Below are 52069 nucleotides of genomic sequence, written 5' to 3'. Positions count from 1 at the left end.
GCAGGATAATATCTTTTGTATGAGATAAACATAATTTTGTTACTAGCGGTATCACCCATAAACACTTCGCATAATTAGGGTTCCCGCTCCGGCACCATGACAATCAAAATAAAGTATCTGTAATAGTAACGTTTGGTACACTAGGCAGTTAGGCACCAATTCCGAGAAAACTTCGAACTCTATCTTTCGCTTTCACTCATTCTAGATTGCGAGCTTGAATGAGAGGGACGGATGGGGAATATTAAATATCTTTGCCGTTGTTGCTATATCATTGAAAGTGGGAGTGATTGCCCTAGTTATGAACAATCGGTGGTAATGCGGGCCTATGCGCCTGGTCAAGTGCCACCCACCGCCGCCGCACTGCGCCGGACGACAGTTTCCTGCGCCCGCGCCGTTACCACAACCTGATCATTTAATCCCGTAGTTCCTTTGGACTTTTTGCTCCAATGCATACTACGAAACGCCTCTAGCTGTAGGCGCTAAGTTGTTAGTGAATATGAAGTTGTTGTTAGATTAACGATTTTTTTATACCTATCATATAATGATTTCCTTATTGTCTGTTTATTTAGACCCTTATTTCCATAAGGGGAAATCTTTTTCTTTGCCCTAGCTATTTCCCATTATTTTGGGTCGGGTCTCCTCGTTCTAGGTCACCAGATGGGAAATATCAGGTATAAATGTTTATCAAATACGATATTTACGATCCACCCTCTATCTATTGTGAATGCTTTTCTTGATTAAAAAGAAACAATTTATCCAAGCCTCCCTCCACTATAGTGGAGGAGGCTCATAGTCCAGCAGTGGACTGTAAAGGGCTGTTGATGATGATGATCCAAGCCAAAAATAAATATGTCTTCTCTGAGGAATTCGGTTTCAAATCGTCTTTTCACTTTCGGCTACTCTGGGTCAAATACGTCCGTAGCGTGTCCCGTTATGTACTTACGTACGTGACGTTATTTTTATTGGTGTTGTAAAGTAATAAAATTTTAATTCTTTACTTTATGTTGTATGCAAGTTAGCGAATTAACAAAGAAAAATAAAATTGGGTTAGAGAAAAGTGCGTTACCCGACTCTTGTCTATGTAGTGATTCTCTACATTCTTTGTTATCTGAGAGACCGCTTCTCCGCTGTGTTCGTGTAGGTAACTCATTGTTCCTCTAAATACCATTTTCAGAACCGAGTATCATCTTAAGTTGCTGACCTATTGACGTAATTTTAGTCATCTATATTTTCAAAGATACGCTTTTTCCTATCCATACTCTATGTGTTTATTACAGAAAGTTTTTCAAACAGTTATGTTTAAGATATCCAGGACGTATTCGTCTCTTCGGGTGCGTCTCATCCTAGATATATTAAGCGGCGCCCATTAGGTAATTAAGTACAGCTAGAGCTAGTAATTGTGGCTAATGACAAATCGCGGCGCGCGCGCAGCCTCCGAGCAAACGACGCACTTTGGAATTAAGCGCTTCGACTGACTCATCTCCGCTTCCGAGTAACGTAAGATAAACATAGGCACTACTTATTACTATATCTGATAATAACCTAAGGTGGTACAACTATGTTGATTGATATAAATGTTAAATACATAGTTTATTTAGCTCCTGTTAATATTGTTCCCTATTTATGTATTATTTTGTACGTCTATCGACAGGCAAGAATAGATCTAGGTTTGGATGGGAGTCCATTTTATTTTATATTCCCAGAGAATCACCATATAAAAGGTTAAGGTGAGATAGAGTCGAGCTGCTGAAACTTGTCAAAGACAGTTTTGTTGCAGTTATATTGATTAAACATTTTTGAAAGAATGTGACCTTATTCTGAACAGCCAATTTTATTGATTTTCTGTTAAAATTATTGATTTTAGCTCGCCTTAACATTTCTAACAGTAAAAAGTTCTCAAGAACGCAGATGCCGTATTCCGAGAATCGATTCGGGCGCATGTCCAATGCGATTTGAATCGATTTCGATACTTTGCTCGGCAAACAATGATATTAAATTATGTCTAGTCGGAAATTCGGAATATGATGAGGGACTGACAAAAAATATTCAAGAAATGTTTCAATAGTTTCATAACTAATTAACTTCTCTTGAGCAATGACTCTACCATCGGTGTCGGGGTTGCTAAAAATCAAGCATGGTAAGTGTCTGGGGTGTGCTTCAAATCGTAAATGTATTTATTTTATTTTATTTTATTTTATTTTATTTTTCTTTATTCAGAAAACCACAGCTCTTTATAATAATAATACAAACAGGTATTTTTGTTCTTACAGCCAATAATGGATTCTATATATTATTACAATCTCGTAAAAAACAGTCAAAGGGGCAAAGTATATTATTACTTTTCTTTATCTCAAGGGTTTTAGGAGAGTCGTTTATCTTAGGAGAGTCGTCGTGATCACGCTGCACGAAGATCCAATTAAATTGAAGCATTTAAACGACGACGTAACAAACCACGAATGTAAGCATTTTTGTCGTATGGTAAAATAAACTTGCAAAGGCCTGCTGTATAATTAGCGTGGATTATTGAAGTATTCCAAGGTGTTGAGGTAGGCGCGACGTCGCGGCGACAAAATCTCCTTTATTATGCCGCCGGCATAATTGGATCGGCGCGTCCACGTGTTGATGTACTATACAATATTGGTTTGTTAATTCCACGGAATGAACAGTAAATACAAACATAGTCAACTGTTGTTTCGATTGATTTTTTTTTAGTTTTCTAAAAGACGTCTAAAGTTTCAATCGAAGTAATTTACAGGCTTCATTCGTGATTTGTGTAGACGGCTGTTTGAAGTACAGTTGCATGAAAAAAAAAGAAGATCTCTTGTCTATCAATATCGATTTCAAGCCATAACAAGTACCTTCTAACAGCTACTGGCATGAAATAGTATGGGTTTAAAAATAAAAGTAGATTAGATATATATTTAATTGCTAGTAAAGTAGAGACGTTAGTCTCTACACGTCAATTAACGTCAGAAACTGTAATTCTCTTATTAGCGGTCCGCGTTCACGTGCCAATTAAGGTTACTTTGCCAAATTCAATTTGTGTAAGTAGACACACGTACTCAATGGAGCCCCACATAATCTACTTAGTGAAACGTGCTCGATTTGGATCTAGAAACACATCGATACCTTTTTATTCCATCTGGGAAAGTTATAATATGAACTTGTATTTATTTCCAACTGAAAATTATGTACATAAATATTGGAAGCCAAGAGTTTTTCACCAGATGACATAGCCATTGTTTGATTTCTTTATTGTAAAAGTTATTAAGCACAATCTCACTAATTAAGGTCGAGTAATTAAACTTTAATGGAAAGACCTTGCCTTGAAGACTCATTATAATGGGTTGCATAAAAATAGGAAAATTTGCTTGCTGCCCTAATCGTTGAAGAGTTCTAAAAATATCTTAACCGGATGTAAAATATCCTAACTGTTTTTGGAATAGCGTGCAGATGTAGTTATCAATTGGATGCAATTTGGGATAACTGTCGCAACCGTCGTCGCACGCGCTACGGTACGTCGCGTGCGCAGCGCACGTGCAAGTCTCGTTACAAATAACAGCTACTTCAAAATTGGAGAATATGTATAAAAAATTGTAAATATATTATAATTATATTTGTTTTAATCAAGTGATTACTTCATTAAAGACACAGCTTTACAGTCGGATTAAGATCACTTAAATAATAAAGTATAAGTAATAATAACGAAACGGGAATATACCTTAAGTTATATAATCACATTAATTATATTATAGTTATCCAATCACAGCAAAGCCTGTGTAGTCAGGATCTAGAGCGCGATAGTGTCCGACCGAAACTAGTTTTACGACCGAAACCGAAACCGAAAACGAATTTCGGCAACGGTGTCTGTTTCGGCCGAAACCGAAACCGAAACCGAAACTTCCTTACAAGGCTCATATTTTGAGGGAAAAATAAAGAAAACGTAATTGAACTTATAAAGCGCCTTTTCGAATCGCTAAAATAAAGTGACAGTGGGCGGGGCACATAGCTCGTAGAGCTGATGGCCGCTGGGGCAGGAAAGTTCTTCCACTAGGTGGACCGACGATCTGGTGAAGGTCACGGGAGGTGCCTGGATGCGAGCGGCGCAGGATCGGTCTTCGTGGAAATCCTTGGGAGAGGTCTTTGTCCAGCAGTGGACGTCTTTCGGCTGAAACGAACGAAAGCGCCTTTTTACTCTAAAAGGTATCAAGTTATGTACCTATTAAAAAAGAAAAGTCTAGATTTTTTTTAATTACTCGCAACATTCAGGACATCTACATAACCCGTCCCATGGTCGGGTCTTTTACTTTAATAATTTCTCAATACAAAATTGGTAGTACGTAATTTAGTATCTACTGTACNTTTTTTTTTTATGTTTACTACCCGCTCTTGTTGTAACGACATAAAACGAGATAAAACTTACCAAATTCAAAATAAATCACTCGAAAATTCGCCACCACAACAAAACAAAACTAACAGCAAACAAACAAGCGAGCGAATCACGACATTGGCTCTGATCGGGATCGGATTCATTCCTCATTCAACGCGCCGAACATGACCGATAACAGCGCGGAAACTCCCGAATGCACATTCGGTTTCGGTCGTAGTTTCGGCAAGTTTGCCACCGAAAACGAAACTAAACCGAAACTCGTGTTTTTACCGAAACTCAACCGAAAACGAAACCGAAACCGAACATTCGGTCGGACACTAGAGCGCGACCCACAATAAAATCCGACTAACAAGGGCTAAGTATGAGAAAGGGACGACATCTATTCAGTGAAGAGCGAACAGTATCTGTCTAATTTAAAACAAATTAAAAAGCCACAAAATTACAAATCTAAATCAATGCTAGTCAACTGTAGACACAATTTTATTGACTGATGCTACTAGGTTAATATTTATCACAAACGTAATTAAACGAGATAATAAGTAGTAACAAAGTGATAGATGATTTTGAGAAGAAATAATAAATTGATCCAAATATGACATCAATTACTTAGCGCCAAACTAAAAAACAGCTTCACGACAAACTAAGTACTTAAGCTAATAAAGAAAAAGTCACATTAGTGGTAATTGGCAGATAGAAATCCAATTACTCAATTAAGTTCCTTACGACCAGCAAATAACGTGGCAAAACTAGCAAACTGTAAATTCTCCTTTTTCGTTCTGAAAGAGCACCGATTTGTCACTTACTTAAATCACGAAAAACTATTTCACACGTGTGCTGGATTTAAAAATCCAAGGAAACTTGGTGTACCCGACTGAATAATATTTGGTTGGATGATAGAGTACTTATTTTATTAACACACGTTTACAGAAACTACGATTACTAATGTCACAGTGGGTAGATTAAAAAGATCATGAACTTTATTTAAAATAAAAAAATAAATGCGAAAGTAATTCTATACTCCATATTTGAAAACAGACATCTAACATTTATTTTTGCATATGAGTTAAACTCAAGGACAGAGAGCTAAGAATTATATGATAATAATTATATACTCGTATAATAATTATATATGAAACTTTTTTATCTCCATTTTGACTTGGCGCTCAGTTTTGGATGCGCCCTTTTAACTATCGAGAGTAGAATTTTTAACACAACGTTCGTAGGACATGCAGATAATACGTAGGGACTAGTATTATATTATCTGTGGTAGGGATATCACAACTTATTTCACAGAAACACGTGTTTATTCGAGCCAGCGATAAAGATCATCTGTTTTTGTGAAAGTGCGTGCAGAACACTACAATAGTGATTGAGACATACGATCCTAAAAACACTGATGTGATGACATACGAGTTTTTATAACAACGTACAAGTACCTAGGAACATTTCGCGAATTTTATGTTCTGTACTTATGGCAGGTAGGACTGATAAACGCGTCTCTTTAAATTTCAACTTATTGTAATACGAATATTTAGCAGAAAGAAGTAAAGATAATATAAGTTACTAGAGATTAAGCAGTCAAGTATTCACTTTGCTTGCGAATTTCTAAAACATTTCAATAGAATCTGAAACAAGAGAATGTTTTGCAATACCTTAAGCATTTACACAAGTAAACGGCTGTCGTAAAATGGTCCATAAATGATTAATGAAAGATTGTTCCCGACGAAAGTCGACGTGAATGTTCAGATTGATTTCACGACGCGGGCGCAACTGTCGCACAGCCCAGAGAGAAGTGGAAGTGTGGCAGTTATAAAACTTGTTGCACAGAACAATATTTATCTTGCTTCATTTTATTTTTGATATCTACTCGTAGGAATTGCATATCTTTCCTTGATTTACTTACTTATCAAGTCATGTAACAATGAATCTCAGTGATTTATAATTTTTAGCTTATAAATCGAACGATTCAAATGCAAGTTACTATAGCTCGTCCACTAAAAGTGTCTTCAGTTACTGAGTGAGGTCTATATTCGGCAGCAGATGAAGACAAAACATGCAAAAAGGTCAAGAAATTCTTACGTTCGGAGATGAGCTGGCTGTTGTGGCCGAGCTGTAACCGTGGGTGGTGGACTTGTTTGTTCGATAACGAGAATTTACACGTCCACCAACAATAATAATACAAAACGGCATATCAATCGGTTGGTCGCGGGCCGCGGCCGCCGTCAGAGAAAGTAAGACTTTATAGCATTACAAAAAGGTATATTTGTCATTTCATAAACTTTTATTTACTCTTCTTCATTTCACTTAAATGCGTAACGCCGTTTCTGTATTCCAGAAGTAAGAGAGTTTTCATCTTGTTTAGGTAAAGAAAACGTACCTATTTCGGTAAATCCCAGTTTACTAATTTGGCGTACGAATTACTGATTATTGTACCTAGCTATCATGTAGTCATTATGTTACAGGCGTATATCCATGCCATGTAATTCATCATCATCGTTATTTCAGCCACATTTCAGTCATTTCGTCTTCTGCTGAACATAGGCCTCCCCCAATGATTTCCATATCGCTCAGTTGGTAGCGGCCTGCATCCAGCGCCTTCCTGCTACCTTTATGAGGTCGTCGGTCCACCTTGTGGGTGGCCATGTAATTACACACAGGATATTCACAACTCAGAATTAGACCGCTACAGTGCCACCGGGGGCAGACGGAAACTATGCAAACTACGTATGCGTGGTGTGAGAAACTTCCGATGATGGCTCTCCTACTACGAAGTACAAAGGAAGAAAACTACAAATGCAGTTAGAGTTCCACAATTTGATCGGGGTCAATGTACCTAATGCCAATGACACGAAATAAGAAGACCGTATAGTTGAATTGATAATATACAAGAAAAAAAAAAACACCGGATGATAGTCAGCGTCAATTGCTTCTGCACCTCGACAGGTGATTTGACCATGTTTTGTGGACTTGATGAGAACGGCCATGATGCTTTTTCCGACTCATTGTGTTGCAAGAAAGGCGTTCAGTGTCATTATTGAAAGTGTAACGTATCGTGTGAAATTATAAACTACGTGCGTAAGAAAGGTGATCTTCTTGTTTCTTTGAAATGATCATTTGTTGTACGAGTCATTTCCTACTTAGCTCCTGACGGTAGTTGGTAGGCTTGTCAGCGATTAGCATTTGCTAAAGGTTTAGTTTAGGAGTTCTTGATGGGCAAGAAGAAGCCTTGCATTGCATCGCTTATCTTACTAGCACATCCTTATTAACATTATGTTAGAGCTTGATGTTGGCAAACCGCTAACAAATTATGACATTCATCAATTTTGTATGATTTATCCATCTATAATAATTGTGAATAGGACTGTATAGAAATTAACTTATTTGTTTTTCTTGTTGCTTACTTCAATGCTATTTTTAAAAGCGATGATACCAAAATAATGAGTTTCACCCAAACCGGTACTTTCAAGCGTTTACTTTAAGTGTGTTCTAAATTTATCGTTATCATTTTTGATATCCAATTAATGATCATCCGCTAGTTTTTAATTACAAAAATAATTTATAAGTATTTGTGCAACATGCTGTGAGGAATCCGATAAACATCTCACGCCTAACATACAGGCGTAAAGATTTAATTGTTATTAAATAAAATACTTAACCTAATAGGCATAATACAATCTATAAATTATAAGAATTCAGTTAATTGTAGATTAATTTTATAAATAATTTATATCATAAATTTTGACTAGCTGACCTGGAAATCAATTAGAAACATTTCAATTACATTGGTTTCCAGCTTGTTTTCAAAATGCATTAAAACAGTTACGTGGATGATTTATTGATGTCCATCAGTTAAAATTTCACAATCGTACTAATAGTTCCAGATATTACCAATTATTACAAACATTTCTACCTTAATTAAATGTAGTATAGATTGAGGTTTAGTTACTTTATTTTTCGATTCGATACCTCTTTAACTTTATAACAAAACGGTTAAAATCTTGATCTAATTAATACTAATAAATAAAAACGTGTAGATCGTTATGTTGTTTGTATTGATTTTCTAATATCCTTTATAAATAAATGAAATAAAAGCTTGTAAAAAATAGACGTAAATTACATGTCTTCACAATTTTCTTTTCTCATCAATTATTTTATCTATTGTGTCTACTTTGTAGGTTAGTCAAGTTATTAATGAAATAAATGAAGTGTCGAGTAAGTGTACAGCGATGCATATCTTAGGCTGCTGTCAATGAAACCAAATACTTGTACAGCGACGGCATTCAAGGTATTACCTAGATATTCAGAGAAAGCGAGCGCAGGTTATGTGATTCATAAACAGTTAAATTCGTAACTACACGCGCGAAAAGTAAAAGGTTCGCGACCGAGAAAGCGCTGAGATCAAAAACGGTGTAAGACCATGACCCGTATTAATACACCGGGCTTTAATTATAATAATCATTAAAAATGCAAATCAGATAATAAGTTTAAGTCAACAAATATGAATGCTAAGCAAGCCAAGTTGTAATGATTAGTAGTGGAAACTTACCACTAATGTTACATTTATCTTATTAATATTATAACCGCGAAAGTTTGTATGGATGTCCTGGATGTCAACATGTTTGTTACTCTTTCACGCAAAAACTACTGAACGGATTTGATGAAACTTTACAGTATTATTGTTTATAACCCAGAATAACATATAGGCTATAATTTATGACGATCTGTGACAAAATAAATTTCAATTGGGTGAAGCCGCGGGCAAAAGCTACTTTAAAATAAGGCAGCAGTCACAAAATCACAAAATGTAATACTTGTATGTAGGTATGCTGTTCCCAGATAAAAATAATGAGTAATTAGTGTAGAACACAAACAAGTATTGCACAGAAGACCTTGGGTCCAAACTGATGTGGGCTGACAATGGGAAAACGCGTGCTTAAACTACATAAATACGACTGGGCAACGTTTAGCCATGCGGGCCATGTCTACGGCTCGTTTGTACGTGTGATGCATTAATGGATATAAATAGCATGGCTGTGAATTGAATTGGAGAAAGAAATAAGCTGACTATTGTGGACTAAACACTGTTGAATGGAACGAGGTGGTAAGAAGCGAAGATTAATATGTGACACTACTTGCTTAACTTTATTGACTCTACTTTCGGCTTTCTTAAACAAACGGACGAATTGATTAAACATTTCATAAGCAATACATAACTACTTAAAAATAGTGTGTCCTAATTTATCATACACGTTTTAATATGTATTAGATTGGGAAAGGTCGAGGGAAATCCCGTGTTACTTGCCTTAGTAGCTCTTAGAGTTTTCCTTTACATTAAAAGAAAACGTATATTTTACTGCAACGTCTATTCCATTAATACAAACATCACATCAGTGGATTATGCCTGAAAACTTAACAGATTAGAAAGAAAGAAAGAAAAATGGTTTATTTGGTTCAAACAGACGATTAGGCAAGTTCGCTTCCACCTTCGGCACTTACCATCAGGTGAGATACAGGCCAAGAGCTTCCTCGTTGAGGATAAAAAAATAGTTACTATTACATCTACGAGTATAATGTGAGTAGGTATGTTTTGATTTGCAAGGTAAGCGTAATTCATATTGACCGTCATTTGAAATTTTTACGATTTGTTTTTTGAGGGTCCATATTGGCTCACCTAAAGTTATTTACCCGAAATTGTTCTTCCTAACGATTTTAAATCCGAATGATCACTCTTCCTAAAATTTTTCACCCTAAAGTTTTCATTCATACTATTTGTAGTGCTACCGGCGATGTTCATAGCACTCATGTTTCCGAAAATTTTAATTAATAATATCATTTATGTAAATATATTTAAACTCCTACTGTTTTTTATCATAACACTTTTATCCCTAAACATTACCATAATATTTTCACTCATACCATAGAATAATAATAAATACTACGTACAGAAGTACGTTCTTCGCGAATAAAACGTAAGGCCACAGTTCTAACCTAACCTAAACCAATAATAATGAATAGACCGATTCGTTTCTGGAACTTGACTGAATGACTGGAGAGGGACTCGAGTACCTATACTTGCTAATGCCAACAAACTTGAACTTTAATATATCGTTAAAGAAAGAAATCTAAATCTAAACAAAAAAGATATGACTTTGAATATGGTTATGTTTAGAAAATCTAGGAGAACAAATAAAAGTGTAATAGATGTTTATTGCTAATGACATTATGAAGTTGAATGATTCGGAATTATGAACATTAGAGACAGAGTAGTTAGGAATTGTGATTGTTAGGTTGAAAAATTTTAGGAAGAACATTTTCGGACTTCCAATTTTCGGAGTTGAAAATTTAGGTGAACTTTGGCGCACCCGTTTTTTGATGCATAGTAGAGTTCTTTAAACAACGTTTATTAATTTAATTAAGTGATTGCCAAATTAAGAGTGATCTGCATTTGGATTTAGATTTTAGAATATAAATAATCATAACGTATTTTATGTTTTTATGCAGCAATTATTGCAACATTTAGCTATCAATGTTTCGGCTAATGGACACCTAATTACAGTATTCGATGACATTCAGATTTAAATTCAATATTAAATAGGTAGATGGTTTTGATTGAGAAAGATAAGGAATAACAAATAGTACCCTTTGACAGAACTTACTGAAATTAAATTTTTTGACGATCTTTGAGCTTTGAGCGATCCTATGAAAAAGGATTTTCTTTACTGACAGACAGAATATTATGTTAATAGTTTTAAATGCCATGTAATACCTACACAGTAATTTTGTTTACGATGTTTGGTTAAGATTGGTTTGTTTTAATTTAAAATGATAAAATTTGCGGCACTTTCTCGTGAAATTCGACACGAAATAATTTCACGAGCCGGATCCACGATCTCGTAATCAGATCAATATAATCAGTATCGGTTTCCGCGTATGTAACTGTAACCTCAATAAATATTTTGTCACTCAATGATTCGTGACGACAAAAAATAACAATTTAAGTCATCTATAGAAGCAACAAGCAGTATCTTAGTTAGAACTTACTAACTAGCGCTATGCGAGTAGTTTTAACTGTCAGACAAACGATAATGACATAGTACGTATGTACCTGTTTGTAGACAGTTTAATAGATTATACTTGAATTCAATATGTTTTGGATTAATTTATTATTACATATTTATTTACAATAAAAGTAATAAGTATATCATTATGTTTGGTTTAATTTTCAGCACAAATAAATTCAGAATAAGACGATTTATGTGACAAAAATGTCCCTCTGTTAGTCAAACAATAGCGTGACTGAAAGTGAAGAAAGTGTGAAGTCTAGAAATTAAGCTAAGTTTGCCCGAGGTCAAAAGGTAACGATGACAACGCTGCCGAGATAGAAACGACAAAAACCGGCGATCAGCGGCATGATACGAGAAACACGTCTCGTATTTTGAGAGTCACGCACGACGCGCAGACCACTAATAGTAAATTCATTTTTAGTCACGAATTTTGCTCTGATTGTTTGTGGTGACGACGATGAGGTAGTATTTTAGTTACTCGAGATTGTTAGCTGGTCTACATCTCTAATATGATCAGGGTTTGTGAAAAAGTCGGATTTTGACCGTGTCATCATATTTACATGCGTGTTATGATAGCATACTAAACTTGAATTATCAAACAAATAGGTAACCTAAAAATTTGTTTTGAGGCGTTCGCGTTCCTTGACGAAATTGATTTAAAAAATAAAAAAAACCTAACTTGCAATACAATAAACAAATTGTTTGTATCAAATAATTGACAGTGAAGAGCATGTCAAAAATCTCTGCGAATATAACACGTCTTTCAAATGCATTCGCTACGGATTGAAGATGATGATGATGATTCAATTTAACTTCACTTAACTATCAACACCGGTGTTGAGCAGCGGATCATGTTTTTTCATAATTGTGACTAGCTGCACATAAAAAGAATTCAAAACTGGATTTTATAACAAGCTGACACGTTTTTTATTTTATTTGACCATATTTGTAGAACAGAAGTGAAGTTGTAAATAAGGTTGCTTATTAGTGCAATATACCTTTCTAAGAGTAAATAGTTTGTAGAGTTAAACATTTTATAAATCAATAATCGATTTTCAACGTTATTTACATATTTAGTTGCAATGCATAATTATTGCTAGTTTATTATACATATTATCCCATATAATTTGGATTAGTAATAAAGTAAACAAACTGCTAAGATAGTGTTTTCTCAGCTGGAACATAGTAAGTAAGAGCCATATGAGTCAGTCCGTTCGCAGACACCTTCGTCATACACTCGCATTATTTATTAATAATAATGTACTTATTCTTACAATATCCTTGGCTTTTGGTGCTCAATGACTTGTGCTGTGTATTCATTGTATGTTAATGGAGTCCCACAAAGTCACATTAGTTAAGTTTATTTACGAAACCGTAAATAGCTAAATGCCTAAAGAAATCATAAAAACTGCAGTTAAACAATGTGCCAGTTAGAAACACGAAATGATAATAAAATTTTAATGCGACTTCGTTTTTACTACGTCTGATCTTTTTGTTGCACACGTTAAACGTTAAAAACGTTCTGAGATTAATTTTATTTCAAGATTAATGTTCTGAAGCATAGTACTTGTAATTGATTTTACTGTAGGTATATAATTTGTAATGTATGGTTTATTTAGTATGGACCAGAGCTGAAAAAAATAAAATAAGCTATATTCTGAAGTTTTCATAGGTCCTAATAATTTATTCAAACCCATTCGCGTGCACCTGAGCACACCACGAGGACTCTACCATGATGAAGTTTCGTCTATGTTTTTCTTTTCTATGGTGCATTTTGAGCGACGAATGCAAATAAGATCGGCGTATCTGTGAACCTGGTAGTAAACTACTACTGCTACAGGGCTCATTGGTTTTCGAACAGCACAGAGACCAGCCGCCTGCGCCGGCGGCGGTTCATTAAGCCGACGCGACGCGGCGACGCGAGGTTGTAGGGCGTAGGCCTTACACGGTGCCCAGATCACGCCGGAGGCTATTTTCGCTAGGATGTCATATTATGCAAAACATTTTTTCTTTATTTTCACATTGTTACGAGTACATTTTCTGCTCCGCAAAATAATTACTTGCCTCCATAAGTAGGTGATATTTTAATCACGCCGTCCTGCCGCACTATCTCACGCTAGGTTCGCACAGCACAGCTACACACAATCGGTTATATTTACGTAAAACATGCCCGCTCAAATTACGTGGGAATATCTTACAAATTGTCCATACAGTCTCGTTTTCATTAACGATATAAACACTATTTAACTTAAGGCGCTACATCGTAAAATTTGTTTTCAACAAGCTCCGCCCATTCCCCCCGCAGGCTCCGCACCCGCGAAAGCGTCACTCGTCGCGACGAGTCGCTCGCTTCGTAAAATCAGAGAAAAATTTGAAATTGAATGAAAACGAACATGGAAACAATGGAGTCGCGTCACACATTTCTTTTTTATTTATTTAATTAGTTGATGTACATTGTTATTGGTCCATATTATTTTGCGTATTGGTTTGCGTTAAATATTATGATGCAGTCAAAACTCATAATCGGTCAAATCAACTTTTGACTGCAAAAATCTGTAAAAATTGCTTTCACTTGATTTCAAATTTTACCATTTATTAAACATTCATACAAATTATTAATGGAAAATCATCATAAAAGTATTATAATTAATTTTATTTATTCATTTTCCAGATACCATTTATGTTAGTAACAATGTTATAAAACATTTTTTAAAGCGTAAAGTTTATGTGATTTGCAGTATAGGTACAAAATGATGACACCTGATGTACGAGTATGTAAATGTATGTTAGTTTAGAAGTTATCGTTAATTTGTGATTACAGAAAAAAACAGGGAATATGAAAATGAAAGAGCTTCCGCGTTGTGAATAAAAAAAATGTTCTTTTCAGTTATTGTCTCTAAATGTGTTCTACATAACGTAAACTTACGGGATTGCAAACATTAGTTAGTTCTAAAAAAGTCAAAAACATGTATCCGAATCTCCGACTTACCACTTTAGTGGAGCGATTACAGAAAATAGTGGCCTATTAAGTACATGTTTTTGTGTTATTATGAAAGCTCAGAAAACTGCGCAGTTTTTAAAATTATTTTGGACCTATGGAAGTTATTTTCTTTCTCAAACTTTTAAGTTGAAGATTTTAGAATGTTCTGCTAAAAGCATATTTTTTATGTTTCTAGCAAAAATTTTGTATATTGCATCAAAGATGATTATTTTTTTCAAACATCTGCAATTAATCAATCAAGTCGACCCAAAAGATATGTTTCTTAAAGCCTACTAGGTCATAAAATTTGAAAAAACCAGCCAAGTGCGTGTCGGACTCACGCACAAAGGGTGCCGTACCATTAATTTATGAAATTAAAATTATTATTATTATGTTTGTACGCTTTGGAGCTCACGGGGCAAAAGTGGCCCGGTCCTTTATAAGGCTTGCGTGGGGATACAGATCCAACACGTAGAGGCCGTTTTAAGCGTAAAATAATCGACAAAGGTGAAAGTGGTGCACATGCTGGATCTAGTCTCTGACTATATCATGGGATGTAGCCAGAGACCATCCCCAGCCTGTGCACAGGAGCTATTGCAGTTATTGGAGAATGGACTAGGGTTATGGATGAAGCATGGAGGGACTGGTTACTGGGCTATGGATGGAGACTACGGGACACCTGCCTGGTTCATAGTCTCCGACTGAAAAAATGGCAGGCGGTGACTAGCCTTATTATTATTATTATTATTTAATTTAAGTTATTTGTATGAAAGATTACGCGGTACCTAATAAGCGGTTTACGATTTACGAGGTATTAAAAAAAACTCCTACTCACTAGATCTCGTTCAAAACAATTTTCGTTAGTGGTTGTTATAGTAATGTATTTATTTATTTAAACTTTAATGCCAATATAAATTTGTACATAAGGCGAACTTATTGCACTAAAGCATTCTCGACCAGTTTACCCTTCAGTTTAATGTACTTCATATAATATTATGTTTTTTTTAGATTTTTCATTTTCTTATTTCAGAAGTTAGAGGGGGGGACCAACTTTTTTCCACTTTAGAAGCGTCTGTCACGCAAACTATTCGGTTTAGAAAAAAAATATTTTAGAAACCTCGATATCATTTTTGAAGACCTATCCATAGAACCCCACACGTATGTTTTCTAAAAAAAAATTTTTTGAGTGTCAGTTCTAAGTATGGGGAGCCCCCAATATTTTTTATTATTTTTTTATTATTGCATCTTAATCATCTCGTAAGTCCCCGCGTACTTGTACAAGTACTCACTAAGCATAGTAGTTCAGACCTGACATTTAAACTACATAGCAAGAGTAACTGCCTAATGTACTTACCCAAGTACAAAATTTTTGTTTCCCCATTTACCGGGTAGTTTTTTTAAATTGGCAAAAATGATACGACCATACTCATTCAATACTCTTTGTTAGACAGGTAACGTCAACTGTCAGTGTCAGTGTCATTTTTTCGCAAAATGGTCACGAAGTCGGATTGCCGGCCGGCACGACGATAGTTTATCTGTTTATATTAAAGTAATTGTACGGTGTAGGTACATATTGTATTACACTCAAATCATTCCGTCAGCAATTCCGCCGTTTGTACGTTCTAATTCCGTTCAATAAATCAGTGCTTTCATCGCATTCATAGCAATCACACGTCATTCTTAGCATTAGCATAACATTGTAATTTACGACATATAGCAATAAACTCTTAACTAGCTCAATCTCCAGTACCTATTTCATTTAGCATTCTTTAGATGTACTTCTCTCACGGTACAGTAATCTTTTGTTTTTTGTCTTATTTTTTAAATGTATCAGTAAATATAAGTTTTAGTTTTTGTAAATTAAACAAAATATAAAAAATAAACTTAATATTTTAGGAGGTTCATGATCGGTCAAAATAATTTGTACTTGATAACTTAATACGTTAGGCGTTTGTAACAAAAATAATTGTATGAAAGTTGTATAAGGTATGAAATTAGCGTTTGTTTTTTCTTCAATGTTCATTACTATGTAATTTCTTTCATAGTATAGCTCTGTCCATCATTCTTTTTTTATTTGAAATTTGACTTCAAGGGCTTACTTTTACGTCTAAAATGTTAAACTTAATTTTATTCTTTAAATTAGAATTTAATCTTCAAAGGCAGCTCGTCCTAATTGTCGTCCGTTTCCATTAAACAAAAATAAATATATTTATACTGATACCAATTTTCAAAAAAATGTCTTAATTTTTTTATAGCTTAATGTTGTTTCAATCTACCTACAAAACATGCTAACAAATGTAATGCTTAACTAAAGCTTACATAGGCAAATATTTACTGTTATAAATAAATTTTTAATACAGTTTAAGATTCGTAAATATAGATAAAATGTATATTTTATAAGTTTTTAACAAGAGAATTAGCTTAAAAACAGTTAAATGTTAATTTTTATAACAGCCTAGGATTAAAATGTACACTAGAACTGTTTTGATGTAACACTATTTTACGAAATAAATATATATTGAAATTGAAAATTGAATCTACCTAGCTACAAAATTATATAAAATTTGAATTTATGGTTTTTTAAAAAATCCCAAATAAAATAGTATGGAAAAATTTATTTTGGTGAAATTCTCCATATAAACGCTAATGCCAAATAATTTGGTCTCAAAGACTGAATTTTATAATTATTGCTTACTTAAGTGACGTTCAAAAGAAAAATATGACTTATTTTTAATACTTACCTAAATAAAACCTTTGACTTAGTGATATTATTTTTTACACTGTATAAAAAGCCTAACGTACTTACAGGAGTTCAAACTATATTCAATATTTTTCTTTTACAATAAAAAATACAAAACATAAGGTCTAAAAAACTATGTGAAACCGTCAATATTTTATCTCGGTCTGAAGCACATTTCTTAGTTTGTACTTGGTATAGTACAACCGGCAGATATGAATACTGCTGTTGAAAAAATACAGGACTTACGAGGTTAATGCGGTTCACAGAATACATCTACCTACCAAGTTTCAACAGTGTAGCTCTTATAGTTTCGGAAAAAAATGGCTGTGACATACGGAGTATACGGACAGACAGATAGACATGACGAATTTATAAGGGTTCCGTTTTTTGCCATTTGGCTACGGAACCCTAAAAATCACAAAATTAACGATAACTTCTAAACTACGAAAAAACCCTATGTATGTTCTACGGTGAAATCGATAGGTCTAGTCCTCACCTATCACCTGCCTTCGGCTTGACACCTTACAAGAAACAACCTATAGGTACTTAAAATACTCAACAATTTCATTTCGCAACGCAAGTAAGCTATAATATAGGTAGGCCTACAAAATTTATGTCAACATTTTATATAAAATTTTATGCTCTAAAAATAATAAAATAAAAAATATTAAATAATGACTCTTTTTAAATGATCAAAAGCTTGTCGCGATATTTAGGTAGGTAGGTACTTACGTGTATTACCAATTTGGTTTATTTACTTTTTTTTTCTATTAAATTACGTAATTAATGTATCTTGGTTTACACAAGTAAATCTCGCAATAAAGTCATAATATAAATTGGGTAATGACTAATAATTAATAATAATAATTATTATTATTATTAATATAGAATACCAAAAGGTACTTAATTGTTACGGTTTTTACTCAACATTTTTAAAAAACGATTTGGTACGAGTAAGTATCGATACTTGCCGACCGATACTGCAATTCATTGAATAAAATGTTAAAAAATAAAGACACTCGATTTCAAAAAATATATATTTTTTGTTGGCTTTAAATAAAAACAAAATTGTTATACTGTGCAACTCCACTCTTTTTTGTTCTTTTTTTGTGCTGTCATTCTAGTTTTATTCCACTTTGTTCACCTGATTTCAGTCTACATTAGCAGTCGCCTAGAAAACACAGGTGAACAGATGGGACATTTTTCATTGATCAAGTGGACTTAATTATTTCACCGACATAAATAATGCTAATAGATTATTATTGCCTAAAAATGCTCTGAATTATTATTTGTATGCAATTTATGATGTAAGTATGTCAATTAAACATAATAATGCTAATAAATATGTTTCAATTTGTCACCAGTTAGCTCACTACGAGGTATGTATTGTTTTACAGTCTTATATTCCCTGTGACATAATGTAGGTATACAAATTTTATTACTTGTGATTACCATTAAACTTAATTAAAATTAAGCTGCCTCTTAATTTGACAGTTTCTGATATAAATTATCACTCCACGGGATTTTACAACAAAAACTATAACGGTAAATAAGATATTTACCCTCCCGATTTCTGTTGTTCCTAGTTTCTGATATCACCCAGAACAAAGTGGAATGAACCTAACGTTCGACGATATTAACTGTCATTGTCAGTGCCACCGAGCGCACGTCCGTCCTCATCAATGTTTTCGGCCGACTGAATGCCTCGCACACAGAGGGATAGAAATATGATATCTCAGTGCGAGGAAAGGGACAGCAATAGCGCGCGCGGCGCGGAATAAAATAACGTAAGCGACAAATCGGAAATCATTTATTTATTGAAAAACCAAACTGTATTTAAAAAAAAAAACTTGCCACTTATTAGAATCGGTTATTACCTTACCAATATAAAAATTTGGGTTTTATACATTCGCCTATCTGCTTGTATAACTAAAAATAGAGTAATAGAAGGGTCATCTTTGGAATTTTTTTCTATCGAGAAAATTGTTTCCATTCATGTTTCGGCTCTAGCCACATACTAGATATATTTGTCAACTATAACATATTTCAAAATGAGAACATAAAATAAAGGAAAAGTACGATTAAAACTAATTCTGCGCTTCTTTAAAACGCCCAATATTCGCAAGGCATCACCTTAATTTTATGGTTTAGATTGTGTTTCGAGGAAACGTCTCATTAGCTGTTTTGAATGTGACGTTATACGATTATGTTACTATTGAGAGAGCTTCATCTGGAAATAAGGTCTTATGTAAAATAGATATTGGACCTTAATGTTTATGGGAGAAAATGCAAACCAGTTGGTAAGTTTACTGGTTTACAGTCATGAAAATCAGTTCAGTAGTTTTTGAGTTTGAACAGACAGATGCAGCTGGAGAACTTTGTTTTTTAACTATTTTTTTTCTTAAAAACCTTTACAAACAATATAAGTAAAGATTTCTCTAAATAATATAAACACAGGTTTGTAAAGTTTACAACATGTTTGTAACATAAGCTCTTGATAGCTCTTCTCAATCGAGAGTTGGGAATTAAAGGAAAATATCTCCGAGCATTATAAAACTACAAGTCAGAAAAGTTTTTTTTTATGCATAACAAGGCAAGTATTTGACCACAATCGCACCTGATGTTAAGTGGGATGCAGTCTAGGTTGGTACATATCTGCCCTGTAAGTGCCTATTCACTCACGCCTCGAAAAGGCCCGGATTATAGTTTTCGGGAAAGACAGCAGCAGGCAAGTACTTGTTTACATTGTTGCTAAATAAGTATTATTTATTGAGCACATGTCCACAATCGAAACAAACAAGTGGGTAACGTCATAAGAGTGACAGTGAACAAGTGGAAAGCGACAGTGCGCACGAGTGCAGGAACCGCGTGTGGTGTAATTGGTATGCAAAACGCGCGCAAGGAAGCGCTGCTCATCCAACGGGCTAATTGCTCTCGGCGCTGCTTGTGTGGCTCGCAATGGGGATTGTAGACCAGGAAGTCTGTATATAAGTCACGTAGATGATTATTGCCCTTTGTACTTTGTTCTTCTTCTTATCGTGTCGACAACAAATCTACACAGTGTCAGCCCAAAATTCCGCTATAAGAGTAGTGTTGTCAGCAGCATTCATTAAATCCTCCTAAGTGCAGTTGGTCGGGCACTCAGGGCACGACATCATGTGCTTCATCGACTGGGGAACAAAACCGCACCTGCACTCCATGTTTGAGCCATCCAAGAATCCCCACCTGACCAGATTGCCCTTACTACGGCCAACCTGCGTTTATATAATTTAATTTATCTATGGTACTTTGTTGTTTTACTAGGACCCAGAGTGAAGCAGTAGACTAGGAATCATGGATAGGAAAATATAGAGAACTAAACACCAAAGTTCGAGAATCCTTGAAAAGGTTGGGATTTCCTCTGAAAATCACTCAACCATTAATTATGTTGGATAAGTAGTGAGAAGTCCTAAATGGAAAAGCTCTTGAAAATAATAACGACTATGCGATATATAAGATTTTCATTCAAAGAAATAAATAATTTGTAAATCTCAACTTACATGTTTAATAGCCGAAGAAAATTTACACAAGTAATTTGGTGGTGTTATTATTTGAAGCAAAAATCCAAGATTCGATTAGTAAATTCGATTCGGGATCGATCACTGCGTTTCTCTAAAGCTTGGGATTTAGTGGGCTTTTATCGATTTCGTATGGTGCCTTCAGATTCGAGTGGGCAATAACTTTGATCTGTAAACTCGCTGAGCGGACCAAATTAATATGAGGGTTATCTAAAAAAAAATGGGATTTGGATATCTAACAAGGATTTGTGATGATTTAAATTAACTTAAAACTTTTAGAAAACTTTGCAAAACCGTCCTGTAAATATCAAGCTGCTAAGTATTGTCTATAGGTAGGTACGCCTATATAAAATTTTAAAGGAAACGATTAATTAACGAAAAACGGTCGAAAATAGGATTGTACTCTCATGGGCCCCTATTTTTTTGCTAATGGTGTAATTCTTTGCAAGACGCAAGTCAGTAATAAAAACATGTTTCGCTACGAAGATTTAAGGACTGGTAGCGCCATCTGTTGGTAGCACTAAGCTAACTTAACTTTAATGCTGGTGTTTATTTTATTTAGTATGATAATTCGGTTTCAGATTGATTCGGCGATGACGAACTCCATAAATAAACATTCTTGATGAATTTACTCTAGAAGTGTAGAGGCAGCACCTAAAAAATTGTTCTACCTATAAGCTATAAAGGTATTCATTCAGTTCAGATATTTGATGAATAATATCTTAATACATTGGAGGACTTTAACTGCTTTAATTCGCAGAGAGGTAGTGAGTAACTATCACTTCAGTAGGGAAAAGGGGGTTCAAGCCAATCCAAACTACATAGACTAATTGGTTAATCTAATAAGATAGGTAGGTACTCTAGAAAGAAGTAGATCTTCTTTATAAACTTAAAGTAAAAACAGAATAATATAACGCGCATATTGTCAGCTGCACAGCGCCTATAAGAATATTAGCTATACTGTGCGCAAGTGAGTCGTATCGCGCCTGCAGTCACGCATCGCAGCGGGCGGCGCGCGCGCATAGCGCAGCTATTACACTGTCTAATGCACAGCGGAGATTCACTTTTGCGATAATCTGTTTAGTCTAGTACACCGATGAAACGGATTGCCGGGTTCGTTCATAACATGCATTAAGTAAGCGAACTACCGATGATCTAGCATCAAACTAAGCAGAGCTTGAAATGAGTACCTAGTCAGGTTAAATGTGGTGTATGGAACCCGAAATTACTGAGCTTTGGTCAGTACCTACTGGACCGAAAAATTTAATGCTTAGGGTTATCAAAGTAATAAGTTACGTGAATAGCTAAATAAATAAATAGCTCTGAAAACATACTATTTGTAAGTGATCATTTCAAAGTCGATCGCATGGTAATGGCATTCATTCATATCCTACTGATTCCTCTGTTCGATATCTTGAGAGGAGTGTAAAATAAGTCTCACTGTAAAAGCATCTATTGGTATGAAAAAATTAAGAACTCTTCACCTGAAAGAATACCGTAGCAACAACGCACTTGCGAGGAAAATTGCCGACTAAATGATGGCGCGTAGCCTGAACTGCTAAGGCAAGTAGCGGGTTCGAATCTTATGGTAGACAAATATTAACTTATGGAAATCGACCCTGGGATCGAAAGTTTTTAGCAGTTTGTGAGTCAAGTCTTAAATGTATTTATTTGTTTAGACAATTAAAGTAGCTACTAACAAATCGTTAACTTTTCAAGAAATAACAAGGGTCTCTACTGTAGACTCTACAGCATTATTGTTTTACAGATTCACATAGAAATACGAATAGGTAGATAGGTAAGTACTAAGTAATGTCTACTAACACTGACCTGACGTATAAAATCAATCTAATCGATTTAATTATTAATCAACAGTCTACATTTTACGAATAGCTAACATTACCTTGGCCCACTTTAAAAATCTATAACAGTACTACCTACTTAATTTGTCATTGAAGTAAAACAATCCAATAAGTTATCGCTTTACATAATGCGGGCAAAAACTGACCCTAGGTTTTTGCGGTTTTGCTTCGAAAGTCGCATAAACTGGCACTATCTAGGACAGGTCAGTATATCTCCAAAACATAAATTTAAGGTACTTAATGCCTAAACTATGTTTTACCTATTTTCTTAGTATCTGCCACAATAGCATAAGTTAGTGGTCTTTCGTTTTCCGATCAAAGTAATTAGTAAATCAAAGATATCTCATTAACGGTGCTATTCACGTTCATTTATGTTTACCGTTTTGTATTTGGCAAGCAGATCGAATAATGTAATTTCTTATTAGAAGTTATCACAAGTAACAATGCTTATCATTATCGCGACATGTCGAAATTAACATAAATTGAACCGTGATTTGAAAGTAATTTATTGAGGCCTACTTGCAAAATTTGTATTATTTGTTTGTTTGTACCTTACCAGCAGATACTTTCGAAACGAGTTAGTATATCAATTCCGTAGTCAAGTTTACGGTTTTAGAATTTTTCTGACATTGATCGGGAGTGTGATCTTAGCATAGCTATGTAATATAAAAGAATAGGTCTCAGATGTGTCGGTGTTCATGTTTCTTTGGTCGTCTACTGATAAGGAGTGCTTGCACCGATTGGGAGGATTAATCCGCGTCGTCCCAACAGTCTGCTTATATCGCGGACCGTGTCCAGTGGACCGTGCCGGGGCTTGAGCAACGTCGGCGTCTCCGCACAAAACCGCGCGCGCCGACCTCCCGCGCGACACTCGCGCCATGCGCCCGCGCCGCCTGCCGCCGCTGCTGACGCTGCTGGCGCTCGCAGCCGTCGCCGCGCAGCCGCTTGACGAGCCCGCACTCGACGCCAACGCCACAGAGCTCCACGCGACCAGCGTCCGCGATGACGCCACCAACGACACCCTCAGCGAGACGGACGACCACGAGCCGGTCGTCCGCAAGAAGAGAACCTTCGGAGACATAGTGTTCAGGGGACTCGCAGACGTTTTAGGCTACAATGTAGCCCGAAAACCCGCGCAATCGGCTTTTCCGCCACCGCTGGCACCGGTCCCAGGAATCGATATACCGTTGCAGGCCGGACCCGGACCTGCACCTGCGCCTGCGCCTGCCGTCCCCGCTCCTCCCCCGTGCGGAGCTCCCCGGGCGGCCGGCCCGCCTCCCTGCAGGGCTGTAGCGCCGCCCCCGCCGCCGCCTCCGCCGCCGCCGCCGCCGCCGCCACCACCGTGTCCAAGACCGAGAGCGGCGCCACGACCTAAACCGAAGCCAGCGCCCCCACCGCCCCCGCCGCCGCCACCGCCACCGCCGCCGTGCGCGCAACCGCGGGCCAATCCTGCCACTCCTGCTCCCTGTGCGCCTCCTCCACCACCACCGCCGAAAGATAATCTTGAAACTATACAATCCAACTTTAGGCTGTCCTTCAACTTTTTAAGAAGCACTCCCGCACCCGCCGCACAGGCCGCGGCCCCTCAAGTGTTGCCTCCGGTTCAACCGATAGCACCCGTCGCGATTGCGCCTCGCGCTGCCAAACTGCCACAGGACCCGCCGAGAAATCCTCGCGTTTATGTCGATGCTTTCGTAGTCAGGAACGGAGTCGCGCAAAAAGTTAATACGATAGACGCTAAACATCTTAATAATCCCCAACAGGCGGGTCTCGAGGACGATTATCTAGCTTACGACGAAGAGGTCGAGCCTCAGAGACTCGACTACGACGACGAGGACGACTACGAGGACGCGCAGGAGTCCAGAGATCGTGCGAAGGCCGTAAAAGAATTCAGTACCGCATTAGATAACTTCTGGGATCATAAAAGACAAGCCAAAAAGAAACTACCGCCAGCAGATTATCGAAACGTTCATTTTGGAGACCGTAATCTAGCCAACCAAGTGCGCAGGGTCGGAAGTTCGGAGTCGCATCAAAGTCTGCAACGGGAGCGCGCTCGCCCCAACCGTATCCCGGTTCCCGAAGGTGACGAAGGTGTCGAGGATGATGCAGAGCTAACTACGACGACCGAGGATCCTCGACGAAAACTAAAACCGCGAGTGCTACCTCCCACGGAGAAAAACCCAGGGCATATTGACACGGTGACAGTGCGCGTACCTCCAATCTACAAAGAAAAACGACCGAGAAAACTTCACCGTGAGCGACCCGAAAGACCCGACCGACCCGAAAGACCGGACCGACCCGATAGGGATGAAGAACAGAGCGCGGAAGCCGGTGACTCGCGAGAGCGGGAATATTACCACGAACAAGACACAGACGGAGAGGATAGTGCTTTGTCTCCCCAAACTGAAAAACCAAGACGCAAACGTCGTCGTAAGCAGAGCCGAAAGGCGCGATCAGCTGAGGAAAGCGATGAGTATTCCGCAGGTGACTACGACTACTTCGGTAACAAAAGGGCAATATCAAAGGAGGAGGAATATTTCATGGGCTTGACGATACCGCCACCGACAAAGGACGCAGATTTAGCACGCTTGGAACAGGGGGAGCAGCAGAAGGACGGACATTTCCTAGACGATCACGAGCGTCTTAAAGAGGATCCGGAGAGGATCAGAGAGGACGAGAGGACGGACGACGAAGGGCGGGCGGATGACAGTGGTCGCAGTGATGAAAAGGAGCGTTTAACAGATCAGAGAGAAGATAATAAATATCGGGCGGACGAGAGCGAGCGTTCTGGTGAGAATGAGCGAGCCGACGAAGGCGAGAGGACCGACAAGCTGAGCCCCAACGCCAAGGTGCACGAGACCGGCTATCGGAACAATTACGTCCACGCCACCAACATACAAGTTGACGACCCGCGTCCTTCCGTCGCTTCAGTCAAGAAAAAGAATGTAACAATCGGCAAATGAGCCACGCTACCGCGCTAGCACCCGCCATACCCATAGTTATTTATTTATCGACAGAAAATTAATAAAATTAATGCGTAATATAATAATTGCTCCGAGATTTATAGTAGTCCATTTCATTTGTTAGCGAAGGCTTCTATAAACGTAGAGCTTAATGACAGCGGTCTGTGATCTAGTTGTAGTACGCATGTTGCATCGTTTTTGTAATTTTATTATTTTTGTATTAGTTTAAGTTAATTGTACTATATTTCTTAATAAACAGTTTCGTAAATGATTGATTTCGTTCTGATTGTCTGCGTGAAATTTGATTTGGCCGAGGCACGTCGAATCTCGACAGCGTCTGTCGGGTTTATGGGTGAAGGTCCTTCTGAGATTAATAGAAAACTCTAGCAACGGTCACTGCGTTTCATGACAGTGCATTGACCCAAATGCTGCAAGACTGCAAGCGCAAGGTGCTTTTTGTCACGTTGCGAACTGCGAGTGCAACTAGACCGAAGTTTCATCCTTAATTGTACAGACAGATATACTTGGCCTAGACTTTCCGGGTATTATCTACTTTTCAGTTACTGAATACTGAAGACATAATAGAGGAATTGACAAAAAGTAAGTAATGTAAAAGCTGTAATCGTCTGAATGAAATGTTCAGCACTAAAATTAAACAATTGTCAATAATAGTCATGACTAATTAACAAGCGACTTGCTTAGTTTTTCTACTGTCTCCACCTAATTATTTTATAACGGCCCACTGAAAGATAAGTGCTTGCATTGCATTGTATTATGACTTAAAATGTTCTTTGTTACATATAAAATTACTTAAAGAGATTCTGAAATACGGAATTCAGGATTGGTTAAGAATGTCTGATGGCGTTGATCAGATATTTCGGAACAGTTCTAGTTATTTATGATTAAGAAAGAAAAACTAACTAAAGAAGAGAGTACTAATTGCTATCTACCAATATCCATTGGTGCCCAAATGTTTAGTCTTTTGGACCAATCGTAACTTGAATTTATGTTAGGGGTTGGGACTTAAGATTGATTGAATCGTAGGGAGATAGACATTGAATATCAATTTTTTTCCACGTGGCTTATAAACAATAATCAGAGACAACTCTATCGCTGACCTCATAATGTATATTTCATATTTAAGTTTCTTGGGAAAACCTCACGATGTCACTGTTACAATAACTAGTTAGTAGGATGTTTCGTCACATACAATAAGAGTATAGGATACAACGCACAGGTGTATTTTGCGGAAATGATGGAGAGACCGCCACCGCGCGGCCTTGACCGAGACGAATCGCGGCGATTTCACTAAACCTTAGCGGCGCTACTGATCACTGTCACCTTCTGTTAGATACGGTTAATTGTAGCAAAGTAATTACACGCATTCTCATATTAAAATATAATAATAATTAATATCTTTGGACAATTTCACACAGCGCCATCTAGCCCCAAAGTAAAATGATCATCATAATCAGGTCATTTAGTGTCCGCTGCAAAAACACGAGTATATGTCCTTTTCTAATTTACCAAAGGGATATGGAGGATCTGCCCAAACTGGCCAAACGGGTTGGATAGAATATTTAGGATATCTCTGCTAGAATAAATTCTTCTAGCTTAATTTTGACATTTTAAATATCATAAGAACGCTCGAACGCTAAAAGTTGGAACTTTTCTTTTGTAGCCCTACAGATAAATTGCCTTTGAGTTATTAATAAAGCTCAGTTGTACTTTGTTATTTACCTTTATTTATTTTTCTATGATAAAAAGCATAAGCATTTTGTTACTTATTTAATAGCTTTGGTATAGTCCGTAAATCCTTTTTTACCGTCGTTACGATGGTGAATTCTTAAACGCTTTCTGAGGGTTGATTTTCCTGAAAAACAAATTTTCCCATCTCAATGTTGATTTTTCTTTAAAAACCGATATTACTTGATTGTATGTAAGTTAACACGAAGCAATAAACGATACTTTAAGCCTGAGCGAATGCTGAAATCTAAATGTTCAAGCGCAGCATAGTAATAAAACCAGGGTGTGCGATTCAATCAGAGTGTGGTGTCGTTTACGCCAATAGACTTTGACATAATCAATAAGCTTGACTAACATTGACACAAATACAATATTTTTAGTAAACCTGATTTAAATTACAAAATTCAATATTGCTGATACTTATTACTGAGACAGTTAATTTTTATTTTAGTTTTTATACAATATGTCCACGTTTATTGCCGCGGATTATTAATTAGTCGTATAGGTCGCGCAACGAAAGTTGAGGCGAATACGGAACTCACACTGATGACTCACTTGAATAGAGGACACACACAATTACACAATATTATTATACTTTAAATTCAATTATCAAATACACTATCTACCTTGCTTTTGCTGAAAATGACTACGCAAGACAACGTTTCCGTTAGCGCGGCGAGCGTATAAAAATACAAATCTGGTTATCTTCATTGCCTCAACTCTCGCTGCGCGATCTTTAGCGCGGAGTGTCATGTCGCTTTATCACTAAAAGTCATAAACGTTTTATTTGCAATAATTTTTTAAAAAGCGATTTACTGATAAAAGCTCATAAGACTCATATATTTTTGCAAAAAGGCTTTTAAAAAGCAGTTTTACACGTCCCAGGATTAGGCGGTTATCACACTGCGCCGCGCTCCGCCGCGGTACGCGGACGACAGATTTAATAATTATATGCAAGTACCTCAGTTTGTATAGAAAACACGCGTGGCACACACACTGACAATGCGTTTGCGCGCGCGATTCGTTATATGTCGCCACGCGGACCGCGGCGGAGCGCGGTGCAGTGTGATAATCGCCTCAATGGGCCAGAGCTGAGAAGAAGAAGTAACAACTGACCTGCGCATGTCGCTGCCTCATGTGCTTCCTCAGCGACTGCTTATGATTATACGCAGCCTCGCACATCGTGCAAGCGTGTGCCCGCGCGGGCGGCGCGTGCGTGGCGGCGTGCAACCGCAGCGCGCGCCGCGTGCGGAAGGCGCGTGGGCAGGCGGGCAGCGGGCAAGCGTGCGGCCGCGCGCCCGAGTGCGTACGCAAGTGTGCGGCCAGCTTGTTGGTGGTGAAGCGCCGCCCGCATACTGGGCAGATGTAGGGTTTTGCGCCTGGAGATGAGGGTCCGTTGTGGGGTTGATGACGTCAAGATGCTACGCTGATGCCCGTTTTCACCATCAATCCCTAATTTTTAAGTGACCCCCATGGTAACACATAACATGGATTTTGTTGTCAAAGGGTCACTTAAAAATTAGGGATAATGGTGAAAACGGGCATAAGACTCATTTATTCATGCAAATGGGCTTTTAAAAAGCACTTTTACACATCTCAATATTAACCCTTTTATTTTACTGCTTCAGGACAATAAATGGGCCAGTGCTGAGAAGAAGCAGCACAAGTAGCGCAAGTCTTGTGTAGAGTTTGTTACAATAAACTATAACTACCTTCTTTGTCTATATGTGACTTGTAATGAGTGGGATTACAATATTATGTCATTTGGTATAAGTTGCCATAGATAAAGAGCCAAAATTTTGCCTAGAATCTACCTTTATTAAAACATTTCTAAAAACAAAGGTATGTTAATACATTTATAGTGTTAATAAATGTTATTATTATTATTTATTGTAAAGACACATCCGGTGAATTATTGCAGTTACTATTTAAATATTAGATTATGCATACTATTGTGGTTACTGATTAATAATACTATTAACATTGTTAACTTTTTTTTAAGCCCTGTTTTGTAATCATTTTAAAAAATTACATTACTTACAACACTCATGTGTAGGTACCTACTCATTATAATTTTTATAAATAGAAATAAATAACCATAGTTAATTAATAAAATAATCATACCTGTATGTATCCTAAAATGATCATTAAGGGTATTCTTGCTGGTGAAACTTTTCCCACACTCTGTGCAAACATGAGGTCTCTCCCCTGCAACCAAATACAAATAAAATTTTAAAACAAACTATTATCTAGCAATAAAATTGATTTAGTGAAAAGAAACTGAATCATCATTACTTTTTACTGTTCCTTAATAAATGTTCTAATAAAAGCTAATTGATTGTTCAGTACAATAAAAAGTAATTAAAGATTTAAGCCAATATTAATGTTTAGAAATCAATCAATTTATGTTTAATCTATTTTAATATCTCTTTGGCAACATAACTTAATTATATTTAATGATAGTATATTAATTATTTACTTACCACTATGCACTCTCATGTGTGTGGTGAGATTAGTGTTGGTGGTGAATGTTTTGCCGCAGCCCGGCACGGGACACGAGCGCCGTGGCTTGGGAGCACAGTGGCGTTGGGCCAGCCAGCGAGTCAGCAAGCGTACACCGCAGGTTGTGCATGGCCAGTCCTTCTCTCCTAAGTGACGCTTCCTGAAAATTATATTTCACAGTCAATTCATGTATTGCTAGGCTAATATTATTTAAGTGAAACTAGATTAAAGAATAGATGGTATACTACTTACAGATGAAGTTTGAAGTTGAATTTTCTTGTAAAAACTTTACTGCAGTACTGGCAGATGAAGGAAGTCGGAGGCGCCCAGTGTTTACAGCGCCGCAGAGAACCGCACTCGGAACATTTTGCCGGCTCGATTTCAATAGGCGTTTGAGTAAAACTATTGTCTTCTATGTCATACTCAATTGGAAATTCCGTTTTTTCGCTGTATTTGTGTTCAGCGGAGTCATGAAATAATGTTTCTTCGTGTCTAATGGCAGAGACATTTGTTTTCACGTCACCCAACACTATTGACTGAGAAAGCTTCGCGGCGAGTATATGATTGGATTTTTCACACTTTTCTAGAAAGCTCACTGTTGTATCTAATTCTATCAGGCATTGGGAGCAAATAGAAGCCGGCCCAGTGTCGTTTAACTCGATTTTAAGTTGAGTCTTCTTCACAAGTTTTTCATAGGGAGATGATCCTTTAATTTTGCGAAATAGTGAAAATAATGTATCTTGTCGATGAAAACATATTCTACAGATGTTATCGTCCATCACATCAACCATTGTTTGCTTGTATTTGAATTTTATCACTGTACTTTGTATTGTTTACAAAATTTTGCAATAACACCGCTAATCAATCACTATTTTACCGTTTGATTGTCAAAAATGAAATGTCAAAATATTTTCACCACAGATACCAAAATGGCCAAAATAGCGTTGTGTTAATTTTGTTTACAAAAAGTTTTTACGGAAATGCAGCTCTAAATGAAAATAACTATTTCAATGTAAAGTCATATAGCCTGACCAGGAACATAAAAACCCTCGCCATGTTGCGGAAAACTAATGGTACTAATTTCTTTTAATGGCAACAGTAACTGAAAACTTCATTTACATGTCACCTTGCATGTCAGTCTATTGTTGTCAAAGTGTAAACAAACTTTATTTTAAATGTTTGCAATTGATTTTGTGAATTAAATTGCTAAAATATTTTTATAGTCGTGAAAGAAAAGTGGTTCACGATGTGTTAATGTATTTGTCGAAGAGAAATACTAAGGGTTCGGACAATATTTTCATTGAATAATGTTTCCGACAAAGGTTGTCAAATTGACTGACATGTTTATCGTATAGTACAGTCCACTATGAAAATTAGCTGTAGTCTGTTTCAACTACCTATTTTAAAGTTTTTTGTCACTTACTAAGTTTTGAATTTTATGGAATTGGGAAAGAAGTACCGAGTTTGAAGCGTTCATGAGCAGACATTGCAGTTGAATATTCAAGTTCTGAATTTGATTATTGATGAATAATAAAATAAATCCTACTAGCTCCATTGATGGTTTCATTTAATTTATTTAAACCAGGTTACCTTTAATAATATTTTTCGTTAATTATTTATGAAAATATCAAATAAGCCCGTAATCCTGAATCCTGATACATAAATTTAGCCTATTAATTTAACACATGTACGACTGTACTCAGTGTTGCACTATCAAATGCAATTGAAGCGCCTCTATGCCAGGGTTTTTATGTTCCTGGTCAGGCTATACTTATATGTATTAACGTTTTTTATTAACAAAGATCAAGTTCGTCACTCTATCCTCGCGCAGATTTTTAAACGCTTTTTAGTAATGAAAATAAATATTACATTATTCTTAGCAGTTACAGAAAATCAGGTCACGACTCTTTCAGTTCGTGCAAAGATTGCTTCAGCCCAAAGAAAACCATTAGTATTCTTATTTGGCTGCAAACCAATAAAATTAACCGATGAAGCAACGATCAGCTGACGCTGGGTTAGATCAATGCGGTGACGCGCAGGCGCAGCGATAGTGAGAGCTAAGGAAAGTGATCGTATTCGGTAACGCAGCGGGACGCGGCGCGCACGCCGATGTCCTGGCAACCAGGGGCGTATTGAAGGGGAATTTAATTATTATTAATTATGATATTACTTAATAGTCTCTTTTAAAAACACTTACTTAATAGGTAAGTAGGTACCCTACCTACTTAATAATTATAGTTGCCCAAGCAAAAGTTTGGGGCTAAATATCGTGTGTTTCTGAGAAGAAGTGGGTAAAACGGATGAAAGGTCTTCAAGGGAATATGTAGGTTTGTTGTCGAGTGTCGACACGAAAAGAAGAAGAAGAGAAAATTATAATATTTAANGACATGAGTTCACGAATTTAGAAACAGAGCAAAATTTTATCACGAAACAGGATCCAAACAAGAGGTCCGCAGAACAATTAATATTAAAAAAAGTTCAAACAATATAACTATAATTTATGTATTAAGTTACTGTCAAAAGACCAAAGTTTAGCATACAAAAGCTTTCATACTGATATCATGCTTGGTTATTTTTAAATAAATTGTTAAAATCGTAAGAGCCTTAATATACCGAAGTAGGGGGCACTTACCTTATAACTTGGTCAATGATATCTCATAAAATGTAAGTTAGTATGTAATTAGAGGGCGAAACTGCTAACAAATCAAGTGATTAGTTAGGCACTATTTAGGTTGGTACTCTAAAATAAATCACTGAATCCGTACCTGAGACCTACTGCATTGGTACAATTTTCTCCATAATATTACGTTCTTGATTGATTGATATGCGCGAGCGCACTCGTGTTACGGGAATGACGGCAGCATACTACGTGATGGCGTTAGACTGTCATAAAATGACTGCGGTAGACCTTGTTCACTGGTAATAAGAACTATTATTTATGAATGAGAAAGAGTTCAATTTAGGTACAATTGTTTAGGAATAATGGAAAGCATAATCGCGTAAGGACGAAGTTCGATGGAGCGTCCGGCTTCCCCGAGTGAAACCCGAACGCCAGCTACATACTAATGGCGCTCGATTTAAGTTATAAGTATGGGTAGTAGTCGGCGATGACACTCGGTTTCTGAGTGGTTGTTGCACCGGACAGGCGACCGCACCGCCATGAGAGTAGCCGCCGTAAGTATCCAGGAAGCGCCAGTGATGTGAACAGTGCAGTGCATTCAGTGACTTTGTGATTTCAAACAAGTGAACGTCTCATTAAAATGGTGCGTGGTGTATTTCAGATATCGATCGTTTTGGCCGCGTGCGTTTGGCTGACGGCGGGAGATGTCGCGCACTTGAAAGCAGCAAAGGCCAAGCTGGTAGGCCGGTTGGCGGGGAAACATCACAAGAGAGGAATCTTCTCGGCCGTGCCTCCCTTCAAACTTGGACACGATATTCCGCACGTGACTCATTCGCTGGTGAAACCTCTGGTTGTGACTTATCCTCCAACCGCCACTGTCGCTGCTGTAAAGGTTCCGTTATCTCCGCCCTTCGGTCCGCGATATCCCGTTTCTGTGGGACACAAAGTTCCGCTTTCTCACTCTCATTTTGGGCATAAGTTTCACCATCAAACCAAAACTGTATTAGTCCCGAAACCAGATCATCATTTTCATCACCATCATCATCATGTTGACCCCAAACCGATAGTGCCGGTGTTGCCTGCCCCACCTGTGGTGCATGCCACTCCCATAGTGCCGGTAGCTCAACCCACTGGGGTACACGTGGCGCACCCTGTACCGGCTCCCTCCCCACCAGTTGTAGTGCAATCTGCAGCAGCTGTACCAGAACCGGTCGTCCATGCTCAACCAATTCCTCTTGCTCCACCCCCTCTCCACTTTTTGCGTCCGCAGCACGTTCCTTTAAGACCATTAGTACCAATTGCTCCAATTCAACCGGCAAATGCTATAACAGCGCCGTCGTTCCCGCTGGCTCATCAATTCCCCTATGTCCTACGCCCGGGAAATGCTGTACAGACATCTTACTTTGCCACGTACCCTAGACATCCTTTATTGAATTATCAAGGACCTATTTTGCCATTTTCCCCAGCTACGGCCTTATCTTCAGTTGCACCATCATATGACCAAGTTTTCTTAAACAGGCCTCAAGTATTGCTACAGCAAGATGGTGGTCATGAAGGTGTGTTTGAACATCATCATCCTTCCGTTGTGGTAGAGCCAACGCCAACACTCCTTCACCCGACTCAGGGTGCTTTGCCTCAGCCGGCCATTCACTTGCAGCCCGCCCAGCCTACTGTGCATTTGCAACCCGCCCAGCCTACAGTGCACTTGCAGCCCGCGCAACCTACTGTGCACTTGCAACCCGCGCAACCTACTGTGCATTTGCAACCCGCGCAACCTACTGTTCATTTGCAACCTGCTCAGCCCACCATACATCTACAGCCGACACAACCTGCTGTAACAATCGATCATAACGGCTGGTCGCCAGTGCCGGCACAACCCCACGACCTCACTCCTGTGCAACAGCCCGAAGGACATTTCCCACTCGACACTCATCACTTTACCCAAGAGCAAGGGACGCAAGTGTACGAGCATCACACTGGGAACGACCAGCAGTTCCACGACCAGCAATTACACGACCAGCAATTCCACGATCAGCAATTCCATGATCAACAGTTGCACGACCAGCAATACCATGATTATCAACATCAACTACAGCACCATATCCAGCAGCAAATCGATCAGGCTCAGTACGAGCAGCACTTGAATAACCAGCACCAGCTGAATCAGGAGTACGGAGCGCCCCAACAGGAGTACGGCCAGCCGAACCATGATTTTTCACAGCAGAATCAGGATTTCGCGCAGCACGCTCATGAGTACGCACAACATGTGCAGGAATATGCGCAGCACGCGCAAGATTATGCACAGACGAATGAGTATAACCTGCAGCAGCAGCAGCCCGCCCAGGAGTACGGCGCGCCGCAGCAGCTGGAAGGCCGCAGTGCCGAGGGCGAGGGCGAGGGCGAGCCGCAGCGCTTCCACAACCACATCCCACTGGGCCTGCAGCCGCCCATCGACCGACCGCTGGAGCACTTCCGGTAGTGAGCAGGCCAACATGGCGCGTCACCAGTTGACGTCAGTAGCATTGTCTGGCTACCTCGTCAAAAAATGTGATATAAAGCATTCTTAGAATCGGAGGAGCAGTTTTGTTGACAACACTATTTTCAAGATTTTGCTGCATTGCTCCAGTCTTAATTTTTCATGCCATTATAATACATTGCCTGAGAATGATTGCTCTTTACGTGTCGTTTAGTTGTTAAAAATAACAATGATGATGTTTAATGGCAAAACTTTACTTCTTGTATTTAAACTATTCATTCGAGGATTTTCCAATCATCACCAATGACTAACAATCCGTTTAACTAAAGACGTCTCTCCTCTGTGTAGGCAACTAACTTAGAATAAGATGTATATTTATGTTAATAATAATTTAATTGTTAATTTATTTATTATTTTGTAAATAAAATGTTACAGTTTTTGGGATTATTCAAGTGTAATTTATTATCCTTTTGTCAATATCACCTAGTTATGCCCAAACAATGATGACAGTTTTAAAAGTTTCGATTCCCGGTTTATATCTAAATCTACACATCTTTGAAAGCTGGGTTAAATAAGTCAGGCATATGTAATGAAAGAAAGAAAGAAAATGTTTTTATTTAGTAAAAAGTAGGTACTTACATTGATGACTAGAAGTAATAATATGGGGTAGGTTTATAGTTAAAGATCTAGATAGGTTTTATGTTGTTCCGAAGTGGTGGTAGGGCAAGCTATATTTGGGACGTGTATAATAAGTGCCCTGGAAAGGGCCTATGTACTGAATAAACTACATATTTAATTTCATTTCATTTAGAACACCAGACGCCTATTTTAATATTGTTTTGAATGAAATAATCAACGATACATTTATGTGATATGAAATATTAGTAATTAGGTAGGCTTATTTTGCTATAAATTGTAAGTTTCGTAAGCCACATCCGGGCTGGCGCGGACGGCTGCGCGGCGCATACGAGTATAGAGTTGTTATTGCTCATTACAACGCAATTACCTTTCGATTTATATACTCCTTCCAACCCTAAAAGGTAAAAGGAAGGAATATTTTTGCGATTCGACACTATTAGGAGGGATTTTTCAAAAATTGCGTGTATAAATCTCAGGATAAAAAGCTCTACCTAAGAAACTGAGGAAGAATAACTTCAGTCATTTTTTAATATTATAAACTGTAGATTCGCTAAGTGATACCTTTTGATTTATTTCAGTATCTACTCGAAAAAAAAATTAAAATATTGAACATAATTTCAAAACACTTGTAAGTAGTGTACAAATCAGTGGTGCGATTGTCTAAGGCAATCGTAATCATTTGACAGTTCATATCGTACGATAAAGTCAGTTAAACAAAGCGTTTGACAGAATAATCGTACGTTATGAACTGCCAAATGATAACGATTGCTTTACACAATTCCACCTCAGGTCCAAAGCGCTTACAAGCTTAAAAATAATGCAGCATAGGTAGTTAGTACGAAGTAGCACGTTTGTTGTTTAGTGCCGCACCATGGAAAACAGTTTTACTATGTTTTCCTTTACTTTGCTTTGGGAGGTTGGAAGCCCTATATGGAATTAGAGGTGGGCGCCACGCCGGCGCGCCGCCGCCGCCGCGAAATTTTTCACGCCGCCGCCGCCGACGATCGGCTGTCGGCGCGCCGACTCCTATACTGCACTGACTATTTGGTTTTTTTTACAAATGTTTGTACTGTGCGGGAATCGAATCCGCGAACTCCGGCATAGATTACGAAGGTTACGAACCACTACACCAAACGGTCGACACACTGAGTGAAAACCTCGCAAGTTCTTTAACTTTGGAAAATTATCCAGAAGGTTGGAAAGCCTGTAGGAAAGGACTATCCTTGGGCGGTTATCCCCTTGCTTAAGTATGACCCATGTAATATAATATACTCGATTATCAATTTTGGCAGAAACCATAACAAATAGTTACACCGAGTGTATTGTTGTACAATAAGATAATGTTTGGAAAAGAAAGAATACTGTATGACTGCTTTCGTTGGGGCTTTGACCGGGTTTAGTTTATAGGACTACTACTCTATTTAATTATAAAACACCTTCCACACTACCTGCTGATGGATAGATAGACAGTTTCGAGTCAATCTGTGACAAGATCTCTTTTTAGCTGCAGAGCTTGAGTATCCCTGTACTTTGTAATTGGTCCGGTCCTCCACAACATAATTTACTAGTAAAGTAGCCCAGTCACCAGAAACTATTGTGACCTTCCTCAGATGTAACAGTGATCTTAAAGCCACTAGACTAGACTGTTGCAAACTCAGCTAGATGTGACTAATAGTCGCATAAAAGCAAACTCCGAAGTTATCTATACACTATATCATTCACATTTAGGACATGAAACTTATCCTCCGGCCAATCTAAACCTCAGCACATTGCCGCAATCCTGCGTTAAAAACCTGGACCGTATGATGGCATGGAATAACCATATTTGTAAAAACGATAAAATCGATCCGGACATAATATTATGGCATCTAATTGTGGTCGAAAACCAGCTAATCTAACGTTAACGATGTGCCTCCAAAGAGCTCCAAAATATCTGCTTATTATTACTTTCATCGGCACATTGGTAGTATTGGTACACTTATATTTGAGAAATCCACGAGAACAATAACAAGAAAATAGGCATAGTAAAAAGTTTACTCAAACCCACTATCCAAATATCAAAGTATGATCAAGAGATACATAATAATACTTTATGATAGCATTGTCTGGTGGCCTAGAATTAGGCTACAGACATGCAGAACGGTACTCGGAAAATTGCAAAGAACTGCATGCCTAGCAATAACGAGTGCGTTTAGGACTACGAAAACTAAGCATTGGAAATTATTCTGGGACTGCCTCCACACTTGGCGCTGGAAGTGGACGCAAGGAAAGCGCTGCACTGATTGAAGGGGGCGGAACTCTGGAGTACATCCAAACCTTGCACCAAACACACAAGGATGGGGAGCGATCCTCAATTAGATGCAATAATAGACATGGGATGTGATACAATGCAGCCTAGCAAAGATTTTAAAGTGTCTATACCAACAAGGGAAATCTGGAAAAGGGAACCATAAGATTTTGGTCATACCAGGTATACTGACGGCTCCAAGATGGACTCAAGATCGGGAGCGGGCGTCTACTCCAAACGATCCGAGCACAGTAAAAGGTTAGGGGGGTTTGCAACAGTATTTCTAGCTGAAACCTATGTTATAACCATGTTTGTGTGCACTAAGAATATAGAACATGTGCATAAAAAGCGCGACATTTATATCCTACGTGACAGACAGGTAGCACTCAAAGCCATTGCCTCAGTGAGGGTTGGATCTAGACTCGTTCTGAGGCAATCTCGGCACTTAATAAACTTGGAAGGCATAACAGGGTGACCCTAATCATACATACAGGAATCGAAGGCAATGAGAGAGCCGACAGTCTAGCGAGACAAGGCTCAGAGGTGATACCAATTGATCCAGAGCCGATAGTGCCCTTATCTATAAGCACCGCACACATGACCATGAGGCAATATGTAACTAGGAGGCATAGAGCTGAATGAGTAAGCCCAACGGTATGAGCCACTCTAAATTATTCTTAAAGGGAAACATGTAATCATGGGAAAAACTCATATTCAATGGAAACAGAAGGCAAGCCCGTGTGATCACGGGTGCGTTAACAGGACACTACACTACAAACCATATGCTCCACAAGATGGGCTTAACAGCTGTCGAGCATGTGGAGAACATGTAAAGTCCATAAAATACCTACTGTGTGAATGCGACGCGCTAGCGAGAACTAGGATGGGTCTCCTGGGGCGGCATATCCGGCACCAGAAGACTATAGGTCCCTCTCACCCTAGCACTTGATTCGCTTTATGGATAAGATTTTTTCGGATGAGAGGGGGAATAAAGGTATAGAAGGTAAGATCCCAATGGGTCGACGTGCACTGCACTCATGCGCGGGCCCTGAACAAGATAAGATAAGATGATCAAGAGAGCTGATATTATGCTAATTTATTAGGAGACCGAGCAGTGTCTCTACCTCGTTAAACCCCAACCAATTTCAAATCACCTTATTATAGTCTTGACGACAGACTCTAAACAAATAGATTTTTTTAAAAGAAATAATGAATCAAGGTCAAAGGTCAAGGTCACGCCGCCGACGCCGCCGCCGCCGAAGTAAAAAAGTCGGCGCGCCGCCGCCGGCTAATTCTATATCGGCGCCCACCTCTATATGGAATTGATCTAGAATCTAGATGTGGGCCACACGTGTGTCGTGTAACGCGAAATGCCGTTCCCACTCCCACACTACACCTAAACTCTATAATTAAAGTAAATATTATACATAATATCTATAGGTACTTATAATAAATCTGTAGAGAGGTCAATTCTGTACATGAAATATATCTTCAAAATAACTATCATGGGGTGATTAGTAATCGATACTAATGCCAAAAATGCAATCAGTAAAATTTTTGTCTGTCTGTCTGTCTGTCCGTCTGTATATGTTCCTTATAGAAACAAAAACTACTCGACGGATTTTAACGAAACTTGGTACAATTATTTTTCATACTCCTGGGCAGGTTATAGTATACATAGGAATTCCCACGGGAACGGGAATTAACGGGAAAATCTTTTTGTATGAAAAATCTAAACCGCTTTAGTTAGACGCTTGAAATTTGGCATGCAGGTACCTTAGTAAACTTAAAGCTTAGTTACAACAGGATATTGCAAAATTCCCACGGGAACGGGAGTTAGCGGGAAAAACATTTGTAAGAAAAAATCTAAACCGCGTAAGATAGATGAAGGGGGTAAAACGGGATCCACGCGTACGAAGTCGCGGGCGGTCGCTACTACTCGTAGTACTACATAATTTGGAACTTAGGTGAATTTTTCCATTCTTATTATTGTTGTTTTTCATCAATAACTTTGAAGTTTTTCCGCATTGCCTTTTTTTCATGGTCTACGTTACATTCAATGTTTGTAAAACGTCTCAATAAAACTGAATTTCGCGATGTCGACTTATCGTAAGGAGACCAATGCCCATGTGGTCGGGGCCTGTGATAGGCGTAATTGAGTTTGTCAAAACATAGACATTACTAGTTTTTGCGTACAATTACTAATCTAGGTAAATGTAAGTAAATGCACATATCCACATGTTGGACAAAAACATAATCGCTGGTCCAATACTGATGATTAATGTGTCGGTCTTTGGCCGAATAATTACTATCAATTTTCTATAAGAAACCAAGATAAGGCTTGGGCTCGCCACAACAACTAAGTAAATACGAACAGGGTTACCTTCATTACGAATTTTTCCGGACTTTCTTTGAAAATTCAATGAAATTTCTAGAATAGGTATTGGAGTAGTACCTACTTATCCATCAACATGCACCTTATATGCCATTCTCTTCATGTCCAGGCATTCACAACAATTATGCACTTTACCCTTTAGGTAACTATTAATATTATATTATTTTAAGACCACAACATTAATGTTGTTTATTTTCTTTATAACGACTTGAAAATCCTAAGCCATAACAAGACAATATTATGTGGTTTTATTATTTTCCATAGTAAACAATACATTAATAATGATATCATACAATCGTTTGTTTATTAATAATTATAAAAAAAAGCCAAGGTGTTGTGATTTGTGTATTGTCTGCTGAACTATTGTGGTGCACCCACTCCCGTTAACATTTAGTTTTATTTAGCATTTAGTTTAGTTGGAGGCTTTTTAAAAACACTATCTTAGCCTGAAGCAATGAATCGATTCGGTGACTCTATGACAGGATTACGTACTTAATTGTGTAACTAAAGTAGCTAGCTAGCAAGCTATCATTCTTTTAAATATTTTCCTTTTAACTTAGCTCACTTCTCTTACACATTTCTATATAGATTCCTGAGTATAGTTCAGGTATTGATTTAGGGTGGATTCGACCAAATAAGAGTAAATACAAATCTCAGAATAAATCGTCAGTTTTGACATATTTTCCATACTGAAACTGTCAATGTGGCAGTTATACCAGGAGTTATTCTCGGATAAAAGTAAGGTCAAATCGGGCCTTTAACATCCTGTAAGGAAATAGGGCCAGTACTAAGTTATTGTGTAATGTAGAGCACATTATTTAATATTTGATCGCGTTTCCCACGTGCGGAGTAAGCTGAGAAGCGTTGCGGCCGCGCTTGCGCCTGCGCCGATGGAAATTTTGCGTTACATATGAAATATTGCCAATTTACACCTTCCGGTTTCAACTACTATGCGTATTATGTAATTAGATTAGAACTGGTTGTTAAACAAAAGTAATTTCTATTATTTTAAATTAATTTCATCCATACCAGTTTGTGTAAGGACAAAATATTTTGCAATTACTTTGAATTTGATAACAAATACGTATGCGTAGTAGTTGTACGTACGTACGTACGTAGTTGCTCGTAAAACCAATTACTGTTACGCTAAGAAGTAGACCATTTAAACCAGTTCATAGTTTGTAATGCTTTATTGGAAAAATACCGACAAAGAAAAAAGGCGATTGTAACATTATTAAATTTATTGGACATGAGTTGCTACAGAACGTTCTAGCTGAAAGGTAGTCTGTGATCAGCTGTGAACGTAAAATTGAGGCTAAGGGATGGTGACAATGTAGATTATCATTAGTGTAAACCTTAGTGTAAGCTTTTTTTTACATTAACATAAGATTCAGATAGTTCACTTAGGAGTAGTAGTAACTAGTTTTGGGCAATTATTTATTTAAAGTTATTTTGTTATTCCTTACATTTGGTTATCTTTTAACTTCTTCGATCATGTGGGTTTTAAAAACAAATCCGGTTGGTTAATCGGTCAATTTGGGTGTCAGACTTTACGAGCCACCGACATTGATGCAAAGAGAAGTTACCTTCTTATATTGAAAGAAAGAAAGAAAGAAAGAAAGAAAAAAAGAAAGAAAGAAAGAAAGAAAGAAAGCAAGAAAGAAAGAAAAAATATTTATTTGGTACTAAAAATACCTAGAAGGATACACATTGACAATATAAAGCAAAAATTATAAAATTGTACCAAATTGGTCTCTGCTCAGTATGAGGCCATAACGTACTCGGGAGCACGATAAAGTTAAAGCACGTTGAAGCAAGTGTTGGGTACCGAACAGGGCCGGATCTACCTATGGGCTGATTGGGCTGCAGCCCCAGATCCCGCTAAAAAGTAGGCCATAATTTGAAAAAAAAAAAAAAAAAAAGATGTCTGTAAAGTCGGTTTACGGACGATATTTTTACGTGACAACGTCATAAGAAGTTTGAGCCCAGGGCCCCACAAATTCACGATCCGGCCCTGGTACCGAAATCACTCTAACAATAAACATCTGGATGATTAGATGTACTAGGTGTCTAGAATCATTTGGGACGTGTATAAGTGCCCTGGAAAGGGCCTTGGTACTGAATAAAAGATTTGTAACTAGTATTTATATGGAATCGTTGCCCACTTGCCCACTGAAAGCGATCAAATAGATCGCTAAACTAAATTCTAAATTCTGATATAAGGTATAGGCATTATGAAATATGTTTATGTATGCACGTGCACTAATGTAACACTCAGATCAAGTTTCCTAAGCAGTGTGATCAATGATCGTTAATCAATGGAAACAATAGTAATCTGAGCATTCGTGATTCGCGTCGACTCTACACAGAGCAAGAGCGAGCCATATCCTCAAGGTACAGTCGGGTTAATGACATGCCCGTTATAATTGCTTTATGAAAAGTAGTTAAAGTCATCAAAAGACCTTAAATTCTCTTGGAGTTGCTAAAACTACCTAACATAATCCTGAAAATATTGAAATCCAAATCTGCAATACCAATAACGAACGATTTCTTGAGACGATCCAATGAGACATTTTTTTAACAAATTAGTGTGTTAAAGAAGACAATGTTAATCAATGGCTTACCTAAAAAAAGTGTAAGTTTTAAGTTTATTCTGAGTCTGATTTCAGCCAAATCTTGGTGCTATTTTAGTATTCCTAGATGAATTCAAGAAAAAAATCTATTTCACGTAGCTGTAAAATATTATTTTTTGTGGAATTTATTACCTAGGTGGATTAATCTTTAAATAATCTTGAAATGGAAATTTAAAACCTGGCAACATCAGGTTTTTCAAATCCACAAATATTGCGGCAGGCTGTACCTATCCTAGGTCTAGGATGTAGGCAGTCTAGGGGGGCCTAGGGCGGCCGCATATAAGCCGCGCCGAGCCCTTCCGAGCATAGTCTGCTGCTAACCCTCCACACACCGACAATATGAAGGCTGCTGTAAGTATAGCATTTATTTACCTTTCGAAAATTACCTATTTCTAGATCAGTTTTATGTAAAGTAACCCCAAAATATAATATAGAGCATTATAATATTATTTATTAGTAATCACCCTAATATATACATTATCTTATCCTTTTTATTAATGAAATTGGTAAGTTCATAACTACAGCTTCGTGAAATAATTGCTAAGTGTCTCATAAAAGTGTATGTTTTAAAACACATTTCCCTATCTACAGTCACATAAGAGTATTCTACAAACAATGCCTATTAGATCGTTTAATAAAAACTGTTCATTTAATGTCACGTAGTTTTAAAAGTTAATGAAAAACTTATTAAATGATTTAATAAACATTGAATAGTAATCACTTAAAAACGTGACCCTGAATCTTATCAGTGGCAAATCAAAAAAGATACTGAACTGTAATTAAAAACTGTGGCTCAAGGGAAGAAAAGACGTCGGAAGAGTTAAAATAACCAAAAGATATTATACACCAACAGTGTATTGAATATCAAACTACCTATCTTATGAGAGTTATCTCTTCCACAATAGGTATTTGCGGTCTCAACCACATAAAATAATGTCGCTGTTCCTTAGTTATTTCCTTCTACAACTTAATAATGTGTGCACATTTAAACTATTAGCTGATAACGTATTCAAAGTTTGCATATTCCTAGTAACGTGTTATCAAGTGTTTAGAATCATAACGGCTGCCGCGCCTCCTCACGAAGATCCCGTCTCAATGAACAATGAGCTTTATCTTGTTCAGTGTTTTACAGATTTCCGATGTAGTAAATATAATGGAATTATCATAAAGTTGGAACACTAGAATTATAAATTAACTTGCTGACTGAACGCCCTTTTAATTAAAATATTATAAAGCCTTTGTTCATCAACGATAATGAAAGATTGTAATGGTGAAAGAATCTTTCAAAGTCCAGTAATTTCGGAGCCCATTCAAAACAAACATACCAAAAATTTGATATCTTTCCCTTTTAAAACATTGGCGTGGATATAGTTTTTTTTTTTCAATTTTCAAGCGCTTAACTAGCTTTATAAACTAGAGGTAATTAAGGATATGCATGACTGCGGGAACAGTTTTATTGGACACATCATTTTTTTCAACAAAACAATAGGGATTGTTAACCTAATGAGCTTTCCGATGTGAAGTCTAACATCACACTTAATATTCATAGCCCTTGACGTAGAATACCTACTTGTCAAAATAGGTAAAGTGCAAAATTATGGTAGGTACTTATGAATTACAGAATCTGTAGTTCGCACTTGATCTTACTGCAAGTTACTAAAATACCTATTGATGTGAGTTCACATAATTTTACGAACGAATCAATCATGAATGACACTTATAATGGCTGACCAGTTTGACTATACAGCTCGGTAGTGCTCACTCACGTTCGTTTCCCACGCCCAGGCGCTAACAGGCGTGGTGCAAATTGACGGTTTCGCAACCAACGTAGGACGTACCTGCAACAATAGATAACAAGATTCAATTTCAAGTTTAATTTTATGATAAACATAATTTTAATTAGTTTCTGACTGCTCTACTTTCTGATGGAGATTTGGAATAATTTTGAAAATAGCGTAGAATATCAGTAACCAAATAGACGAATTCTAAACTTAAGAAGTGCCAGTAGTTACCGGCTAAATTCTACCTCAGCCTACTTACCCAGCAATATCGCTCTAGGGTTACGATTCAAGTTGGTAACATAAACATCCATGGGTAATATTCAGCTTATGAACTAATATCAGGTATCTTTTTTCCAGCTGTGTGTTCTCCTGCTGGCCACGGCCGTCGTCTACGGCGCAGAAGAGAAGAAGAACGAGAAACGCGGCGTCCTCGGGCTGGGCTACGGGCTGGGCCACAGCGCGCCGCTGGTCAGCGCCGGCGTCTACGGCGGCCACGGCCTGGGCCTCTACAACCACGGCGTGGGCCTGGGCTACGGACACGGCCTCGGCTACGGACACAGCCTCGGCCTCGGCTACGGACACGGTCTTGGCCTCGGCCATGGCTACTACGGCCACGGAATCGCCTCCGCGCCCCTACTCAGCCACAGCGTGGCCTACAGCGCCCCCGTGCACTACGGAGCACCACTGCTGGGCTTGGGGCATGGCTGGCATTGAGGGTTAACATGACAATTGGATGTTAGTGCCAAATTAGTAAGCTTAGAGCGCTTGGTGTGTAATATTTTTAATTATACTGATAAAAGTTATGTGTCGTTTCTTTTTACCTATCCTGTTAAGTGGCAACATAGAAATACTCAAAATACGTTTATTATTGAAGTAGGTAACTGTTAGCTTCTGGAAAGTCAGGCACCGAACATCACCCAGCTTCTGAACCACGACAGCTATCAGAAAAGAATGAGAAAACTGAACAATTTAGTGTTAGTAAACTTTATTAATATGTCAGACAAAAATAGAATTGAGGGACAAAGCTTTTGCGCAATCACTCATTTTATTCAAAGTTAGAGGTCCTAGAACATAATGAGCTAAATCTCATTAGAAAGAGCATACATAATTAAGAGAAAAAATGCAAGAAAATGCTTATTCACCATACTTAAACATTCTAACGCAAGAGGGCCTCGCCCAGTCCTTACTTCGACGCTAATCGTACTTAACTCGATAATTACATGTAACAGTAGTATTTAACTCCTATACCTACAGTGTAACCATAAGGCAGCAGTTATCATTATTACTTAGGCACACTTTCGTAGCATTACTACGAAACGCTTAGGCCAACTGGCGAAGAGAGAGAAAAAAAGTTTTTACATTAAACGAAAACGAGTACACGGGTATACCTAGTCTAGTCAATATAGACTTTTTCTGAAGAGCTTAATGTATTTTTAGTATACTTCATAAATTAATAAAAAATCATAAACAACAGCTACGAAAAATTGATTGTTTTGTTTAGATCCTAACGCCTAATCATCTACTGACAATTATATCACCGTTCAGTTGAATTTTTACAATACATACCTACTCGTAAATGAGGTAGAAAATAACGCTTTTTTTTAACATTATTGTGACATCTAGAGTAATGTAAGTAACCTACAAAAAGTGTCTCCAAATTCCTATGGGAGTTACTAAACTTGTCTCTATTATGGCATTGATCAGGACACGTATTAGGAGGCTGTCGCAACCGGAAGCCGCTCCGGGCCCGGAAGCCTGCGTGTCGCAACGCCATCTGGTGGAAATGTCGAAATTATGTCGAAACTATCACCGGCTGAATCGCAAGTCGCAACGCTTCGTAAAAACCCATGACTATCTACCCTGGATAATTAGCGAAAAACGTTAAGAGTAGGCGCACACCGTTGATTTTTCGTCGGATTCATCGATTGGTAAGTTTAGTATTTGAATCCTTACTGCCTGCAGAATATGTAATATACTAAGTAAGTAATAGTAATGGATTTGGCGATCTAACTTTATTATTGCAATAGGTAACTACTGCAAATGTATAATGTACCCAAAATGCACAATAAATTATTTGATTTGATTTTATAGTAGGTACTTCTGTATCTACATATACACCAAGAGATAAATACATTAAAAACTGGATCGTTATAACGATGCTTCCTGGAGGTAAACATAAGTATAGAAATATAATTTAGAAATAACAATCAATCAACAATCTTCACCATTTATTGTAACATTTATCGATGCAATTTAATGCTATCATTGTAATTGAGTATTATATACCATACAGAGTAGGAAGCTTCCTGAAAACTCAATCAAAAGTGGATTGATTTTGTTTAGGAAAATAAATGGGAAAGTTAAAGAAAATAACATAACTTGAAATTAATTAAACCACTTCATAAGTTTTTTTTTGCTTCACGACCACACACACGCTTGTTTGTTGACATAGTAACGGATCCATGTCGCGCTTCGCAATTGACAAGCTCTGTTGCCTTGTATGCTAACCTGCCGCCGATCTGCGCGCGGGCAGATTTAATCGAGTTACATGCGATGGACGTAGCGCACATGCCTGTCGAAGGTGAATGAAATGTGTAGAAGCAAAACTACCAATAATCATCGTCAATAGAAACCTTGGACGTGTACGCAACGTATGGTAGACTAGATACGCTTTATTCATCTTCGACCAATTCCGCAGCTGGACTTTGGGCTTAATCTTATTCCACGCCGTGATAATGATACCTCTCTTTGATCATAATAAAGATTTTACCGTCCTACCAATTACTTAAAGAAAGGGTAAGTATATTGACAATGTATCTTATTGGAGTGAGATGATAACTCCAATATTAATGTTACATTACTTTTTCAAATTTGTGAATAGAGGTTTGTTTGAATTTAGATCGCTGATAAGATAAGACGGAAATAAGATGGTAAGTAAATTGTAATGATGGTAAGGTTTATTATTATACGTTTTATTCTATGCTTTACTCGTTCACCACTTTGAGCTTAAGTAATTCGATGTTTATATTTCCCCTGATTCCAATTTTGGCGTGGCAACTTTATAATGGCGTACAATTTGTCGATTCAGTGCAATACGAGCATTATCCGCCATAAATCTCAATTCTTTCAATATTTTCTTTTATTAGACCAAAGACAACGTTGCCAATTAAATAAATGTTTTTTTTAAATATTTTACTTAAAATCTATCATGAGAAATTTATTAGAATGATTTTCAACAGACCTATGGAATACGGATGTTTTTTTTGTGTTCCTCTCATCTTCTGTCAAATTTGGAGAAAAATACGACCAATCACGCACTAGTCTAATTTGAGGAAACCTTGAATTATGAGCAACATCTACAAAGCCTTGGTTCTATCGCCAGAGCAAGTTTTAAACGGTTATGTTTACTGGTGTGCGTATTGTGCAAGCGCAATTCTTAATGGTGGTACAATATGTAGCATGCAGCTGGACACATAAGGAAATATTGCACAGGGCGTGGCGCCCGCGCATGTGGTTTTGCGACACTGTACTAACACACTTAACTGGTCCAACGGGTCTATTTTTTTTTGGACAAAAGTGTACATGTGTAACACCATGAATTAATAGGACTCTGTGGTAAATGTAAGTGATATATTACAATATTGCAGCATCGTGTGTTTTGGCGTTGTGTCCTTATTAAGATGTATGCAGGATAAAAGGTCAACTTGACCTGACAACAAGTTAATCAAAACATTTATTTGTAGGTTTTCCGAATCTAATTCAAGAGGTCACTTAGGTAGGTACACACAATTCCTAAGCGATAAGCAGAATATTTGTTTCTTTTTTCTTAAACTGTGTCAATTTCGGTAAAGAGCAAACAAACACCTGCCTTTTCTCACACATAATGTACAATACGGGTCTCATTCAAGTTACTTTGTAATACGATTTCGGTAATATTGACTCTAGTGATTCCCTCACCCGTTTTATGAAAGAGGGAGCCAGATAGAGTTACTTTAATGAGGTTTCGAAGTATACCCCCAAGACAAGACATGTCTCTAGTAGCATATTAAGAGCCGACAGTTTTAGTACAGTGGCGAGGGTTACGCAAACAACCGTGGTAATCATGCGCACGTGTGTGTTTCAGACCTAAACATAAATTACTTACATTTAATAACGGTAGCAACAGCTATAAAAAGTTTAGAAGAGTAGCTTTACATATCGTTTCCGTGATGACTAGCGCAAGGACTAAAAAGTATCAATTTTTGCTAGTGCTCATAGATTTCGTAAGAGGAAAACATTTTATTGCACATGATGCAAAAAACCGACATAAAAAGACTGGAAGATCAAGCAAATAAAACAGTAGGAATGTTTGAAATACCTAAGGAAACCTACCATAGGTCAGGAGTGTAAGGTCCTATTGACATTTGGCGGCCTGTCTCCTGCCCACGGCGGCCTTCGCAAAGAACCTTTGCACCGGTTACTTCAAAGTGCACCAGATTCACTTAGCCGTAATCTTAATAAGCTGATTATGCCAGTGCGATGTTGATAACAACATTCGCAAACGAAACCATCTCTTTAAGAAAATGTTTGCTTTACAACGAATGATTCTTCTAGTTACTATTTCGAAAGTCAGTTAACCAAAAAACTCATAAAACTCATATAGTTTTGCAATAGGCTTTTAAAAAGCACTTTTACACGTCACGTAACTTCGGAATACCATTTAACTCTGAATATATTTAAATTTTTCCTTAATTATTTACTTCAGCTGAAATAGCACTGAATGCTTAATACAAATCTATACTCAAGTAGGTAGATTTTAGTTAATGAGTAGCTAAATAAATTTGAGATTGGAGACAGTTTCGAGGATATCCTCAACTCATACCCCGAACTCATTAGCACTTGTTGCAGTTATTATGTTTAAGTTATAACGTTATTTACAATTATAATTATAATAAATTGATTAAGTCGTGAGACTCGTGAGTGCCTGACACAGGATTGACGTGTAAGTTACCTGCCTAAGAGTTTGCCGACACAACTTTACAAGACAATCTGTTGTATGACTGAAGAATTTAAAGCAAATTGGGAACCAAATTCTGGACATAAAACGATTTTTTTTATAGTTTCTTGATAAGTATCTAATTTGATATCAGCGGTTTATTTATAGATTTCTCTGTTCTTTGTTTTAACTTCATTCAAACTTATTCAATCCTTAACCTATACCAGTAATTAAAGTATCTCGTACCATTTAAAGTAATCCAATTTCATCAAACGAGCCAATCAATAATAAATCTCTTGACATTGGGCCAATATTTCATTAAAATTTCATCACAATATTTATAACATCGTACTTAAATTACCGTATCCATCTTAGAAGCCGGGGTGACCCTTACGAAATGGTGGAATTTATTACATTTTGACTATATAAGCGATTCCAAAATATGCCGACGATATATCGAAATAGACACAGGCTGAGCAACACGATAAAATGAAACTTTTTGTAAGTGCCCTTTGTTTTTGCTTTTTTAATAAATCAGTCAATTAAGGATAATATAAAAAGTAGAGTTAAATTGATATGTTACTAGAAAACATTCGAATAGTTTTCCAATTAAATTACAAGTTGCAAGTTAGCAAGGAAACGTAAAAATAATGAGCACACAAATATAATGGTAAACCTGCTTTAAAGTGATGATCGATAAGTGACTTTAAAATGTGGCAATGAAATATTTTAATCCTGGGGAAATTACCACTTGATGAGGATAATAGATGTAAAAAAAGTAGGCGCGATTAAATCATTAAGATCCTGGTCCAATACCTGTTTAGTTGATTTGGTAAACACACAATTTACCGATTTGACTCAACCGCTTGTATGCAAATAAAGTTTATTCAACATTTGTTTGCTGCTCGCAAGACGTAAACAACATTAGCAAGTCATCGATATTACATATTTTGGTTACTTTAGTGTGCGGCCGAGTAAAGTTGGCCTCACCGTCTCCAAACACCGCGTGTACACATATTAGACTAGCTTATTGGACATTCGCATTCATAAGTTCAAAGCCGAATTGCGTATATGCGACAACTTTATGGTTATGAGAAATGGTTTCACTAATAAGATCGGAATTGAACTCGGATGTGACGAAGCATTCAAGTAATTCATATTAATAAATATTTATAGCTTCAGTCTACCCTTTCTTGAATGAGGAAATCATTCAATTAGTGTCCATAAAATATTATGGTATTTAAAATTATGGGGACATTCCGTTGTTCTGCCAATATTTTCTTATGAGTCATATTACTTGTTTGTTGCTTTACTAAAATACTATAAAACATACATTATTAACATTCAATAACTATTTCGTTTCAGATTTGTACACTTCTGGCATTGATAGCCGTGGCGGCGGCCCGCGACAAGCGCGGCATCTACGGCGAGCCGGGCGGTCTGCTCTCCGCGCCAGCTCTCCACGCACCACTACACTCTGCTCCACTCCTTAGCTCAGCTTCGCTTCACTCCGCTCCGCTGCTGAGCCCGTCGCTTCACCACGCTCCAGTACTGACTGCTGCGCCAATTCACTCGGCTCCACTGTACAGTCACGCGTCTCTGCACTCCTCGCCTTATGAGCACGCGTCTCTGCACCACGAGCCACTATTGAGTCACGCCTCGCTCCACCACGATCTTGCGCCTCTGTTGAGCCACGCGTCCCTACACCATGATCACGCACCCCTCTTGAGCCATGCCTCGCTTCACTCAGCACCACTTCTGAGCCACTCATCTTTGCATTCCGCTCCAGTACTGAGCTCTCACAGTCTTCATTCTGCTCCGCTATTGAGCTCTCACAGCCTTCATTCTGCTCCGCTATTGAGCTCTCACAGCCTTCATTCTGCTCCACTATTGAGCTCTCACAGTCTTCATTCTGCTCCATTGTTGAGCTCTCACAGCCTTCATCATGCCCCAGTATTGAGCGCCCACAGTCTTCATCATGCTCCACTGCTGAGCTCTCACGCGCACCACGCTCCCCTCGTCAGTTCGTACGCGCATTCCGCTCCAGTTTTGAAGAGCTACGCGCCGGCTCCTGTGCTCCACTCCGCTCCATTGTTGACCGCCGCAGTGGTCAAACCTGTCCCATTATCGTACTCCGCGTCTCGTTATGCCTCAGGATGGTGAATAATTAAGTTAAATAAATTAATTTAAATTACAAAATGTTTCATTGTTGATTCCCTGACTTTACAGCGGCTCTTAAACTTAACGACGCAGTTACGGTAGCGATTAAAATTACCAGATTTAATAATTGGTTTCGGCTGCTTGTAGTTGCGGTCTTGATTTTATATAAAACTAGCTGACCCGGCGAACTTCGTACCGCCTTAGCGTAGAGATTTTCTTAATATTTTTTTCCGTAAGAACCATCCTTGGACTTCCACAAACATTAAAAAAAAAGAATTATCGAAATCGGTTCAGCCGTT

At 37.8% G+C, this 52069-nt stretch overlaps 5 protein-coding genes across 5 annotated transcripts; 4 read left to right on the top strand and 1 right to left on the bottom strand.

Annotated features, from left to right (window-relative positions):
- Nucleotides 1–23471: 23471 nt before the first annotated feature.
- Nucleotides 23472–25556, top strand: LOC114349581 (proline-rich protein 12-like). Its single transcript, XM_028299994.1, has one exon. The coding sequence runs from the start codon at nucleotides 23472–23474 to the stop codon at nucleotides 25554–25556; it is 2085 nt and encodes a 694-aa protein (XP_028155795.1).
- Nucleotides 25557–27345: 1789 nt separating this feature from the next.
- LOC114349609 (gastrula zinc finger protein XlCGF8.2DB) lies at nucleotides 27346–30676 on the bottom strand. Its single transcript, XM_028300049.1, has 5 exons — nucleotides 30057–30676; nucleotides 29786–29964; nucleotides 29427–29510; nucleotides 28419–28681; nucleotides 27346–27429 (listed from the first exon to the last, which is right to left on the bottom strand). Exons 1-5 carry the CDS (start codon nucleotides 30593–30595, stop codon nucleotides 27403–27405), a joined length of 1092 nt encoding a protein of 363 aa, XP_028155850.1. The 5' UTR covers nucleotides 30596–30676; the 3' UTR covers nucleotides 27346–27402.
- Nucleotides 30677–32942: 2266 nt separating this feature from the next.
- LOC114349623 (leucine-rich repeat extensin-like protein 5) lies at nucleotides 32943–35263 on the top strand. The gene is made up of 2 exons (XM_028300075.1): nucleotides 32943–32978; nucleotides 33086–35263. The coding sequence occupies exons 1-2, from the start codon at nucleotides 32964–32966 to the stop codon at nucleotides 34901–34903; spliced, it is 1833 nt and encodes a 610-aa protein (XP_028155876.1). The 5' UTR covers nucleotides 32943–32963; the 3' UTR covers nucleotides 34904–35263.
- A 7866-nt stretch (nucleotides 35264–43129) lies between these two features.
- CPH32 (cuticular protein hypothetical 32) lies at nucleotides 43130–45438 on the top strand. Its single transcript, XM_028300082.1, has 2 exons — nucleotides 43130–43205; nucleotides 44993–45438. The coding sequence occupies exons 1-2, from the start codon at nucleotides 43194–43196 to the stop codon at nucleotides 45347–45349; spliced, it is 369 nt and encodes a 122-aa protein (XP_028155883.1). The 5' UTR covers nucleotides 43130–43193; the 3' UTR covers nucleotides 45350–45438.
- A 4661-nt stretch (nucleotides 45439–50099) lies between these two features.
- Nucleotides 50100–51787, top strand: LOC114349580 (pupal cuticle protein G1A-like). The gene is made up of 2 exons (XM_028299993.1): nucleotides 50100–50111; nucleotides 50976–51787. Exons 1-2 carry the CDS (start codon nucleotides 50100–50102, stop codon nucleotides 51771–51773), a joined length of 810 nt encoding a protein of 269 aa, XP_028155794.1. The 3' UTR covers nucleotides 51774–51787.
- The last annotated feature ends 282 nt before the right edge of the window (nucleotides 51788–52069 follow it).

Source organism: Ostrinia furnacalis, unplaced genomic scaffold (assembly GCF_004193835.3).
Source record: "Ostrinia furnacalis isolate ACB-3 unplaced genomic scaffold, ASM419383v2 OfSCF0694, whole genome shotgun sequence".
Taxonomy (NCBI): Eukaryota; Metazoa; Arthropoda; class Insecta; order Lepidoptera; family Crambidae; genus Ostrinia; species Ostrinia furnacalis.
Note: the sequence above shows the minus strand (reverse complement) of the source record. Positions and strands in the feature narration are given on the sequence as shown.

Excerpts from the sequence above, each read along its gene's own strand:
- LOC114349609 (XM_028300049.1), bottom strand. The coding sequence starts at position 30,595 with ATGGTTGATGTGATGGACGATAACATCTGTAGAATATGTTTTCATCGA. Across the intron at positions 29,511-29,785 it reads ACACATGAGAGTGCATAGTG|GGGAGAGACCTCATGTTTGC; the intron begins GTAAGTAAATAA and ends ATTTGGTTGCAG. Across the intron at positions 28,682-29,426 it reads TCATTTTAGGATACATACAG|GCGCAAAACCCTACATCTGC; the intron begins GTATGATTATTT and ends CCTCATCTCCAG.
- LOC114349581 (XM_028299994.1), top strand. The coding sequence starts at position 23,472 with ATGCGCCCGCGCCGCCTGCCGCCGCTGCTGACGCTGCTGGCGCTCGCA.